Below are 72,089 nucleotides of genomic sequence, written 5' to 3' on the forward strand. Positions count from 1 at the left end.
CAAAATCAAAGCAAGCAACAACCACCCAGATCCTCCTTTGAACAGTTCCAGATCTAGGTTTTACTGCTGTTAACCAAATTCCAGTAGCCAGTCTGACTCTATTATCTACCTTAAATGCCTAACCCTAGAATCTCCATTTTAATGATGGACCTTTAGCTGAAATCTTCCTCTAAAATTCTACAGAAATGATCTGCCTCTAACAATCTCCAGTGTATAAAAAACAAAAATGCGTAAGTATAGCTTTGTTTGCAGTAGTAGACAACTAGCCTTCAGTTAGAAAGCTAAGCAAGGTTGTGAGATCCCCAGTTTAGGCCCAGTATCAACACAAAAGAAATGTACTGTAAAAAGGTATAGTAAAGTCATACACATTATCATCTGTATTATAACTATACTCTTAGTACTTTTCTGTACAATAGTACAGACTTTCTCTTTCCTCTCTAACCAAAACTTTGTACTTGTATCAGTAAGCTAGAAGAGAGTAGCTTGAGTATTTTTACTATGAGAAAACACTTGATGCTTAACCTGACCCACACAATATAAAATGGATACATCGACAGAAACATTGCAAATAAGTATAATTTTGTTTTATTGATCTATTAAAATTTTAAAGTTAAAACTGCATATTTATTTTCATGAATTTGTAACTAAAATTCAATGTTAAATATAGGTTTAAAATAAGAATTAAAACACGGTAAAATGTCATCATTTAAAATATGAAATATGTATCCATGTCATTTTAAGAATACGAAATATGTCTCAATCACATTGTAGTAGGGAAGGTATTTCAAAATAATATATATTCTAAATATCAGTGTGAAATTATAGTAGATGATGAATGTCTTGTTAGTTGAAATTCTCAGAAGTGAAAGTACTTTATTTTTTCCTGATTTCTTTTTCAGTTTTTGAGTTCCATTAATGCTTTATTTTTTTTCCTTCTGTGCTATCAATTGAATAGTTATATTGTTTCAACGAAAATGCATCAGAATTTCAACTTCCGAGTGTATGCATATATGTACAGTGATAGACTATTTCAATAAGATAATGAAAAGATCATGAAATAATTTTTCCTTTCCAATAGGCATTTACTATAATATAAAACATTAATTCCTTGAAAAAAATCAAATCACCAAGCATCCAAATGATTGTGTCTAATCTGAATATAAACTCATGAATGCTTCCATAAAAGGCTTAGCCCTCTAATTCAAATTTCTATGGATTTTGAAAGTCATACCAGGTATCTATTAACTACTTTTAAAATTACTTCTGATGATTAATAATCTGCAAGCACATGAAGTTGCTGTATTAGATTCATTCAAATGTGTGTGTTTCTGATTTAAAGTTATATTTCAAGTTGTAGCACAGCATATAATTATATTGTGATATCTCATGCTTATCAAAGAAATACCTTTTGTACAATAAAAGAAATGCATATTATTTTGGGGTTCTCATTTCCAGGGGTTTCCTGTCCAGAATAAGAAAGTTGTTAAATGAGCCAGCTTTTCCTAAGGACTATAGCTCAAATGTATGTGGATATCTTCATCTTTTCTACTGCTGTGTTCTCTATCACACAATGATTTTTACAGTATTATCCCACCTAAGCACATGAGTTGTTTACAAGGTGGTTTATGATATATCTAGAAGGCATATGGCAGGCTGTGTGACTTGGATGTTTAAGTTTTTCTTTTGTTCCTTATGAAGCTCTTTGTCTATGCATTTTGTAATGATAACAAATCATTGAAATTTTAGCACTTTTAAATTCAGTTACCTAGAGATATTTAATTATATAAATATTTGTAGATTAAGGAGGCTGTTGTAGACTAAAACTTGGACTGGAAATGCCTTAAAAATAACATGTGCCAACTACTATTCACATTATAAGAGCAGGGTTAAAAAGTTTATAATTATAGATCTCTAAAATCAAAGGTTGATGTATCTAAGTGTCTACATACTACCTTAATGTGTTAAAATTTTAAATTAATAACCATTCTATAACTCCTATGTCCATCATCTTTACAATTAAATTTCTAAAGACATTATTTTAGTACATATACTATTAGATATAATTGGTAATTTTATATCATAACAGGGCAATGGGTAGTTTTAAGTATGGCCAAGATCTAGTTTATAAGGCTTAAAAAGAATTAGTAGATTGTATCAAGAAAAGGAGGATTAGTTAATGAAATCCAATATCTGGAAAAGATTGGAAGTTTTATCATAGAATTAAAAGCTTAGCCCAGCTTGGTAGAATAAGCCTGTGGTTCCTATATTTGGGAGTTTAAGGTGGAGGATCATATGAGATCAGTTATTCAGACTAAGCTGGGCCCCTTGTAACAAGACAGAGACTATTTAGAAAGAAAATCACATCTGAAGAACAAGGTCCCATTTACTCTTTCCCTCTGGGCTCATAGAGACAAAATATCAAAAGACAGTAGTAAATTTTCTGAGACTCTTTTTTTTTTTTCGCCAGTGCTGGGTTTGGGCTCAGGGCCTGAGCACTGTCCTTGGACTTTCTCAAGGCTTAGCACTCTACCACTTGAGCCTCAGCACTACTTCCAGCTGTTTTTCTATGTATGTGGTACCAAGGAATCGAACCTGGGTCTTTGTGCATGCTAGGCAAGCACTTTAACCACTAGGCCAAACTCCCGGCCAACGCAGTAGTAAATTTTTTGACCTCTTAGGACTTTCCACTTTATTGTAGAGAGTATAAAATGTGGATTTCTTTTGTAAACATTATCCTTAAATACTTGTACAAAGGGATATTAATTTAACATATCAGTTTATGATTACAATGCATCTTGATCAATGACACCTATTTCATCTTCCTCCTCCATCTCTCCCAACCTCATTCATCCTCTCAATTTACCTAGTTTCATTTTCACATATATACATTTGTCTTATTAACTCTGCCATTCCTCATTCATCAGTCAGCTGTTACTAGTGAGAAGACACCATGTCATTCAGGTGTTATTACAATGTGACCCTTATTCTCATTGACTCAATGATGTAGATTATATCATCTACATGTTTTACATTCATATCTTAGAATTCTTATCTCTTTCTTTTTCTCCAGAGCCAGTGTGTGAACAAAAGCATGCTCTCTCCCATGTGCTGTCAGAGTCACAAAAGGGAGATCCACAAGCATGATACAATTTTTTTGAGACCTGACTATACTATGTAGACTAGATTGTCTCAAATTTGAAATCTCCCTGCCTCCTTCCCCTACATTCCAACTGTGATAAAACAATTAACTATGCATTTGTCCCCACTCTGAGGTATATCATTCTGCACATAGCAGAATTCTAACAAAGCAGAAAGAAATATAAGCTATGGTTTGTGGGTCATACTGCAAACTAACCCAACAATGAAGACATAAAGATTATGGAAAAGCAAATGAAAATCACATTGAGATTCCATCTCAATGCCATCATAATGTTTATCAATCAGACAACTGCTGTTGATTATGTAGGACAACAGAAGCCCTGTATAGTACATATGGAAATGTAAATTGTTACAGCCTTTGTAGAAAATAGTATCAAGATTTCTCCAAATCAAAAAGCAGAGATATCATAGAATCCAGCTATATCACTTCAAAGTCAATATCCAAACAAATCAAGGCATTAAACAATAAATACCTACATACCCATGTTTAGCATGATAGTATTCACATTAAACAAGTCAAGGAATCACCTTATATGCCCACCAACAGATAAATAAAGAATAAAAATAGGATTTATATACAAAATAGTATAGTATTCATCAACTAAAAGAATTAAATCAGCCAGATGGCTCATACCTTTAATCCTAGATTCTCAGGAGGCTGAGATTTGAGGACTGGGGTTTGAAGCCCAACCTGAACAGAATGTCCCTGAGATTCTTACCAACAACTAAATACCAATAAGCAAGAAGTAGACCTGTGGCCTTTGGCTCAAGTGGTAGAGTACTAGCCTTGAGGCAAAAAAAAAAATTCAGAGGCAATGCCCAAGGCCCTAGGTTCAAGCCCTATGACTAAAACACACACACACACACACACACACACACACACACACACACACACACACACACACACTCATGAAATGAAAGGAAAACTAAATGAAATAATGTAGTTTGCAGGAAGATGAATGAAATTGGAGATCATAATGTTAAGCAAATTAAGTTAGTCAGAAAGGTAAGTCCATACATTTTCTCTCATATAATGAATCTAAAAATGACAGAGACTATTAGGGAATAGGGAGAAATAGTAGATAATGGATAACTGTAAACAAATCAAGCTACCTTACATATTGTGCAAAAAGGTCATGATAAAATGCATTTTTGTATATTTAATATACACATTTTGACAGTAGTTTAATAGTTCCATCTTAGAAATGATAACACACTTAAAGCAGACTTACAAATCTAGTGTAAAATTATTTTTGGATATTGTCAGACTACAATGACCCAAGATTAAAAGGAACCCCTAGATCATCTTGAAAAGCAGAAGAGAGATTTAGGTAAGACTTGTGTTTAGATGCTGTTTGGTTAAGTAAAATGTTCACAGAGTTCTGAATAATCTTATTTTTACTAATATGTCACAATTCAGAGATCCATGAATGTTTTAAATATGAAGTGCCCAAGTGTCAATTTCTTTATCAATCAATACAACACACAATAATACTACCAAAACATATATGAATACGTTCATCTGAAGTATGTCATTAATATATTTTAGCTACAAGTATTTCCCTCTCTGTTTCTCTAGTGGAAGAAAAACTATCAATAAAAAGTAAATATCCTGGAGGAGAGAAGATGGCACTGAGACAATAGGGATCCAGCCTAGCTCCTTCCACAAAAAGAGAGAATCAGGGAATCCCACAAGATAGCTGTCTTAAGAAACCCACAACTACAAATTCAAGAAGCGATATAGAAGTACACAAACTGGTTAAGATATTCAGATAAAGCTTATATCCAATGTTCTCAAAGAATCTGAAATGTGAGGACTCGCTGCTGGCTCCAAGCCAGGAAAGCCAAGGCGGAGGTTGCCGGGGCCTGGGAAGCCCCGACCTCCAGCAAGCAGTGGAATACAGATGCAGTAGTCCCACACAAACAGTGTGTGGGCAGCACATACAGCAGAAAAGACCAGAGGGGAGGTGAACCACCCTCCAACATGGCGGAGGAGCTCACATCAAACCCCGATGAGTAAGTAGCCCGGCGGGTTCCTCCAAACCCATCAGGAAAGCAGAGCTAGTGGCGAGCTACAGAACTTAACCCTGACCCCTCCCACCACACCCAAAAAAGGCTGGCAAGTGCAGGGCTGCGAGGAATTCAGAATCCTGTTCCTTCACCCAACAGCCACCTCCCCCAGGCCATTGACTGGAGACTGACAGGCAGGTGGGTACAAAGACCCAGTACCCCACCAAAAGGGGTGGAGATTTCCCTTCTTCCACCTGCCCAAAGTCTCTTCTCCCAGGCAACTAAAACTGGAGTCTGAGGGGTGCTAAGACCCTGCCTTCAAACAGTGGGTGGGGGTGTACCTGAGTCTGCAAGCCAGCATCTGACTGATCCAAACCTAAATGGGGCACCCTCCTGCTAGGAGCCTCCAGCAAGACAACCCCAAGGGCCACCCCATGGAGTCACAGAAAGACACTCAGTCAAAGCGGCTGAAATACAGCAGGGAACTGAAGGGCAGATCAGCAGGGGCTGAGCTAGCAAGGCTAGCTGGGAGAGCCAGAAAGGTGCAGCTCCAACCTCTGGGCTCACATCCTAGGCTGGGCCCCACGCCTTGGAACAGGGCAGAAACCCAGCTGGTCTAGCTGAGACCTCCTGAAACTCCCAAACCCCAGGCCCATGGTCCCTGGGAACAGGGTAGGCAAACCAGCCACACACTGGGCTAGCTGAGACCAAAGTAGGCAACTCCATCCTACGGCTCATGGCGGGGCCACTAGTTGGGCTGAGAGCTAGCTGTGCGGTGGTACACAGCCTCTTGAAATGGGCAGACACACCTGTAAAAGCTGCAAACTCTGACATAGTCAGCAGTGGAACTAATTTGGCTGAGAACCACACATATACACAGATTCCCAGAACCACCAGTCCAAAATCAAGTAAAGACTGCTACCTACCAACCACAGTACAAATCTAAAACAACTGTCTTTGATGGCTCAGAAAGCGCAATGACAAATTATGACATTTATAAATAATCAAAGTTCCACACAAAGCCCAAAAGGAAACAAGAGTGAAGGGACAAGGGAGATGTCAACATCCCAAGAAATGACACCTGAAGAGACACAAAACATGAGTTTTTCAAGGAGATGATTATGGACATGACTAAAGATATTAAAGCAGAATTCCAAAAACAATTCCAGGAACAAAATCAGGAAATTATCAAGGAGCTCCTCGAATTAAAAAGAAATGAAAGAAAAGATTAATACCCTCACAAAAGACATGATCAGCTCAGTGTCCACAATGCAAAAAAAAAAAAAATGGAATCATTAAGCAACAGACTGACTGAAATGGAGACTAGGAATGGAAGATAAAATGCAAGTACTGGAACAGAGAATCATCAGTATGGAGAAATCAGTCAGAATTCACCAAAGAGAACTCTTGGACCTGGCGGACGCAGCCAAGAAATCTAATCTTCGTACAATAGGAATAGAAGGAGAGGAGTTTCTTAATAGGGGAATGAAACCCTTATTCACCAAGATCATAGCAAAGAATTTCCCTAACCTCAAAAGGGCAAATACTCACATTATTCAAGGCTTCAGAATACCTAGCAGGCAAGATCCTAGAAGGAACTCCTCTAGACACATCATAGTAAAAACATGAGACCCGAATACTAATTGACCCTAGCCTTTCACCATGCACAAGCATTAACTCAAAATGGATCAAAGACCTCAATGTCAGCCCAGAAAACTTGAAACTGCTATAGGATAGAGTTGGAGAGACACTGAAACACATAGACACAGGCAAAAGATTCCTGAACAGAATCCCAGGGTCACAACAGATTGGAGAGAGTCTCAATGAATGGGACTACCTAAAAATAAAAATTTTCGGCACATTTAAAAGCATAGCCACTAAAGTAGAGAGACAGCCAACCAACTGGGAAAGGATATTTACCAATAATTCATCAGACAAATGCTTAATATCCAGTAACTACAGGGAACTCAAGAAACTAATCCCCCGAAAACCCAAAAAGCCATTCACTAAATGGGCAAGGGAACTAAAGAGAGACTTATCAAAAGAAGAGTTTAAAATGGCAGAAAACCATATGAGAAAATGTTCATCATCCATGGTCATAAAGGAAATGCAAATAAAAACAATCCCAAGATACCACCTTTTCCCAACAAGATTGGCCAAGATTTTGAACTCAGACAATGACAGATGCTGGCAGGATTGTGGACAAAAAAGGAACCCTACTGCACTGCTGGTGGGATTGTAAGCTAGTTCAACCACTCTGAAAAGCAGTGTGGAGGTTCCTTAAAGAACTGAAAATTGACCTTCCCTATGATCCCACAATACCACTCCTGGGCATCTATCCTGAAAATCATAACCCAAGGTATAATAAGGACACCTGCTCAGCTATGTTTATCTCTGCACTATTCACAATAGCCAGGTGATGGAAACAATCCAGATGCCCTACTGCAGATGAATGGATACAGAAAATGTAATATATATATGTACAATGGAATTCTACATAGCCAAAAGACAAGTTTAAAAAAAATTGGCATTTGCAGGGAAGTGGATGAATCTAGAGCGAATCATGTTGAGTGAGACAAGTCAAGACCAAAGGAACAAAAGATGCATGGTATCCTTAACATATGGCTATTAGATCCAAACAGTACAAGAGCGAGGACTCTGTATTTGTGTATGCAATGCTATAAAATGGTACAGGAAATATAAACACAACTACATAGACAGAAAAATTTATGACTCTGTAGGCATATTTTATTACATAGATTAATATGTATCTATGACATACAAACCCTCAGCCTAATTTTAATTATGTTCTAAAATCTAAGTGACAGTGATTTTATATAGAGATTCTCTTCTTGAATATTTGTTAAACATGACATTTGAAATATGATGTAAAAATTAATGTTAATAAATTATTTAATAAGAAAAGCAAATATCCTAAAGTTACCTGATATGCTGTCCAGTGATGCCACTTGACTAGCACATTCCAGCAAGGAGTTACCACTTCTATTTGGCTCCTATTCATTCAAATTTTTGAAAACTTTTTCACAAAATAAATCTCTGTCATTTAGATTTTCTTTCTACTATACAGTCCTACTTTTACAGTGGCAGAATGCCAGTGAATTGTCTTAACAGCCCATTTTCCAAGGCAAATTAAAGTCCCCATCCCTCTTTTGTTGGGAGGAAGGGAGTATACAATGTACCAGTTGCTTTTAATGTCACGAAATCGTATCTTCATTTCTTTTTTTTTAAAAAAGAAAACTTAGAGTTTCTGACACATATAAAAACTTTCAAAAAGGAGCCTATATCTCAGTAAGATTAAATTACTTCAAACAAACAGATAAAATTGTTCAGGAGTCTGGGATTGATTATTTAATCTCTGCATCAATCCACAGGCACAATTTGATTCTCCAAACTTGCCATCTCATAGTGCTCATGATCTGTGGTGATCATTGCTAATAGCATTTTCCCCAGATGAAGCAGCTTTATGGCATTCCCTGGATAGAAAGTCTTGTCAAATGCACTTGGCTAAAATTAAAAAGAGAATGAAAGTCTGTGCACAGAGCAGGTGGTGCCTACTTAGGGAAGAATTCTATTTTTGTGCCTCTGATATGCATTTCTCCTTCCCTAAATGTGACATTGTAGTTGCAGTAGAAAATGGAGTCAATCCTAAAAAAGAATGAAAAATGTTTCATGTCAAACCTGAGGCCTCACTGAGAAACCTTCAATTTATAACTGTTCTGTGGTTTGCAAGATTATCTTAGCCTCTAGCTTTAAGTCACTTTTTTGATAATGTATGAGTCTATATTTTAAATTTTACTTTTCACAAGTATCTGGAAAATAGTTTAGCATCTTTAAATATTTTAATCAATCAAGAAAGAATATAGTCTTCTCTGGGCAAGAAACAAACGCAAATCTTACCAGCTTGATGAAAACAAAGTTTCTTACTTCCAAGAATGCTTCCTGAAGCCCAAGAAAACTGTTGCCAAGCAGCATGAACATGCCAGTTGCTTTTCTGTTGTGCTCAAATGAAAGGCATTTCTAGGATTCCTGCTGCAGAGAAAGAAAGTGATTGAATTGCTGCATAGGAGTTTATTGCTTCAGGTCAAAAGTGACAAATGCCTGTTTATCTTGATTACTTATTTATGGACTATAGTCATTTGATCTGCATAACTAGCTAAAACTGGTTTTTCCATAAGCTCAAGTATATGTAATGCAGATTTTGTCAGATGGTCACAAATTCAGCTTTACCACAGTTCTCATGTACTTATAGTACCGTCCTGGACTTCCACTTGAGTGATCATAGAAAGAAACAAAAAAAAAGGAACATGGTGCATTTTCTAATAGGAAATTTGAAAAGTTCCTATCTTTTGAAAAATGGATTGACAAATAGGGCATATAATAGCAACAATAAGATTAGTCAAACCAGTAAATAAGATTTCCATGGCACAGAACAAAGACACATGACCACAGAAGCAGAGAAAATGATTTTTCCAATGTTCTTGCTATTGTGAAGACAGAATGAGCAGGTGTGTGTGTGTGTGTGTGTGTGTGTGTGTGTGTGTGTGTGTGTGTGTGTGTGCAGTATGTGTGGGGGGGAAGGTAACTGGATACTGTCCCTGAACTTCTGTGCTCTAATCTAACACTCAACCACTTAAGCCAGAATTCCAGTTGTAGATTTTTTTTTTGATGTTTAATTGGAGAAAAGAGTCTCATCTCAGGAATTTTCCTGCTGAGGCCTCCTTAGAACCTCAGTCCTCAGATCTCAGCCTCCTGAGTATCTAGGATTACACGTATGAACCACCAGTGCCACAAAAGCAGATGAATTTTGACTGAAATTATCCTGTCCCCAAAGTATTTAGTATATTTTATTTCTGAATTTCTTTGGTTTGTTGCATGCCTTGTAGATACACAGTAGAGAGATAGGAAGAAAATAATGTTTAATAAATAAAAATCTTTTGCTTGATTCATTAAGCTTCATTTTTACCAGTTTGATAATCTGATGTTTCTTATGGTTTAACATTGATGTGATGTCCCTATAAACAGAAGGTGTACTTAGCATTACAATGTAGGAATTATGTTAGTAAATTTCTGCCAAATAAGGCTCAAATGAATACCTTCAGTATTTATCAACAAAAAGTAAATCAAGTACAAAAACAGTTTGTCAATTATAGTATCTTAAGCCTGTAATCTTAACTGTCTGGGAGGTAGAGATAAAGGGATCAGATTTCAAGGTCAGACAAGGCTTGAAAATTCATAAGACAGTATCTCACCTAAAGTCAACCATCCCACTAACAAAAAAATTAACCAGTAGGAATATCAGACTCTGTTTTGAAGATAACTAATGCAAAAGTGTCTAGGGATGTGAATGTACCATATTCTGAGTTCAAATTCTAGTTCCCTTAAAAAAAATTACACAACTGTAATAAGATAGCAAGAATGAAAGGTATTATTTGCTAAAATACAGTTCAGACAGCCATACTCTAGAGCAATGCACATGGACAGGGGAAAAAAATCCTATAATCAGATAATAGAGACAAAACCAATAGATACATGTCATCATTGGGGTCCTTTTCGGGCATCTGGGAGGGGGGTGAAGTGGCGATGGAGCCCACAAATAATCCCGGAACACAGACTCCGGAGACCAGACTTCAGGTGCAGATCTAACTTTATTTTAAAAACTTGTTTGCTTATATACAGATCATGCACAGGCTGCCACCTCATACCAGCAGCAAATAGGGACCTTTCTGTTGCAACCATCAGCCAGTTGTGTCCTGAGACACGCCCTACTTGGAGTTTCCTGGAGCTCCTGCTGGAAGCGGAAGCAGCCAAGGCCCTCTGGTTCAGGACTGCCCGCATCACTGGGTGTGTCCAGGAGTATATGTGCCTTTTGGCACAGGGTCACAGAAACACAGATAGCAGCCTGGTCTTCTACACCACCACCTAGGAGGCCCCACAGATATATCCAATGAATAAGCTTTTGAACAAATGAAATTTTGTGTTTACAATCACAGGTTCCAAATGCAGAGACTTCAAATCAATCACTACACTAATCAGATAGCTCATTGCAATATTTAATAACTAATCTTAAGCTATGAGTAAGAAAATGAGACACATAACAAATGTCTGCCAAATACCATCCCAGCAAAGCTATTTTATATGAGCTTACTATGTGTTGCTTTCTTCTGAATTTTTACAATCTTTAACATCACACCACTTTCATATCTCCTTTAGAATTTCTTCTTATAGATAACTTTGAAGAAGTCCCCTGGCTAAATCCTTAAGCATCTTTATTTTTCTATTTTCTCATTATCAAACTCTATGCTTTTCCAATCTATCAGATTAAAAGTAATGTATATGATAACTCATTTCTCATTCCTCATTCCTCATTCCTAATCTGCTAACTCTGTTATAAGGGTATGACTTCAAAAACTAAAAGCATCTCAAATTTGAAATCATGTAATACTGCCATTCTGAAGCTTACTCCTTCTTAGGTTCCTCAGCCTTCTGCTCCTCAGTAAATGTCAACAGCATCCTAGATGGTACTATTAAACAAAAGAAGACTAAGGTTATTCGTTGACGGTCCATATGAACTCAATTTTAGTCTTTGAAAACAACAAGAGAAAATGCTTTTTTTATTTAATTATATTGTCAGGGTGATATACAGAGGGGTTACAATTACATATCTAAGGTAGTGCGTATATTTCTTATTGGACATTGTTACCCTCTTCTCTCACTTTCCCTCCTCCCACCCCCTTCAAGCTGTAGAATTCATTTTAAACATATTGTAATGTTTATATAGCTGTTACTTTGGCTCAAACTTTGTCCTTTGTCTCACCATTTTGTTGCTCACCTTTCCTTCCCTAATTCAGATAAACGTATGTACACCAGGTACCAAAATCAGATACAGTAACAACAGGGAATAAACAATAGGAGAAAAAAGAAAAAGAAAAAGAAATAACTTAACTTCACATAGTACATTAAAAACAACAACCACAAAGAAAAAGCTCTTGTTTCCATATCATGAAGTTCATTTGCCAACATCATCTTTTATTTTTCTTTTGTTTGAGTCTTGGGGTGTGAACTCAGGGCCTAATCACTGTCTTTGGACTTTCTCAAGGATAGCACCCTGTCACAAGCGCCACAATACCAAGAATACTGAGAAATCAAATGGAGAGCTTCATGTTTGCTAGGCAAACATGATTATAGGCAAGCATTAGCTTATACGGTCATATGTACATAGCTATTAAACAATTGTGGTCCTCTGCTAGGAAAATCCTAGACACACTAATTATTACCAATGAGAGAAAACATGGAATCTATATTTTTTTGGGTCTGGCATACCTCACTTAATATGATTTTATTCCAGTCTCTCCATTTCCTTACAAATGTGATGATGCCATTTTTCTGATGTCAACATAGAATTCCATTGTGTATATAAACAATATTTTCTTTATCCACTCATATTCTGAGGGCCATCTAGGTTGGTTCTATATCCAAGCTATAGTAAATAATACTGCAATTAATGTTTTTGTGCTACTAGCTTTAATATGTTGGGTCATGGAGCTCTAGTTTTAGTCTTTTGAGGAACCTCCATACTGCTTCCCAGAGTGACTGGACAAGTTAACACTCCCCAAAACAGTGTAGTAGTATTCACTTTTGGAGCATCCCTGCCAGCATATGTTATTAGATTTCTTGATAATGGCCATTCTGGAGTGAGGTGGAATCTCAAAGTTGTTTTGATTTGCATTTCTTCTATGAGCCATTGTTTTTTCTTCAGAAAAGTCTCTCTAAAGTCTTTAGCCCATCTTTTAATGCGATGGTTGTATCTTTGAGGATTTGTTTTTGAGAAATTCAATTTTTCGAGCTGTAGTTATATTTTAGATATGAGGCCCTTGTCTGTTTTATGGCTAATGAAATTCTTCTGCCATTCTGTGGGCTTTCTATTTAGCTTCCTAGATATGTCCTTTGCCAGACAGAAGCTCTACAGTTTAATCATGACTAATTCCACTGGTCTAGTCATCAACATTATAAAAAACAAAAACATTATTGTGGTTGTCTCCAACTGAAGCACACAGTCCCAATCCTGCTCCACCAGAAAAACACTCTCTTACCCATTAGCAGAGCCTCTTACTCTATTTTGTTTTTTTCTTTTTTTATTTAAATATATAGAGGAGTTACAGTTATATTTGCCGAATAGAAGGTACATTACTTGTCACACATTGATACCCCTTCTCATGATTTTGTCCCCATTTCCCTCCCCCACACCCTCCACTCATTTTACTCCTCCTATTTCAAATAAGCAAGTAAACATCTATATAATATACCAGGTAACAAATTCAGATACTGTAACAATATGGAATTAACCAAAGGGCAAGATCAGCAGGGAGCCTGGGGTGGAGCTGCCTCTGGCTTTGTTTATCGGGAGAGCTTCCCTGCCCAGGAGGAGCTGCTTCTTCTGGGGCAGGAAACTAAATATCCAGTAGGCTGACTATGGGAAAAACCTTTACACTTTTGAGAAATGGCTCTCCTGGTGCCATTTCTCAGGCTCCAGTTGTTCTGGCAGGGTCTTTGCCAGTGATAAAGATAGCGCATCTGTTGGCTGGTGGGGGAGGGGCTACTTTTCCAATTCTGTTCTGTTAGCAGGAGTGAAAATGTCTTAGTGGGATACTCACAATTCCCTCCATTGTCTGAGTCTGTGGAGCTGGCAGGTCTGAGCCTGGGGTAGGTGAAGGGTTCCCGGTGGGGTTTGGCAGGTCTGAGCTTGAGCAAGGCACACTGTCGGCTCAGGTTCGGGAAGGAGCATGTATCTCTGCTGTCACTCCTCTAGGGAGTGGCTGGCATCGCTGCCTCCAAAGGTGTGGCCTCCAAACTTCTTGAGCAGGTTGTCTGACATTATCCTCTCTGACTGAGATCTCTGTGGTGCTAAAGCTTTCTAGAGTTGATCTTTTGGAATAAACTTTCCACTACAGTGATAAACCTGGTAGCTTGGTGTGAGCTCAGAAAGACTCACCCTAAGCCACTGGAATCTTCGCCAATCCCTCTGTTTTGTTTCCATACATTGATTTAATCTTTGGCTCTCCATTCTTTGCAACTCTTGTATTTGTTTTCATAGACAATATTCAAGGCTGTATTGTTTGGGGGGGAGTTCTTTTTTTTGTCGTGGGACTTGGACTCTGGGCCTGGGCACTGTCTCTGAGCTCTTCAGCTCAAGGCTTCTGCCCTACCCTTGGGCCTGGGCATGCACTGTCCCTGTTCTCTTCAGATCAAAGTTACCAGCCTACCCTTTGAGCCACAGCAACACTTCTGGTTTTCTACTGGTTTTGGAGATAAGAGTCTCACAGACCTTAGTGCCTGGGCTGGCTTTGAGCCACGATCTTCAGATCTCAGCCTCCTGAATAGCTAGGATTACAGGTGTGTGCTACTGTGCCTAGCTGAATGTTGGTTTTGTACATTTCCAGTTCTGCAGTAATATGAAAATACTGAAAAAATCATATTGACAATGGAAAAATTGTTTTGGGCATCTGACTCACTATAAAGTATATTGTATTTGTTTCTCACAAAAGGTGATGATAGTACACATCCAACTGTGTTTCTTATAGATTATAAACAAGCCTACTGCTAAATCATAAACAAACAAATTGTGCTCATCAAAGATTAATGGCATCATCTGTAGAGTGAACGTTATTTCCAAATCTACCTGGAAATCAAAACAATCAACAGTAAAAATTATTACTTGTCATTTTCAGTTCCCGGAAAGCTTGGCAAATGGGCATGTCTATCAGTTCCAATACATGCTGTGCAGTACTGCTTGTGAGTAAAAAAATTTTCTCCTTGAAATAATGAAGACTTTTGAAGTATATACATGAAAAAAATTTTAATATATCTCATCTTCTGTATGAAGCAAGAATTTCAGATTGATGAATGTGACAGTAGAAATCACTGATATTGGTATGAAAAATAAAGAGAATCCTCAGGTTGATGATCCCATAGTGGCAAAGATTAGAAAAATAAATTTTTGTAAATGAAACACTGAAATCCACATCTGTGAACACTGAGGCACAAACCTAGAGCAATTGAGAAAGAATAAATCAGTATTGTCTTCAAGTGCATGTCAAGTTTCAACAATCCTGACATCTATACCTCACAAGTGAAACTGAATACACATTAGCATAATTCCAAAATGAGTATTTATAACAACTCTGTGATATTTCCCCTAAAATTAATTTGAACATATTTCATTCGAAGCATTTCCATATACTTTGTTATATAAATCTGCTAGTAAGACTACAATTTACTAACCCACTTCAATGATAAGCAAACAGACATAGATGGAGTAAATATTCTAATTTCACAATACAGGTGGTAGAGATGCTGCATTCCCAATGCCATGCTTCATTTTATTTTACCAACATTTCAAAAAGAATAGTTCTGTAAGATAATCATTCAATAATACTGGAGAAAAGGTCTAAGATATATCCATCAAAGATGCATACTGGGGGGTGGGGCGGCCCCAACTCCCTAACGGGGATCCACTCAGGCTCCAGGAATGCGGAGGAAGTGGAGGAAGAGAGTGCTGAGTGGGTTACCACATCGAACCTCAGGAATGGTTGTTCCAGCAGCTGTCAGGACTACAGATCGAGTCTTTGAAGGACCCTGAGGGAACCCGAGTGTCTTCTATGACCTTTGATCTGGAGATCCTTATTGCACCAGGTCCCAGGAGAGACAACTAATGCTAATCCACTTATTATGAATGTGACGAGATTGTTTTCCTTCACAAGTCTCTTATGGAAGCAGGGTGATGAAGAAGAAAATTGGGCTAAGAAAGCCCATGGAACCTTTGGTGAACAAACTGAAGAAACAGAAAGAGGGCGTGGAGGAACTGGAAAAGGCCCTCAGGGGCCCCGGGCAGCCCAGCAACTGCGCCCAGCAACTGCATCACCATCCCTGGCTCCCTGGATGGCAGGCTGCCGGTTTCCCACGGGAAGGGCTTGTCCCAGTTGTTTTGGCAGGGTCTTTGCCAGTGGTCAAGATAGCGCATCTGTTGTCTGAGGCCATCCCTGGGCAAAGAATATAACTAAATACAACTGAAGGAAAAAAAAACAACAAAGAGGTGGCTCAAATGATAAATCACTTTTTGGACAGGTATCAGGCTTTGGATGCATACTTCATTAACACACAAACAAAGTAGCTATTGGAAGACATCAGTAATCACATAATCAGGAAAATAGAAAACATTCAAAGTGTTTCAAATGTACAGATTTTAATCTAGACATTAAATAAACTTAAATAGAAAAATGGGGGCCAATATTAATAGCAAAATAGCAGGCCCAGGAAGCATTAGAAAATGTATGGGATGCAGAAAAGCTGTTATTTATTGCAGTAAAATTATGTAGCATCTCCTAACTGTTAAAATGATCTTTTTTCAAGTAAAAATTCCAATTCTAGTGAGTATACTGAGAGAAACTCTTTCTTATAGCTTGCTGTTAAGATGTAAATTAATAAATAATTATGAAGAAGAGCATGATATTCCTTATAAAACTACACCTCCTATCTTACTTCATTATCCCACTTCTAGGTATTATATCCAAAAGAATGATGAACACAGGGAGCCCTGTGCACCCATGCCCATGATAAATTAAGCTAGTTTGAAAAAAAAAACAGTTAATTGGGTATGCATTGTAATTTGGACCATCAAAAGAGTGCAGTAAAATCTCCTATTTTCATAGCAAAGGCCTTTAGATCCCTTTCAAAAGTGGAGATGGTTCAAGTGGTAGAGCCCTAAACATAAGAAACAAAGTGAAGCAATAGATTGAGGCTCTGAAATAAAGCTCCAATAACCAGCACACACACACACACACACACACACACACACACACACACACACGTCTCTTTTTAAAATCTAAAATTAAGATAAATTAGGGATCTTGTCCCTTTTCACCATCTTTTTTTATCTTAGTTGAGACACAATTATCTCTAGTTCCAAAATCTTCATAAGCAAAATAAATGGTGAAACTATCCACTTCTCAAGCTAAAGACTAAATAATACAATTAGGAATAGCAAATTAGATCCAAATTCAATTTGTTAAATTGTGATGCTTTGAATTTACATTTTTAAATACTTAGTTTCAGTGGAACGGTTTTTGTTTTGCCTTCATGACAATATGTTAAGAAAAATTCAAATAAGTCTTGGTAGAAATTAAGGGGCAGAGATCAAGGGGGTATACCACCTGCTCAAACTCACTGATGGATGGTTTCTTTTCTGTAAAATTAATGCCCTTAGATGAAAAGCCTATCTGTTGATCAAGCGTATCTGAAGTCTGCCTTTGTGGATGGGCAATAATTAACAGGAAGCAGCACATGTTAAATGTTTTAAATTCTTTCTTAGAAAATAGCTTCACACAGCTATTCTATGACCCAGCAATCTCACTCCTTGACATTTACCCAATCATCCAGAAACAAGACATACTAAAGCTACTAGCACAGTGATGTTCATTCCAGCATAATTTGCCTTAGCTAAGTTATGGAACCAACCTAGATGCCCCTCAGTAGATGAATGGATCAAGAAGATGTGGTACTTATACACAATGGAATTCTATGCTGTCATCAGAAGAAATGACATCACCCCATTTGTAAGGAAATGGAAAGACTTGGAAAAAAATCAAATTAAGTGAAGTAAGCCAGACCCAAAAGAGCATAGGCTCCATGGCTAACCTTATTTGTAATAATTAATACACACCTAGGACAATACTAACGGAGATTACAATGGCACAAAACATAGAAATACAAGGTCCTATATGATGAGGCTAAATGAAAGGATTTCTAGGATATGGAAACAAGTTTTATATCATGTGATTGTTCTTCTTAATTTATTATGTTATTTTTTTCTCTATTGTTGCCCTTTGGTTAATCTCATATTGTTACAGTAACTGACTTTGTTACCTGGCATATTGTACATACATTAATTTGTTTATTTGAGATAGGAAACTGAAGGGGGGAAAGATGAGGGGAGGAGGTGGGAGGAGCGAAATGGAGACAAAAACATGAGAAGGGGTATCAATGTGTGAGAAGTAATGCACCTTCTATCTGGCAAATATAACTGTGACCTCTCTATTAATTACAATAAAAATAATTAATACACATTTAGATTCTCTTAACAGGGCATCACAAAAGCTTAAAAGCTGTGTACATAAGGTCATACAGGATGAGTCTAAACAAAATGAATGCAAGGTTAATGAAACAAGAGGTTTATCTTTGCGATTGATCTTCTTAGTATACTATTTGAAGTTATTTCTTTACTTTTCTCTTTTTTTTTCTTTCCACTTATGGTTAATCTCATGAGGTTACTGTATCCAAATTTGTATATTGGTATACTGTATATACACGTATTTGTTTATTTGAAATAGGGAAGGGAAAGTGGAAAACAAGATGACTGGGAGGGAGACGGGGAGGGAAGGGGGACAAAAATATGTGAAGGGATATCAAGGTTCGAGAAGTAATGTATCCACTACCTGATGAGAGTAACTGTAACCCCACTACAGATCATCCTTACAACAAAATACAATTAAAAAGAAGATAATAGCTTCAAAAGACACATCTTTGTCAATGCATTTTTTTCCAGATGGAACTTGTACTTTATTTTTTTAAATTTTTTATTGTAATTAATAAAAGGGTTACATGATATTTGCCAGATAGAAGGTGCATTAATTCAATGTCAATGCATTTTTAAGGGAGGAATAACTAGTTTCTGGGTTTGGAAGTTTGAAGACTTAGAAACTCACTGAGTGATCCTTATTATCCCTAAATTGATCCTTTCTGCTCAAAGCATACATTTATCCAAAGAGGTTCCCTTCAAGACCTGTTTATTTATTTTCTACCTTTTATATACAAAGACATGACTATAATCACTTACCTAAGTTCTATTAACTCTATGTGCTCTCAGATATAGCCATGCATCTGTAAAGAGTTTCAGTGACTTATCATAGGTGTCAGTGGTCTACACCTGATTCCAGGATTTAATAGTCACGAGAAAGTACAGCAAAGGGAAAGTAATTTCTCAAAGGATTCTAATCATCACAAAAGCCTTCACTTCTTCATCTTCCTGACTGAATGAAACTTGAATTGGCATAGCATATATCTTATGGGAAGGATGAAGTTCCCAGAGACCTGCATTGATTTCTCCTTGTTTTATTTAATGACTGGTAAATGATTATTTTTTGCCTAAAGGTGGATGTGCACCCAGACATGAAAGACTTTCACTATCAGCCCTAACTATTTCCTGTCAGTATAGGTGTTGGGTTGGTGGCAGGCTAGCCCAGCCCTATGTGTGAGTAGTTCTTGATATGTATAAATGACAAAAGAAATTTTTTCCCAAGGGCTTGATGCTAACACTAAAATCTGATTTTAACCCTTTTATGCACGTATTGCGGTACACATTTACAGAATGTTATCTAAAGACCTGTCGTGATTTTTTATTCAGATCATGATCTGAAGCAAATTTCTTAGCACATATATAGTTTTTAAATTGATCATAGTTAGTTCTGAGGCACAACTTTTTCTTCCTTTTCTGTATATACCTGTGACCACTTTGGGAGTGTGCACTCTTTAATCATGCTTTTAGAACTGTCATGGTATAAGTTCTCTCATGCAGATAAAATTTATTAATAAGATCTATGAAAAAAGAAGAGTTGCAAACTCAAAATTCAAAAAATAAGATTTACTGAAGACAGATTCACAGAATAGTCATAAGACTTTATGCAAGTTATTTTCTAAATTTTTCTCACTAGAAAATTATAATTTATTATCATCTAATTACCATATCATCATTATAAAAGTTCTTTGTTTAATTTTAATGGATTTCCTGTAGTGCTCATCTTTGTGTGTGTGTGTGTGTGTGTGTGTGTGTGTGTGTGTGTGTGTGTGTGTATGTGTGTGTGTGTGTGTGTGTGTGTAAGCTAGAGAAACTGGTCCTGACAATAACAATGACTTCAAGTTTGAATTAAAAGACAAATGTGTTGCATATTATATATGAATTTAGTTGATTCCTGTTCCACATGAAGTGTTCACAGAATTTTTAACCTCCTTGTTTAAATATCTTCTTACATTTAACAGGTTATAGATGGACAAACTGATTTCTGAATCACTATGGTAAAGGAAATAAATAAAAATATACAATTTATTTCGTTGTATTAAAATTACCATCAATGCTGTTTTTTGTAAATGGTGTACAAATGTATCTTTCAATAGTATTGTATAGAGTCTTGCCAATAAAAATTTCAAGGCTTATTTTATACCTTAAAAATAATTTGCTTGAAAATCCAAACAACTCTAAGATTCCACCTCACTCCAGTTAGAATGGCCAGAATTAAGAAATCTAATAACAACAGATGCTGGAGGGGATGTGGCCAGGAGGGATCACTACTACACTGTTGGTGGGAGTGCAAACTCCTTCAACCACTATGGAAAGCAGTATGGCAGTTCCTCAAAAGACTAAACATAGAACTCCCCTATGACCCAACAATTCCACTACTTGGCATTGACCCAATCGACCAGAAACAAGGACATACTAAATCCACTAGCACAACAATATTCATTGAAGCTTTATTTACCATAGCAAAGATATGGAACCAACCCAGATGCCCTTCAGTTGATGAGTGGATCAACAGGATATGGTATTTATACACAATGGAATTCTATGTGGCAGTCAGAAAAAACAGCATTGTCCCATTTGTAAGGAAATGGAAAGACTTAGAAAAAATCATACTACATGAAGTAAGCCAGACTCAAAGGAACATAGTCTCAATGGTTTCCCTCATTTGTCATAATCAGTAGAAACCTTGGGCTCTCCTAGCAGAGATTTACAATAGAACAAAATCTAGAGACATTAGGCCAAATAGTATGACACTCCAGGATAAGGAAACAAAAGCTATATAATGAGTGACTATTGTCCTTAATGTACTATGTTAACTCTCATCTCTTTTGCCATCCCTTGGTTATCTCATATTGTTACAATTTTTCACCTTGTTATCTGATATATTTTATATGTGCTTAATTGGTTATTTGAAATTGGATAGGGAAAGGTGGAAATCAAGATAAGTGGGGGAAAGGTGGGAGGGAAATGGGGACCATGTCATAAGAAAGGGTATCAATGTTTGTGAAGTTATGGACCTTCTATCTGGTGAATATAATGTAACCCTTCTATTAATTACAATAAAAATTATAAAAAAAGAATATCATATGTGATACACCAGCTTCTGTTGCACTTTTATTTACTTAACCAGATTTCAAATTCTGCATTGAATTACATTACTATTTAATTCAATATTCAACTCTTTCTTGACTTCAGCAATTGCTTTGTTGCATCAACAAATCTTTTTCTTATGGTAAATAAATGAAGGGAATGTGGCTATTAGACATACAAAGTATGTCTTTCTTCTAAGGTTTTAATTTAGAATATATTTGAATAAGATAAAGAAAAATATAGTAAAGAATTTGAGAGGAAAATATTCATTTATTTCAAGTAAAGCTAGTCTACTTCATCATTCTGCATTATCATGTCTGGATGATTTCCTCTGCAATGTCGCTTTTCTCTCTCATAACAGTGTGGAAATTCTATGGAAGGTGTGTGAACCTCAGGTGTTATATATCCCTAGGCCAGATGTCATGTTACCTTTCTAGATTGCTATGAGCCATGGTCCTTCCATTAAGTAAATTTTAGTTTGCTTAGGTAACTATGACTTAAAGCTGTACTTTAGATGAATATACTTTTAGAATATTTATCTGTTTCATTCTTCAGTTCTCTTGACTTCTATTTTCTTCTCCTTTTATTTGATAGCATAATTTTATGCTGTTCTTCATCCTTAGATGTTTTTATATAATCCTTGCAAACAATTTATGCTTGAAAACATTGTTAGGTAATTCTAAACCACAGACAATAGTACTTACTTGTGAACAAAAACTCCTTTTTATTCTATTCTGCAGGAATTTTATTGTATTTTGCTTAAGTCTTCATTTCTCTTTCAGTGTACCACCATTTCTCATCCATTTTTTTCATAATTGCTTAATGGTTCTTGGTTACAGATTCTTTCCTTCTTACTACTCAAAGCATTGTGAACAAGGTAGCATTATTCCCAGGAGCAGTTTGTATTTTAATATAGACAGACATGACATGTGTTCAAAGCTTAGAATAAGATAAGGCACATAGTCAAATAAGACACTCTTTCTTTAGATAGATTGTCATGTTAAAGGTACATGCAATTGAATTTAGAATTGAGGAAATATTGAGTACTTTCTCCCACATAGCATTGCTTGTGTTCAGCTAGACTATAAAGAATATTGTCTTAGAAACTCCATTTTCACATACTTCCTAAAGGTTGTTGCATAGCAACTAATTGTTCATGGAGAACTACCTAAGAATATCAGGTTCATGTAGATTTATATCTGTGTTTTAAGATTTAAGTTCTGGTTTTCAAGAATGCAGTGATCTGAACATTTCAAAGATGAAACATTAATCATTATTGAAATAAACCACAATTTACTTCTAATATATATCAGCAAAACCAATTCAGAGTCAGGATTTGGTCAAAAATAAAGTATTAGTTTTCAGTAAAAGAATGCCTATAAAACATTGGAGTTTCTGGTCTGAATCAGATGCCCAATTCCCATCTGACTTCATGTTCTTGATACTTATCTGTAACCATAGTAACTGTCTTTGTACCAGGCTACTGTGTTAGCATGAATGGAATTAACTGGGTTAATCTTCTCTTTCTCTTTATCCACAGGTAAGGAAAACAAACAAACATCATAAATCACTGTGCTTTATTTCTGTAAAACTTCACAGTTTTGAAATTAATTTAAAAATATGTCTATTTATACACTATTGAATATATATGTCTTTTCTGACCTGACCATTTATAAACATCTCCCCTAAATTCACTCAACATGTGGGGGATTTTAGAGGTAAATTAAGTCATGAAAGCTGCACTCTCCTAAATGAGATTAGTATGTTTGTTAAGAGAGGATGAAGAAACTCATTCACCCTCTTCACCACAAGATGACAATAAAACAAAGTGTCACTTAGGAAGCAGATAAATCCTCTCTATCCAATTCAGCTACTGTACCTTGGTTTTAGATCTTTCTTAGCTAACAGATCTCTGAATAAGACACTTCTGTCTTCTATACATTAGATAATTAAAGGCATTTTTATTATAGCAGTCCAAACAAACTGATACAACGCTGTCTGTATGGATAAACTAAATGAAAGAAAAGTATGCATAAACATACCAGAAATCAAATTAATTCCCCAAAAGTTTTCTTAAATTGATGGTTTTGTGATAATAAATAGAACTACATTCATAAATAAGTTACATATTATGATTTAAAGTCCTACATTGAAAACCAGAGCACTTAGCTAGTATTTCAGCTTTGTCCCTATGAGATGTTGTAACAATATGAGATAACCAAGGGATGGCAAAAGAGATGAGCGATAACATAGGACCTTAAGGACAACAGTCACTCATTATATGGCTTTTGTTTCCTTATCCTGGAGGTACTTACATTTAGTGTTGTACTATTTGCAAAAATCACAGATTTACAGCCATGGTGGGGGGGGGGGTTGGGTGAGATAAGGTAGGGATTAGGGAACTCCCTGGCTTATAAAACAAATGCCATCCCTTGAATTTACCTGAGTTTTTGTTAATTTTAACACAGACAGGTCAGTTCCTGGGACTTAATGGCACCACAATTCTGTTTCTTTTATTTACGTGTGCTTTTGGGTCACTCGTAGTTTATATAAACAGCAAGATGGTTACAATCTAGGAATGGGGGCACTTTTTTGGCTCCTCAAGCTCTACATGCCATGTAAGATAGCAATGTTTCTGCATTTTGTACAGAAATAAATCATTACAGTACAATAAATCATTATAGCTACCACCTTATTTTCCCCCCTGCTTATTGGCATTAACTATGCTGTGGTAGTTCCTTTCATAGCTTTGTGTGGAATGACTATAATAGATATCTCTAATGTGTTCTTTTACCAAAATCCTTACCAATGTTCTTTGATTTAAAATAAAACTTTATGAAGCATTGTATTTTGATTTTCATTTTCCTGATGATTAGTAGCACTGAATATCTTCTAATAAATCTCTTGGACACCACTCACTGTGTCATATTTAGATGAAGATCTATTCAAGTTCTTTGTTCGAATGAACATCAGGTAATTTGAGATTTTTGTTGTTATTGTGGTTTATTTTATATATTGTTGTTGATATATATATATATGTATATGGAATTGGTGAAGGAAAGATGATATGCTTGGGACTATGATTTTTTTTTGCAATAGGTTTGTTTTCTACTATAAGTTAGCGAGACAGCCTATATGATGTTCTTGATAACTTTTTACATTTATGTTATTTTATCCAAATGTCTCTATATTATTTCATCGAAGGTCAGAGGTTAGTATCTTTTATTTATTCAATAAAATATATATCTTATATATCATAATTGGTGGAAGCTTTAATCAATTAAAAAATAATCCATTACGGAATGCAAATGTTGGATGGATCTTTTGTTCTAATCCAATCAGCTTTTCATTTTTTGATTGTAGAACTGAGTCCATTATTGCTTAGGGTTATGGAGAAAAATGTTATGTTTCCTACCATTCTCTTAATTTCCTATATTTTGTTTTTTTCCTCTTCCTATGTTTATAAATTGTACTTCTAGTGATTTTTTCTGATATGTTTCTTTGATTCTTATTATTTTCTTCAGATTATATTCCTCCCTTTAGAATATTGTATAATTTTGGTTTACTGATCATGAATTCCTCTAATTTTTGTTTGTCATGGAAAATTTTGGTTTTGCCATCTAATGTAAATGTTAATTTCCCTGGGCAGATCAGTTTGGATTGGCAGTTCTTGATCTTCAGTGCTTGAATTATACAATTCCAGGCTCTGCTTGCATTGAGATTTTATGTGGAGATGATTTCAGTGACTCTGATTTTCCTCCTATTATTATATACCTCCATATATTTTACCACATATAAAATATGTTCCTTGCTATTCTTGTTTAATGTTTTTATTATGATATATCTAGAAGTGTTTCTTCTTGGATCCAGTCTACTGGGTGTTTTTTTTTATGCTTCTGTTAAGCAGGTTAAGATTTTCTCTCTTATTTCTTTCTTACTTTTGATACTAGTCATTTACTAGACAAAATATTTGCAATTCTATTCCCACATTCCATAGGAACCTTCGCATTTTACTTCTTTGCTGAGAACAGGACTATGTCTATTTTTGCTTTTGTTGCTCATGATTTTGGTGTCCTAGACATTGTGCATGCATATACATGTACATATGATTATAAATAAATGAATATTATAGTATGTTGTATATGTGTATTACATGTATATAATATGCAGGCATATATGCATATAGGTGTTGATATATACACACATATGCATACACATTATGAAGACATATTTAGAATCATTTTCCCTTATTTTTTGTAAAAGTTTTATAATTTCAGACTTTTCATGTGAAAATATACCCAAAAGCAATAAAAATCAAGACTCTGAGGAAATAATTGCACTTTTGAATTCACAGTGTCCAAGACATGAGAACTGCCCAAAAGATCATAAACCAATGAACATATTTGTTTTTACTATGGTAAATGCATACATTGCCTTACCAAACCATTCTGAAAAATAAATGATTCATGGTTTTGTGATAATGTGAATGAACCTTGAGGATGCTGTATTGAGTGAAATAAAAAAGACAGAAAACATATTGAATAACTCCATTACATGATGTATTTAAAATCTCAAAACCATAGAATTAACCATAAAATTAACCATAGAATCATGATTGCCAGAGACTGAAGGAAATAATGAAGCAGGAAGTAGTAGGTGAAGGATCTAAGATGAATACATATTAAAGATCTGTTCTAAAGCATAGCATATAGAAGGAGAAAGTTGGCTGTTTTGTTTACACTTGTGTCTTGCCTGGAATCAGTGGCTTTTCTCTTAGTGGCTAGCTCCTGAGGCTGTCTTTGGCCTAGCCTGGAGTCACTCTTGACTTTACAGCCTATCTAGTTTTTCTTTTGTGCCTTTTAGTTTTGATTTTAATGCCTTCCGTCAGCTATGCTGCAGTGTATCATATTACCTGGTGAGGAAAGCTTCCTCACCCTGGGAGGAGATTTGCCTTCCTGGGCAAGGAAACATCCACCTGAGTCAGATTCCTTTTCCCTGTTGAAAAATGGCATCACAGCCATGGCTTCTGAGGTCAGAGTTATCTGCTAGCTGCTCTGGCAGGTTCTCTTGCCAAGATCCAAGATGGCATTCTTCTTGGCTGGTTGGGTGAGTATCTTCCTTCTGTGAAAAGGAGTGAGAGTGTCTACTATACTTTCCCTTAGTTTGGGGGATCACTCCTCATCTGCATTTGACTGAATCAAGCAGGATGAAGATTTTCATTCCTAGTCATCCAATCGATGCTAGACATGAGCAAAGAGCTGTGCTGTACCTCTGGCACCTTTGTACTAATGGTACTACTATGTCGGCAGCAGCTGCTATGGCTGCTGTCAGTGTGTGTTCAAATCTGTCATCTTAAGCAGGCTGCCTAAATTTTTCCTCTCTCCCCAAATCTCTGTACTTTTATGGCTCACTAGGTGTGACTCTCTAGCCATGGACTTTTCCCTAGAAAGCTAAAATTAATTCCTTAGCAAGAGCTGCATTTCTACCATTTTCTGCCATCTCCTATCATTACTAATACTACAATCCACAATTAAAATATACCAAAAGTGTAGACTTATGCTGTCTTCATGGAATAATGATCATGATCCTATTATTCAGAAATGAGAGAGTAAGAGGCCATTTCTGAAGGTAAAGAACACAAATGTAGCCACACAGTTTCAGATTTGTGCTTATCAAGCATTCATCAAATGGTGAAAATTTGTTATGAAAATTTTTCCATGTTAAAGATAATTTTTTAAAATGAAATAAATGCTGTGGCCGTTCAAAACAGAAAGAAAATCTATCCAGTTAAGAGAACCAATATTGGGAAAGTTTCAGTAGAAGCAGTTGAGCTCTTTGTAGAAATTTGAAAAGGAGGGGAATACTACAGTTGTGGCAATATGGATGAACCTGGATGGATTTTTCAATTAGAATACATATATTCTCTAGAGTACTGGCATTCTGTGTATTAATTTATATTTTCCTGTAGTATTAACAAAGTCCTTTATCATCTAAGGGGATTTTGTAACAATGTCATTTCAACACACTATCATTCCAATGCAATATTCTGACAAATGTAAAGGTTTTCTAAGTAGGAATACAAGTCTACTTCTAAAAAAATCTCAGAAAATGAAATGACATATGGAATTTCACAGTTACATATACTAATGCAATAATGTAAAATAAAAAGTAAAGTACACAAGTATTTGTGAGTATATGAAATACATATTTAATATCTCTACATGCACAGACACATAACATACATAATTCTAAACATAGAGAAACTGGACAATTTGTATATTACTGATGTGAGGGAAATGTAAGATGTTACAACTAATCTGGGTAAACAACTCATGGGTTTCTTTGAAAATTATATAATTATCATACAATCACAAATTATATTTCTGAATATACATTCCAGACAAATAAACCTTATACCCAGACACAAAATACTGTCTTATGACAAATGGAATTGACAATGGCAACAATCAGAATGTGTCCCAAGAAAATCAGTGTACAAAGCCAATAATAAAGGTTAAACCTAAATACTTCTAAATGCAAGGTTCTTGAAATGACAATTACAGGAGTGGAGAGGAAATTAATAATTGTCTGTAGTTAAAGATGTGAGGGGTAAAGTATAATTAGCACTGGTATACAAGAGCATCCTAAAGGACTGATGGAATAGAAACACTCCTCACTGTCTTGTATCAGTGTCAATATCTCATCTATAACTTTGCATCAAGTTCTCATAGAAAGAAATGGAGTAAAGAGAGCATAGTAATTCATTTTATTTTCTCTTCAAATTGTATTTTTTCTCAAAATAAGAAAATAAAAATATTTATTATCAGGCCATGAATGTGTCCCACTAGTAGAGTGTTTGCCTAGCATTCATGAAGTCCTGGGTTCAATTCCTCAATACCATATACACAGAAAAAGCTGAAAGTGGGGGCCGGGAGTTTTGCCTAGTGGTTAAAGTGCTTGCCTAGCATGCATGAAGACCCGGGTTCGATTCCTCGGTACCATATATAGAAAAAAGCCGGAAGTGGTGCTGAGGCTCAAGTGGTAGAGCTCTAGCCTTGAGAAAGTCCAAGGACAGTGCTCAGGCCCTGAGCTCAAGCCCAGGACTGGCAAAAAAAAAAAGCTGAAAGTGGTGTTCTGGCTCAGCAGTAGAGTGTTAGCCTTGAGAAAGCCCCAAAGCCGTGACCAGGCCCTGAATTCAAGCCGCAGAACTGACGAAAAATAAAAAATAAATTCATTATCAAGGAATTCTGGAGTGTTGTAAGTTAACATTTGTAGAAAAATAATTTTGATATATAAAGAGGAGGAAATTAATGATATCATCCACCAGTGAATTAAGGAATATCAACTGTTACAACTTGCAGGACCAAACAGCATCTGATTATTTATTTTCTTGTCACACTCAACCACTAACTACCATAAGGTGAAGCAAATAATCTCTTGATTCTATTTTATCATACATCCTAATTATACATGAGAGAAAGAATGCAGGATGGCAGAAAAATTCAGGAAAGTACAAAGAAACAAATCTTTGTCAAGGTTCTTGTTATTCAGCATGAGTGGCCATTTTTCTTTTTTTTTCTCCTCATTATCATTTAATGTAAATGCTGACAGAAAGCAGATAAAAATTTTGCAGACACTTTCATATATTTACAATCCATACGGTGAATCACCTCTTTCTACTTAGGATATATCCTTTTTATCTGCAAATTACAAGAGCCTTAAACCCTAATTATGGAGCAGTAAGAGGCTAAGTCAGTTAAGGGAAAAAAAAGAAATAGCATTTTAATAAAATGTGGTATCTTTGATATAAACAACATGCACACAAATAAAAAATTGAAAAAGATGGCTCCAATCCTCTCAAATTTCTGCAAGGAGTAAAACATATTTAGACCCAGAGTTCTGCTGCTCTAAACACATTGTTACTATTTTTCCCCACCTTATTTGAAGGATGCTTAAAAACTAGAATATTAGATTAAAAAGAAAGGACATAGACTATTTCCAAAGGAGTTCCTTTGTTTTATTTCAAAAAAGCTTTAAGAAGATAGTCTCCAAATAAATTTTAGTTTGCCAGATGTTAAGGACTTATTCCGTTTGTGAAATTCCAAACCATTATCTATTTGTCTCCACTTTTCAAAATTTGGAAATATTAAATTTGGAAATTTAATGAATTTCAGAAATTTGGAAAATCAGCAAATGGGTAGACAGAGACAAGAAAAGGACAAGAAGTTGAAAAAAAGGTTAGAATTCAGTAACACCTTTTAAGTGTTATTTTGTCTAGCACTAATTTATGAAAGCACAAGAGACTAAAAACAGCAAGTGATTTCAATCAACTGTAATCTCAAATCTCATAGCTCCTTTATTAACCTACATTATTTCTGTTAAGTATACCTCTGCAGGGCACAATCACATACAATCAATAAGATTGGTAAATTATACAAGCTCTATCCCAAGCAAATATGCATCAATATTAAACAAAACTAAGCAAAATAAAATCCACCCAAAAAGGTGATAATGACTGCATAATGTCTCGGGGAGACTGATAAGGGCAAATTAATCATAGTCAGGGATGAAGGGCAGCAGGGACTCACAATGGGGAGACACCCCACAACTGGAAATCTCACAACTGGAAAATGTTTTAGTGGGTGAAACATTGTTCATTACCTTAAATCATGGTTTCCACTATTCATGGAAAGTCACAGGTTCATCATAGAGTTCAAAACATACAGATGCATCACAGAATAAGATGATGAAGGAGTGGCCATTTTTCTTACTTATAGCCTTGTACATGCAGACTAAAATCTAGCACTTCAGTGCAAGAGAACAATTGTATTTTATAAAACTAAATTCACAAGTACAAATCTAGAAGTTTCCTGTTATCTCTGAATAGCAGAGAAGCATTAAGGAGTAGCAGGGCTAGAGTGCTACAGGTTAATGAATTGCAAGTAATAGATAGTTTCATCAAAGTAGGCCAATATTGATATACCTGTAGAAAGAAAAATATACCATTGCATGAGCCGTTCAGTATACTGAAAAAACCTCCAGTGGTTGTGTAATCATTTATGAACAAATAAGGAATAACTTAGTGTAAGAAGATGGATTTCAGTTCAGCTAAGAAAGTAGCAAAGGCATTCTGAATATATGAAAACAAGGTTTGGGGGCTTTTTGCTTTTCAACATCAGTTCTTTTTACAGAAACTAGGCATTTTCCAAAATGACTTACATATTGAGATGATCTTATTCATTACCATGTCCAAAAAGGATTTTGAATTCCTGTTTTAAAAAATGTCAGCCTTCAAGGCAGGGAGTTTGGCCCAGTGGTGGAGTGTTTGCCTAGCATGCATGAAGACCCGGGTTCAATTACTCGGCACCACATATATAGTAAAAAGCTGGAAGTGGTGCTGAGGCTCAAGTGGCAGAGCTCTAGCCTTGAGAAAATCCAAGGTCAGTGCTCAGGCGCTGAGCTCAAGCCCAGGACTGGCAAAAAAAAAAATGTCAGCCTAGGGAAAGAATTTCAGATACAGGCAGACCAAGTACTATAGGAAAGACCTAGAATTTAGGACAAGATCTAGAACATCAATATTAGATGTCAATGTCACATCATACAAGTATAAATACACAATGTGTTTTTGAATTAAAAAATGAATGATTTTCATGTTTATAGCTACAATTACATTTCATCTTGACACCATACTGGAAGGCAAGTATTATCCCACACATCTTTAAAGGAGAAAATTAAGATCCTGAAAGATACTTTAACTCCGCACACTCTAACACAATTTGCAAGTGGCAGAACTGGACAAGGACATACTCTCCGTTTTTCAGATTCCACTTTCCTCTCTTTAATTTAATTTCAATGAAGCTCATTGAATAATGACAGGAGATATAGAAAATGCTTTGAGCAGATATTCCCTAGATTCTCAATTAGGTCAGATTTCTTTGTGACACATTGGATTAAATGAAATAAGAAATAGATAGATTGAATATGTAATAGGAAATTTCACAATTTTTCTTAAAAGTAAACTTAAGGAATAATATTACTTGTCATTTTTATTGCAAATATTCCCATAGACACCTTCTCTAACCACTCCAAGAAAATTATGTATATCAACTTGGTTCCCACATTTTAGCAGCTATAAAATAGCTTCACTGCAAAGTAGCCCATGAGGAGATGTGCTCTGGAGAGAAAAAGAAAAAACAAAGAGAGCCATTGACAAAGGACAAGATGACAAGCATTTCTGACAGAAAGCTTGGGATTAAAGAATTGATCCAAGTCAGAAGCATTCTCAGAGGTGATCTCAGCAGGAGATTTCACTAGTCTTAAACACTGACCCTGACTGTCTCCAAACTATCTTTGGAGTTTCCCATCCTACACCAAGTATTGTCAACAGAGCTTTTCTCTAAGAAAAACACTTAGGAACCTTTCGATCTTTTAATTTTCCTTGCAAGGAGTAGAATTGATATTTGTCTTTTTGATGAACCACATTAATCTTTTTCATTAAATATGTTGCTAATCATGGCATTTTATTCATTTCACAGGAATTATTCAGTAACTCATACCTGGTACTGTTCTGAGCATTGACTATATTGAATAAATCAAATGGAACAAAAGCTCTACCTTCAGGAACAGAAACAAACAAAAAAAGTACATAAAAAAGGGTGAAAATGGGGACCAGAATAGAAGACATTTGGAAGAGGTTCATCTGGGAAGTGTTGGAAATGAACTCACTATTTTTTGGTTGGTCCAGGGACTTCAACTGAGGATACAGGTACTGTTCCTGAGCTTTATTGCTCTAGGTTAGTGCTCTACCACTTTGAGCCACAACATCACTTCCAGTTCTCTGTAGATTGCTTTTAATTAGAGATGAGTTTCATGGACTTTTCTGCCCAGGCTTCCTTCAAACCTGATTCTCAGATATCAGTCTTATGAGTAGCTAGGATTGCAGGCATGAACCACCACTACCTGGCTAACGAACTGACTTTTAAACACACTTTCTAGAAAGGAGGGATCAAGTTTTATAGATCTAATGAGAAGACTCTTTGGGTGAAAGCAATAAAAAGTGCTATCCTAAAATGGAGTTGTAGTGTCATATTAGAGAAGGAACAGAATCTATAATGTGCAGGTTGACTAAAACTATAGGAAGACAAGCTCAGTTCATAGGGGGCAAATGTTTAGGCCATGCATGAATTTATTGCCTCTTATTCAGATAATGTTTGCTCTAAGTGACATAGGAATCAATAGGTACTTATGAAGATAGGATTTAGATCAGCTTACTTTAACTTGGAGGCTCATCTTGCTGGTTGTACACTAGTCAGTCTTTTCTAGGGCAGAGGGGATTTGATTCAGAGTTTTTCTTTTGCTATAAATCTAGAAAGGTAGACCATGTCCTGCTGTCATGTGCTAAATACTTCTAAAAACCCTCAGCCTGTGGTAACATTATCTTTAGAAAAATAAACTAAGAACAAATAAAGTGATCTATCTACAGAAAACCAATAAACCAAATAAAACCCAAACAAAGTAAAACCATGAGGTTCTAATTATAATTTGGGAAGTGCACAAGTCAAGGGCAGGTAAACCATGAAAATGAGCAAGAACATGAAATTGACCCAGTGTGTTTTAAGATTAGGCAATTCTTATCTAATCAATTACACTTGTGAAAAATAAGAAAGTAAGAATAAATAACCTGAACCATATTTTGTTCCCTCATTAGGGATAAATAGTGTTCCTCCCTTGACACAAGACAATTCAAAGGAAATAGGATTTGAGGAAATGAAAATCAAAGTTGCTCCTTCTGAACAAATACTTCTACTCTGTCCTCTGAAGATAATATTTTTCAAAGACTTGCTACTATGGTAACAAGACATAACTAAAAATAATAACCAAGGAGTCTCAGAACATTTAGGTTTCAAAAACAGTGGTTTACAAACCTTTGAAGATGCATAGCTGCTTTTTGTTGTTTTCTCACACAATCCTTAACCACTTTTATAGCTGTTCCAAGAATGTAAAGGTAAAAAATTAAGTTAAAGAACTAAATAAAAAATCTATTTGTTCCTTTCCAAAAGAACAGTGGAGAAAAAGTCACACATAAAGCTATAATGAACATAGTCCCACTGTTACAGCTACTTTGTGTAAGGAATGGCAGGGTCCTCCCCTGGCTTAGCTAAGAGGTAGCTATAACCAAGAAACCTATCATAAAGTAACTTCACACCTGAGGGAGATCAATGTAGGAGTGTCATTAAACTAAGACAAGAACTATTGATCCACAGGAGGGAAAGTAGCTGCAGGGTATTTTCAATGATGTGGTAGAAGGAAAGTGGTGGAGATGAGTGAACTAAGCTGCTTTTTTTATTCTATTTCCTTTATCCAAAGTTGGGGTTTGCATTGCAACTACTGGAACCCATAAAAATGAAAATAGTTTGTCAAGAAAACAACAGACACAAACAGTCCATAAAGGCGACAGTTACTTACCTTTTAAAGGTAAGTAAGGTAAGTACCTCTTCAGGTACTTGCAAGGGAAGAAGTGTTTGCACTTATCCAGCCTTTCTCTGATTTGCAATAGAGCAAAACCTAGATACATAAGGCCATATAGTATGACGTGAAATGAAAGGACCTCTAGGATATAGAAACAAAAGCCATATAATGAGTGATTGTTGTCTTTAATGTACTATGTTATCCCTAATCTCTTTTGCTGTCCCTTAGTTATCTCATATTGTTACAGTATCTCACTTTGTTATCTGATATATTGGATATATTTGTATTTGGTTATTTGAAATTGGATCGGGAAGGGGGGAAAACAAGATGAGGGGTGGGGGGGAAATGGGGACCAAGACATGACAAAGGGTATCAATGTATATGAATTAATGCACCTTCTTTCTGGTGATTATAATGTAACCCTTCTATTAATTACAATAAAAATAGATGAAAAAAAAGTGTTGGGAAACATCAGCCTATTGCCACCAATTTATTAAAAGTTTTCAACTGGATAATGTGAGAGTAATGGAATGTACAAATTGTTTCAAATATACACCAAGGCATTTAAAAATTAAGCCAATAGTACTTTGACTTTGAAAAGGAGGAAATAATTCATTACAACCAGTACATGATAACCTAAGTTAGAAGAAATTAGAAAAGCCCATGGTTTAATAAGTAGTTATTACTGATATTAACTTAACTGACAAAGCAATTTAATTTACTAGTAGTGCTCACTAACAAAATAAGTTGGCTTCCTCAAAAATCAATTGCCTTTCTCTATGCCAACAATGAGAGGATGAGGCAACAATCAGGAAAGTAAGTCCTTTTGTAATAGCCTCAAAGAACATAAAGTACCTAGGAATTAACTGAGAATGTAAAGGACCTTTTTGATGAAAACTTTAAAACCCTGAAAAAGGAAATTAAAGCAGAACTGAGGAAATGGAAAAACATCTCATACTACTGGATTGGAAGAATCAACATTGTGAAAATGGCAAACGTGCCAAGGGCTATCTACAAATTCAACGCAATACCCAACAATATCCCAATGTCATTCTTTAAAAAAAAAAGAGGCAATCCAAAATTTCATATGGAATAATGAAAGACCCCATATAGCAAAAATACTTCTTAGCAGAAAGAACAGCCCAGGAGTAATTTCAATACAAAACTTTAGACACTATTACAGAACTATAGTGACCCAAACAGCTTGGTACTGACACAACAACAGGCCTGAAGACCAATGGAATATCTGAGGACCCAGATATTAAACCACAGACCTATGCCCACCTATTCTTTGATAAGGGAGCAAAAGAAATAGAATGGAAGGAAGACAGCCTCTTCATCAAGTGGTGCTGGCAGAAGTGGTTAAACACCTGCAGAAAACTAAAGTTAATCCTAGGATTAACTCCAAATGGATCAAAGACCTAGAGATAAAAGCAGATACACTGAAAACTTTTCAAGAAGAAATAGGAGATACACTAGGTTTCCTTCACACAGGTCAATACTTTCTTAATAAGGACCCAGAAACTCAACAAATCAGAGAAAGGCTGGGTAAGTGAGACTGTATTAAACTGCAGAGCCCCTGTATGCCAAAGGACATAACTACCAAATTAACTAGAAAGCCTACAGAGTGGGAGAAGGTCTTCATTATCCATACAACAAAGGTCTCATATGTAAAATATATCAGCAGCTCAAAAAATTGAATCACTCCAAAGCTAATCTCCAAAGAAACAACCATCCCATTAAAAGATGGGCCAAATACTCAAAGAGAATCTTCCCTGAAGAAGAAATAAGAATGGTCTATAGACACATGAAGAAATGCTTGATGTCTCTGGCCATGAAAGAAATGCCAATCAAAACAACTCTAAGATTCCACCTCACTCCAGTTAGAATGGCCATAAACAAAAAATCTAATAACAAAGCATGCAAGAGGGGATGTGGCCAGGGAGGATCACTACTACGCTGTTGGTGGGAGTGCAAACTCCTTCAACCACTATGAAAAGCAGTATGGCAGTTCTTCAAAGGACTAAACATAGAACTCCCCTATGACCCAGCAATTCCACTACTTGGCATTTACCCAGTCTTCTAGAAACAAGGACATGCTAAATCCAGTAGCATAACGATGTTCGTTGCAGCACTATTTACCATAACAAAGATATGGAACCAACTCAGATGCCTGTTAGTTGATGAGTGGATCAACAAGATGTGGTATTTGTACACAATGGAATTCTATGTGGCAGTCAGAAAGAATGACATTGCCCCTTTTACAAGGAAATGGAAAGACTTAAAAAATCATACTAAGTGAAGTAAGCCAGACTCAAAGGAACATAGGCTCAATGGTTTCCCTCATTTGTCATAATCAATGGAAACCTAGATGCTTAAGGCCATATAGAATGACGCTAAATGAAAGGACCTCCAGGATATAGAAACAAAAGCCATATAATGGGTGATTGTTGTTTTTAATGTACTATGTTATCTCTCATTTCTTTTGCTGTCCCTTGTTTATCTCATATTGTTACAATATTTCACCTGGTTATCTGATACATTGTATATATGCATATTTGGTTATTTGAAGTTGTATAGGGACGAGAGGAAAACAAGATGAGGAGTGGGGATGGGCGGAGGGAAATGGGGACCAAGACATGAGAAAGGGTATCAATGTATGTGAAGTGTCTGGTGAATATAATTTAATACTTCTATTAATTACAATAAAATATATGAGAAAAAATTATGTTGGCTTCCACTCACCAACTCTTTAGTTCAATAATTCTAGTTACAAACACTATTGAGCTACCTTGACAATCAGAAAACTAAATACATTAATGGAAAAGAAAATATACATTTGCTGGGTACTCGTGGCTCATTCTTATAATCCTAGCTACTCAGGAGGCTGAGATATGAGGACTTCTGTCCAAAGCCATCATCATCAGGAAAGATGGTAAGATTCTTATCTCCAATAAATTACTCAAAAATGCCAAAAGTGGGCCTGTTGCTTAAGTTGTCAAGGCCATGCCCAGGCCCAGAATGCAAGCCCCATGCCCAATGTGTGTATATACATATACATTGGAAATACCCAGTCATTTATTCTCTCTGTCTCTCTTTTCCCCCCTCCCTCTCTCTGTCTCTGTCTCTCTCTTTCTATACATATATGCATATATAATACTGTACTATATAGACATATATATCCTGTCTATATTATAGATGATATAATAGTCTGAATGGCTTCCAGGTAAGATGCTCAAATATCTGCCTCCTCAGTAGCTAGGATCATAGGTGATTGTTGGGGGCCAAGTAACGCCATGTCTAATAACTTTCTGCTGAGGCTTGAAGTAGGGATAAAACACGTGGATCTCTTTGTCCTGTCCATCTTGTATACTGATAGGCTTCCTCATCCAATATAAGGAGGAGGGATTTAGGGAATATTTTAGAGAGATCTTCCTGCCTTGATGAAGCTGCGTGGCGTGCTGCGTGGCATCTCTGTTCGTGCTCCGGGGTAAGAAGACTGGGTGCGGGAGGACATTGGGTCCCTTCTTCTCGGGGCTTGGCCTGCTCAGGGTGTGTTTTTCCCCATCACCCCTAGAGAGGGACCAAGGACAAAGGAACCCGACAGGTGATAGGCACCAGTGCCCAATTTTGTAACAACTATCTGAGGATATAAAAGTGAATAAAGAAGGGAAGAAGGAAGTAAAGAGGTGGGAAGAGAAAGGAAAGAAAAGTATGAACATAATGACATTTTGGCAGAGAAATTATGGCATTTTTACATTAAATTCCAGATCAAATGACTTAAGTATTTTTGATATTTATACATATGCAGTTTCTCTAAAATACCTTAGTTTCACCAATAACAAAATTGAATCCTTAAGATAGTCAAACATACAGTATTCTATCAAGGTTGATATACTGCATTATTTTCTCAGGATAGTATTATATAAATAATAGATGGAGGAGCCAGAAATGTGGCCTAGTGGTAGAGTTCCTGCATGAAGCCCTGGGTTCAGTCCTTTGGTAGCTTATACATAGAAAAAAGCTGGAAATTAGGTGCTGTGGCTAAAGTGATATAGCACTAGCCTTGAAAAAGCCCAAGAACAGTGCCCAGGCCCCGAGTTCAATGCCAGGACTGGATAAAAAACTCAAATAAATCATAGATGGAATAAGATACTGGGACTGTGAATGATAATTTTGATGTCAACCTGAGTGGATTAAGCTATAGCTAGGAGAGCATTATTTCTGGGTTTGTATATGAGGGCATATCGGGGAGAGTAAATGGTGAATCTCTAGGCTCAATGGATATGGTCATCTATGGCTGGGGAAGGCACTACATAACAAAAACAGGTTGCATTATTTAAAAAAAAAAGACATTAAAATATTTCCATTCTCACAAACATCAGGCACATTATACTTTTAGAGATTACATGAATCCCCACTAACTGAAGTAACAAAATAAAGAAATGTGTATTAAGGAATACACTGCTTGGTACCAGTGGTTCATGATTGTATTAATTGCTATGGTTTAAAGTTAGCCTAGGCAGAGAGCTCTGACAAACTCCATGTCAAACAATAACTCACAAAAATCTGAGGTAGAGGTTTAGAGCACTAGCCAAGAAAATATGTCAGTTGATCTTTAAAAAAGCAAAGGAAAAGTGGGAAGGGAAGAGAAGGGGAAAAGAGGGAGAAGAAAGAAAAAGAAAAAGGAGGAAGGAAGAAAGGAAGCAATACAATGAAGAAACTGCTTTAACCTAACCAGAGTGGAACCTTAGCTCCTTATACAGACCTAGAATTAAGCATTCTATTTCCATGCTTAGAAAAAGTTTAATTTGAACAAATCTATCAGTTTCAGAAGAAGGCCTACAAAGTGTGTAATTTTTAGACCTGAAAGCTTTGATATCATACAATGTATGAACCATATACCAGCTAAAGGGTTAGTACTTGAAACAGTAAAAAAAATTAAACAACTCAGCCAGGCGTGGTGGCTCACATATGTAATCCTAGCTATTGAGGAGGCTAAGATCTGAGGAACGAAGTTCAAAATCATCCTGATCACTAAAGATTGTGAGACTCTTATCTCCAATTAACCACAAGAAAACTGGAAGTGGTGCTGTGTGTGACTCACAGGACAGGGTGGTAGCCTTGAACTGAAGAGACAGCACCCAGGCCCACAGTTTAAGCCCCATGACCTACAAACAAAACAACACAACACAAAACAAAACTTAAAAACTCAATAGGAAGGAAGCAAAAGATCCAATTTAAAAATGGACAAAGAGCCAAAATAAACATTTCTCAAAAGAACACATACCAAATGGCCTCCAGAACATGAAAAATGCTCAATGGGACTAATTCATATGAAAGTTTCTCCAACCTTTCTATACTAATAATAGTACTTTAGTAGAAAAAGATAAAAGCCCTGGTTCACAACAAAAATAATTAAAAGAGAGGTGAACTGAGGAGAGCATCTTAACTTTAATCAATTACACTTGGTTTTGTCATTGTGTATTCCTAAGCTTTCAGTTCTTCCACTGTCATCTATGTCTATTTGAGTGAGAAAAACAGCAACCTTTTACTAGAAATTTGAGTGTAATACTAGTCAGTATTACTCATTACCAATCCATCTCCTCACCATACATATAGAGATAAGTAACATTTTATGAATTACATTTCATATACACTATAGGTGGGGTAAAAAGGATAGAGATTTTTTTTGTCTTTAGAAATTTTTATTTTTTTAAGGGTTTAGTAGCTCTTTATTATTATGAATTTTTTTACCATTTTTATTGTAATTAGTAAAAGGGTTACATGATATTTGCCAGATAGAAGGTGCATTAATTCACATACATTGATACCCTTTCACATGTCTTGCTAAACGTTTCCCTCCCCCCCCACACCCCCCACCCATCTTCGTTTTCCCCCCTTCCCTATCAAATTTCAAATATCCAAATACAAATAAGTTCAATATATCAGATAACAAAGTGAGATACTACACCAATATGAGATAACCAAGGGACAGCAAAGGAGATGAGAGACAACATACAACATTAAGGACAACAGTCATTCATTATATGGCTTTTGTTTCACTATCCTGGAGGTCCTTTCAATTAGCTTCACATTATATGGCCTTATGTATCAAGATTTTGCTCTATTGCAAATCTCTGCTAGTACAGCCCAAGGTTTCTACTGATTATGACAAATGAGGGAAACCATTGAGCCTAAGTTCCTTTGAGTCTGGCTTACTTCACTTAATATGATTTTTTCTAAGTCTTTCCATTTCCTAACAAATGGGGCAATGTCATTCTTTCTGACAGCAGCATAGAATTCCATTGTGTACAAATACCACAAGTTGTTGATCCACTCATCAACTGGGGGACATCTAGGTTGCTTCCATATCTTTGCTATGGTGAATAGTGCTGCAATGAACATTGTTGTGCTAGTGGGTTTAGTATGTCCTTGTTTCTGGGTGGTTGGGTAAATGCCGAGTAGTGGAATTGCTGGGTCATAGGGGAGTTCTTTGTTTAGCCTTTTGAGGCACTGCCACACTGCTTTCCATAGTGGTTGAACAACAGTGTAGTAGTGATCCCTCCTGGCCACATCCCCTCCAGCATCTGTTGTCATTCATTTTCCTGATCCTGGCCATTCTAGCTGGAGTGAGGTGGAATCTTAGACTTGTTTTGATTTGCATTTCTTTTATGACCAGAGATGTTGAGCATTTCTTCATGTGTCTATAGGCCATTTTTGTTTCTTCTTCAGAGAAGACTCTCTTTAAGTCTTTGGCCCATTTTTTAATGGGATGGTTGTTTCTTTGGAGGTTAGTTTTGGAGTGATTCAATTTTTTGAGTTGTTGATATATTTTAGATATGAGGTCTTTGTCTGTTGTTTGGTTGGTGAAGATCTTCTCCCACTCTGTAGGCTTCCTGATTAGTTTACTAGCTATGTCCTTTGCCATACAAAAGCTCTGCAGTTTAATGCAGTCCCACTTATTTAGCCTTTCTCTGATTTGTTGTGATTCTTGGTCCTTATTAAGAAAGTTTCGACCTGTGCCAAGGAGGCCTAGTGTATCTCCTATTCCTTCCTGCAGAGTTTTCAGTGTGTCAGCTTTTACCTCCAGGTCTTTGATCCATTTGGAGTTAATTCTAGTGCAAGGTGACAAAGAAGGATCCAGCTTTAGTTTTCTGCAGGTGCTTAACCAGCACAACATGTTGAAGAGGCTGTCTTTCTTCCACTCTATTTTTTTGGCTCCCTTGTCAAAGATTAGGTGGCCATAGGTGTGTGGTTTAATATCTGGGTCCTCAGTTCTATTCCATTGGTCTTTAGGCCTGTTCCTGTGCCAGTACCAAGCTGTTTTGAGAATTATAGATCTGTAATAGAGTCTAAAGTTTGGAATTGAAATTCCTCCAGCGCTGTTCTTTCTGCTAAGAAGTGTTTTTGCTATACAGGGTCTTTTATTATTCCATATGAAATTTTGGATTGCCTCTTCTATTTCTTTAAAGAATGACATTGGGATGTTGATGGGTATTGCATTGAATTTGTAGATAGCTCTTGGCAAGATTGTCATTTTCACAATGTTGATTCTTCCAATCCAGGAGCATGGGAGGTTTTTCCATTTCCTTAGTTCTGCTTTAATTTCCTTTTTTAGGGTTTTAAAGTTTTCGTCAAAAAGGTCCTTTACATTCTTAGTTAAGCTAATTCCTAGGTACTTTATTTTCTTTGAGGCTATTGTGAAAGGAGTTTCTTTCCTGATTATTGCCTCGTTCCTCTCACTGTTGGCGTAAAGGAAGGCAGTTGATTTTTGAGGGTTGATTTTATAGCCTGCTACTCTTCCAAAGTTTTGAATCAGTTCAAGGAGCTTGGGAGTAGAGTCTATAGGATTCTTTAAATACAGAATCATGTCATCTGCAAAGAGGGATAGTTTTATTTCCTCTTTCCCTACTTGGATCCCCTTTATGCTGGCTTCTTGCCTTATTGCACTGGCTAGGAATTCTAGTACTATGTTAAAGAGTAGTGGAGAGAGTGGGCATCCTTGTCTCGTTCCTGATTTTAGAGGGAATGGTTTTAGATTTTCACCATTAAGTGTAATGCTAGCAGTAGGTTTCTCATACACAGCCTTTATTACATTGAGGAATGTTCCATGGGTTCCTAGTTTCTCCAGAGCTTTTAACATAAAGGGGTGTTGGATCTTGTCAAATGCCTTTTCCGCGTCTATTGAGAAAATCATGTGATTTTGTCCTTGCTCCTGTTGATGTGTTGAATTATATTAATTGATTTGCGTATGTTGAATCAGCTTTGCCTCCCTGTGATGAATCCAGTTTGATCATAGTGTATAATTTTTTTGATGAGTTGTTGTAGACGGTTGGCCAGTATTTTGTTGAGAAGTTTTGCATCGATGTTCATCAAAGATATAGGTCTATAGTTCTCTTTCTTTGATGAATCTCTGTCTGGTTTGGGGATGAGGGTTATACTGGCTTCATAGAATGAGTTTGGTAAGGAACCTTCATTTTCAATTTCGTTGAAGAGCTTGAGGAATATTGGTGTGAGCTCTGCTTTGAAGACCTTATAGAATTCAGCTGTGAATCCATCTGGCCCTGGGCTCTATTTAAGTGGAAGTTGTCTAATTGCCATTTCTATTTCAGAGCTTGAAGTAGGCCTGTTGAGTTGGCTTAGTTCTTCTTGGTTCAGTATGGGTATGTTAATATTGGTTAGGAATTCATCCATTTCATCTAGATTCTCAAATTTGTTGGCATAAAGGTTTGAGAAGTATTCCCTCATGATATTCTGGATCTTGGTAATTTCTGTCGTGATATTACCATTTTCATCTGTGATTTTGTTTATTTCGATATGCTCTCTTCTTTTTTTTGGTAAGATTTGCTAAGGGCTTGTCAATTTTGTTAATTCTTTCAAAGAACCAACTCCTTGTTTTGTTGATTCTTTCTATAGTTTTTTTGGATTCCAAATCATTTAATTCTGCTTTGATTTTAATTATTTGCTTTCTTCTACTGGGGTTAGGGTTGGTTTGTTGCTCTTTTTCCAGGAGCTTAAGGTGAGACATTAACTTGTTGGTTTGCAATTTTTCCAACTTGTTGTTGTAGGCACTCAGCGCTATAAATTTTCCTCTGAGTACTGCCTTTGCTGTGTCCCAAAGGAGTTGGTATTTTGTGTGCTCCTTACTGTTAAATTTCATAAACTGTTGGATTTCTGTTCTGATCTCTTCGATGACCCATTGGTGATTCAACAATGTGTTGTTCAGTCTCCATGAGTTACAGGGTTTTCGTTGGTGGAGATGTGTGTTCAGTTCCAGTTTGATGCCTTTGTGGTCTGAGAGTGTGCATGGAATAATTTCTGTGTTTCTGAATCTGTCCAGGTTTGTTTTATGGCCTAAGATGTGATCTATTTTGGAAAATGTTCCATGTGCTGCTGAGAAAAACGTATATTGTGTTGTTGCTGGGTGGAATATTCTGCAGATGTCTGTTAGATCTAGTTGGTCTATATAGCTGTTCAGTTCTAAGGTTTCTCTGTTGAGTTTTTGCCTTGTTGATCTGTCCATAGGTGAAAGTGGTGTGTTAAAGTCACCTACAATCACTGTATTTCGATCTATGTATGTTTTCAGTGTAAGTAAAGTTTGCTTGATGAAGTTTGGAGCTCCGGGATTGGGTGTGTAAATATTTAGGATCGTTATGTCTTCCTGGAGGAAAGATCCCTTTAGTAGTATGTAGTAACCTTCTTTGTCTTTTCTTACTAATTTTGGTTTGAAGTCTATTTTATCTGATATGAGGATGGCAACTCCAGCCTGTTTATGGGGGCCGTTAGCTTGATAGAGTTTATTCCAACCTCTCACTTTCAAAAGATGCTTGTTTTTTGGGGTAAGATGTGTCTCTTGAAGACAGCAGAACGATGGCTCTTGCTTTTTGATCCAACTAGACAGCGTAGGCCGTTTAATTGGAGAGTTGAGTCCATTGATATTGAGAGTTAAGATTGAGAGATATTTATTAGGCCCTACCATTTTTAAAAGCTTTTATTTGGGCCTGTGTCTTGACAGTTCTTGTGGTCCTTAGGTGGTATGCTGTTTAGGTGCCATTTCTTTCCCTATATTGCCTTTATTTTGGTTTTCTATGTATAGAACATCTTTCAGAATTCTCTGTAGTGTTGGTTTTGTTGCGACATATTGTTGCAGCTTTTCCCTGGAATGGAATGTTTTTATTGTTCCCTCAGTTATGAATGAGAGCTTAGCTGGGTACAGTATTCTTGGTTGGTAGTTATTTGACTTAAGGGCATGACATATATGCTTCCAGTCACTTCTTGCTTGCATGGTCTCTGCTGAGTAATCTGGGGTTATTCTGATTGGTTTTCCTTTATAGGTTACTGAACCCTTTTCCCTGGCTGCCTTTAGGATCCTTTGTTTGGTTTCTACTGATCCAGTTCTTATTACGATGTGGCGGTGAGATGTTCTTTTCTGGTCAGGTCTGTTTGGGGTTCTAAAAGCTTCTTGTATCTGGATGGGTCTGCCCTTCTGGATATTTGGGAAATTCTCTGAAATGATTCCCTGAATTATATTTCCAATACCATTGACCTTTTTCTCCAGACCCTCCTCAATACCAATTAGCCTTAAATTAGGCTTCCTAATTGTATCTTGGACCTCGTGAAGCGCTCTCTCATTTTTCCTAGATTTGGATTGACTCATTTTCTGTTCTTTCTCTATAATAACTAAATTATCTTCAGCCCCGGAAATTCTCTCCTCTGCATTGTCTAACCTGCTATCAAAGCTATCTACTTTATTTTTCAGCTCCCTTGCTACTAATTGCTCATTTTTGATGCCTTGCATCTCTTCTTTTAGATCATGTATGGATTTCTTTAGCTCCTTGATTTCCATTTGAGTGGTTAGCTCAGTAGCTTTATTTTCTTTGAACATTTGCTGGATTTTGGTCACCTTTTTATTTGTGGATTCTATGAATTCATCCATCTTTCTTTGAACAGCCTTTATTGTGGCCTCCTTTATGGCTTCTTCTTTTTTACTTATCACCTTGTTTATGGTTTCCTCTTGTTCAGCTATGGCTTCCTCCCTTATCTCTTTCTTTATATTTTCACATTTTTCATTAATGATGTTTATCAATTGCATTTGTACAGCACTTGGAAGACTCTCCTCTAGGTTTTCCAGTGACTGTTCCATTGGCTGTTTACATTGGGTGGGGGAGGTGGGAGATGTTGTTTCTTGATTTGACATTTTTCTTGAGTTTCTTGTTCTGCCCATTTGAAAATGGGAGCAAGATTAATACTAAACACTATTATAGTTTTTCAGATATAACCAACCTAGACCTCTGTAGCTGGCAGACTCTAGATGTTCACAAGTTTTGATTGGTGTTATCACTCTTTCCTTTTGTGCAGTTACTGACTAGTCTAATTATTCACTGATAAGTGATTTATATCCAAAACAATAAGCCTCTCAATGCAATCTTTATTGTCTTTAAGTCCCTCTGAGCCTAGAGAATAATTAAACACCTAGATATACAATGTTGCTCAACAGCCATCAAGTGTAGATCCATGCAGTATAAGGGTTGAAAGTGGAGCTGAGGACCAGAGATAGAAAAATAGAATGAGAGAGGTCAGGGGATAAGTAGGTAGAGTATTTGAGTACAAAGTTTGGAAAGTATTAGAATAAAACTTATGAGTTGCTTCGCGACTAGCTCTTAGCCCAACCAGTGGCCTCACAGTGGACCATGGGATGGATCTGCGAGCTTCCGTCTGAGCGTGGTTGGCGGACATTTTCCTGTGCTGTTTCCAGGGGCGGCCCCAAGCCAAGGGTGTGGGGATTGAGAGTTTCAGGAGCTCTCAGCAGGACCAGCAGGAGGCCCCTCTGTTCCCAGGGGCGGGGCCCAGCTGGGGAAGTGGGCTCCAAGGGCGGAGCCGAGCCTTTTTGGTTCTCAGAAGGGGAGCTTGCCTGCTGGTCGGCCCTTCAGATCCCTGCTGTGTTTCCACTGCTTTGTCAGAGTCTGTGACTGTGGGGGGGGGGCCCTGGGTGGTTTCTTGCTCAGGATTCCCAGCTGGAGGATGCCCTGCTCGAGAATTGAGGGGGGGGGGCAGATGCTGGCTCCTATTTACCAGCACCTCTTACCCCCTGTTGTAAGGCAGGGTGCCACAGCCCTCCACTCTCCAGATCCAGTGGCCTGGGTGAGGAGCCTAGTTGGCCGGTGGGAGCTGGGACAGCTCCGCCTCCCCTGGTGGGGTGCTGAGTCTTAGGGTCTGCCCACTTGTCAGTCTCCAGTCAGAGGGCTGGGGGTTGAGCCTGTTGGGCAGGTGGGGGTTGGGACAGCCCCGCCTCCCTTGATGGGGTGCTGGGTCTTATGGGTAGCCCGCCTGTCAATCTCCAGTCAATGGCCTGAGGGAGGGGGCTGTTGAGGGGAGGGACAGGATTCTAAATTCCTTGCCCCCCTGCTCCTGCCAGTCTTTCTAGGGCGGGGTGTTGGGATCTGAGTTAAGTTCTATTGCTTGGCACCAGCTCTGCTTTCCCGATGTGTTTGGGGACGCACTGTATTACTCATGCCTCTGCGTCCGTCTGCAGGTGCTCTATGGTGGTGGGGAGTCTTTCACTCCCCTAGGGTCCCCGCCGCCGCCGCCTGTGTTCTGCTTCTGGGTTCTGCTGCTTGCTGTTCTGGTTCCACGTCTGGGTTCTGTGCTGGTTTCTGCAGCCGTTGGGCTCCCAGCCTGGTGCCCTCCACTGCTGCCGCTTTTCGTGGATTAGAGCCGGTGCCCGCCCCCGCTTTCCCCGCGTGGAACCGGCGCCAGCTCAAGCCGCAAGGATAGAGATTTAAATTGCTTTTTCAATATGCAACTCATTTGGTTATAATATATTTTCTTATATATGGCCATTTTATTCTCAGATAAACTCACAGTCTTGCTAAAAGTACACGTAGTACAGGTTTGTTGGGCTCAAAAATAGCAGTAAGATTACTCTGTATTTGAGTTAACAGATAAAAGTTATTACATAGCCATGAAGCAGGCACACTGATCCCCAGGTTAATATAAATTATCTCCCTAGAAGTCCTTTTGTGTTTGTAAGTTTATCTGTATAAGGGAGGGTAAGGGAGTAGCATAGAAATGTTGGGACAAAGGGTGAACAAATGCAGCAATGATACTCACTAGATACTATCTTGAGAATGAACTATACACCTTGTGTGTTGAGAGTGGGGAGGGACAGGAAGAAAAATTTAGGAGAAAATGAAGGAGAAGGAGATGGTGACACTGTTCTAAAAGAAATGCACTCATTACTGGATTTATGAAACTGTAATCCATCTGTACATCACCTTTAGAATAACACTGAATTTCAAAAGTTTCAAAATTATTTATGTTCTATGAATATTGGTGAATGTAAAAACGAATAACATTGATTTTACTAGATTTATCCTTCAATAAATTCAGGAAATGTATTTAACCATTTCCCTTAATTCTAATATTTTTAAAAAATGCAAATAGAGATTTAAAATTTTTCAAAATATATTTGATTCCTTAGGTCAGAAAAAACTAGTAGTTTTGAAAAAGATTTATAATGAAATATCTAACTTTAGCAAAATACTTGGGAGAAATACTTTGCTATCTTCGAAACTCTATTCATATGGATTAAAGTCATTTTTTCATCCAGCAGGTAGTGTTCATGTATTTTAAGGAAGCCAATTACAATAGTAGACATAGAGAAGAAAAATTAAATCCTGTCCTCATTGGACAGAATTGGGAACCAGTGTGCTGATAAGGAGATGAGAAACAAATAACTCAGAAATGTCTCCCATGAAGCATTGCTAGAGCTAAGTACACTGGGTGCTCCTTCATTCCAGAAAGATCACACGATATTCATGGATAGGTTTGCATCTGGATGGTTTCTGATGAACAGGCTTTGGGAAAGAAATATGCAAAAGGAGGATAAGAAGATCAGCCGTGATTATGTTGTTTAAAAATTTATCAAAATGACAATAACATGTATTACATGTGATGAACTGGTGGCTCATGCCTGGAATCCTAGCTACTTAGGAGGCAGATATCTGAGGATTGAGCTTCAAAGCCAGCCTGGGGAACAAAAGTCCAAGAGACTCATGTCCAATTAACTACCAAAAACTAGAAATGGTACTGGGGCTCAAAGTGGTAGAGTGCTATCCTTGAGCTGAAAAGCTTAGAGATTAGCGCATCAGCCCTGACTTCAATCCCCTCCACTATCCCCCACCCCTGGCAAAAAAAAAAATGTATTGCATGTTGTTAAATTGGAACCAAATACTAATTAGTTCTAGTTGAAAATGAAAAGCAGAGAGAACTGTCAGAAAAATCATACAACAGTCAAGGTAATAATGAGGGCATAGGAACACCTTAGACATTAGGGACACAGAGTAAAAGTCACCTAAGCATACAATAATAAACGTACAACCTGAAGGAGATGCTACTGGCTAAAACAAATTCAGCAAGATTGCTGTCAAAAGAGTCACACAGAAAGTATGTGGTGTGTGTGTGTGTGTGTGTGTGTGTGTGTGTGTGTGTGCAAGAGCGAGAGAACGAAAGAGACAAAGGGAAAGGGAAGCAAAAGAAACAAAAGTAGGAAATAGAAATTAACTTTTGTTGACTTACCTGTCATGGAATAGAATTGTTTAAAGTGCTAATTTTAATTTATTGTCTGGAAGATCTCTTTCATCTCTAAAGTTAATCTGAGATAAAAATCCAAGAAGGGGTCATTTAGGATCTAATGCTGATAGGAAAGAAAATTGAAGGAAAAGTACTTTGATATCAAAAGTGATTGCTATAAAACTTTAGCTTATCTGTGTCTAGTCATTTGGGAATAGTAGTCCCTGTCATATTTGTGTTTTTCTGTTCTTCTGATTATTGTTGTAAGTAATCCATACATTTTTGTCCTACTCAATTCCTTTAATAACCCTCCACCTTCAGACCAAGTGTCTCTCCTTTCATTTACTGTCTGATAATTTGTTCTTTATTTCATATATACTAGCAACTAGTACCTATTTAGAAATATTCTGGCTTTCCTTCTACCTACTTCCTTTAGACAAACACTTTGATTATTTTTTGCCAGTCCTGGGCCTTGGACTCAGGGCCTGAGCACTGTTCTTGGGTACACCACTTCTGACTTTTTTCTATGTATGTGGTACCGAGGAATTGAACCCGGGTCTTCAAGTATGCTGGGCAAACACTCTACCACTAGGCCAAACTCGCAGCCCCTAAACAAATACTTTTAAACATTTCTCAGTGGTACACCCTTGCTTAGCATGATGGATGCCCTGCACTTCATCCCCAATAGCAAAAGTAATATAAAAACAGAAACAAAAATCTTTCAGAGCTGTCACTACTCATTGTTACAAAGTCTACTTTCATTCTCTTGTGATTCAATTGAGTCTACCTTTCTTCTCCACCCTTCTGTCACAATTTCAGTTATCACAGATATTGATAAATCTGCATTATTAAACCCAAAGGTCACTCTTTAATCTGCATCAGGCTGGACCTGTTAGCATTAACTGGCATGAGCATTATTTGTTGGTTTCCATGCTTTACTTTTATATCTCAATTAATGTTCAATAATCATGAGTATGTTTATTAAAGCCAAAATCCTTGGAAAAAGCCTTTCTTCCAAATAAAAATTTAAATCTGAAAGTAAATTTTCTTCAAACTAATGCAAAACCTGTCCTGAATCTTAACATTCCTCTGCTCTTACTGCTACCACCACTATCATCTTTTGTTTTCCCATAAGTGTTGGTATATAATATTTACATTTTTCCTCGTTTCAAGATAATTGTTTTCATTTTTTCATTGACTCACTGGTAATTCAGGATTGACTTTTCACAGAATTGTGAATATTTCTACTTTCTTTCTCTTCTTTATTATCAGTTTTATATCCTTGTGATCTGAAAACACACTTGATATAACTTTAAACTTTCTTACATTTGTTAAAATTTCTTTCATTGGTTTGCAGGCAAACTCTTCTGGAGAATATTATTTGTACATTTTGTTAGGAAATCATCATATAGGAACACACAGAAGCAGGCCAGAGGGAGAATTATAAGGAAGTTTATTAACGGGGAAGTTTATTATTGCCCACAGGATAGGGAGAGAGATGTGCCCATCCAGCTAGATCAGACTAGTGACAGGAGGATAGGTGGGTGAAGAGTGAGAGTGCCCACCTATTCTGATGGGAGGGGGGCATTTTGCTGATGCAGCTGCCCTGGGAAATATAGTGGGAGGGGCTGAGAATCCGAGATGGGGAGAATACTAATAGTCCCCCATTTCTTGTTCAATAATTATTACAGGTTCCAGGCTGAGAGCATGGATGGAGGTCCTTGCTTCTGGAGCCACTTCCTGCTTTAAAGAGAAAAAGTGATCAGGATCACAGGAGCCTGAGGAGGAGGTAGCAGAAATATTTAAAGATACCCAAGTCAATGGACATTGTGGCCATTTCCTGCTGACCTGGGGGCATCAAAGAGTCACAGGCATGGGGGATCTTAGGGTCTAGGTCTGCCTGGGCAAGGGAGGGCAGAGAAGTGTAAGCAATATCTCCAGTAACTTGTAGTAACAGGATGGCCTTGACTTGTTCCCGGGTGGTGTCTTGGGTGAGGGCTATTCTGTTAAAAGGAAACTTGAAAAGTTTAAGCAAAAGGCTGACAAGGTGACAATACCAGTTAATCATGAATGACACAGGAGAACACACACTGGCCACAAGCTAGAAAAGTTCCATTTGGAGCATAAGCCCAGTTGTTGTCCATTATATCAAAAGAGGAATACTGGGGACTGGAAGAGACTGTCTAGGGTTTTTGGCAATAGGGTAGTGAACTGGTCGGAAGTAACCAGTCAGAATACAAATACCCTGAAAACAAATAGCAGGTAGCAAGGGCAAGAATGTAAGTTCCTGTCCAGTTAGAAGATAGTTATGGACATTAGGTGGGCAAGCAATTAACTTCTCTTGATCTTGCAGCTCTGATTAATTTTGAGAGTGAGTAAAGTGGCTGACATCATCTCCTTTTACTCCTTTCAATGGTTCCTCCTTGTGAGGACTGATCTCATACTGGTGGTCTAGGTACTCATTGGGTAAACTCAACAATAACACTTAGGCTAATTTTTCCAGGAACCCATTTTTGATAAAATATTGAGGCACTAGGTACACTTCTTGCCTCTGGGCTACCAATTTTAATCCATAAATTACAAGCACCAGCACTGTGCCCACCGTGTGCCATAGTCCATGATATAGTAGCTGTTAATATCAAAGCAAGGATATAGATAATTATCTATGTTCTTCCTAGGGATCTACCTGATTACTGGTAACTCTGAATGGCAAAGGAGACTGGGAAAAGTTTTTGGCTTGTGGCACCATGGTCTAACTTGTGGGATTAATATTACTGATAGGTGGAAGACAAGCCACATGAATAACATAAAGAGACAAAAGAATCAGGGTGATGTAAAAGTCTCACCTTCAGAGGATCTGAAGTGGCTTGTGCCTTCTACCCTGAATCAACAGAATTTATTTATGTGTTATGGAGTGAGCCCAGGATCCAGTAGCATCACTCAATATCCTTTGGATGGATTCTTTCACCTCCTGCTGGGTTGCCTGCAAATTTCTACACAGACTGGTTAAAGACATTTGAAATCTACCAATATTTAATGTGGGTGACAAGTTTGTCAACTAGATATTTTAGCCAATAAGACTAGGATTTTGTTTTTTCTTTAAGGCAAGGATTTTCTAGGCAGATATAGATGGCTTAAGTCAGTACCATCTATTGCAAGTACAGTTTACAACTGACCATTTGCCCCTCAAGTTCAAACCTAATCCATACAGGCCAAGAGCCAACCTGCCAAGTCCACTCTCTGCAGCAGCCAAGGGGTTGCTCTCCAGCAACACCAGTAAGAGAGGGACACCCAGGGCCAGCCTGTAGTCCCAAGGAGGAGAGCAAGATGGCAAGTATCGATAACCCTGCCCTCCCCAAGAACCAGGGAAAAAATAACACTGAGCCAGGAGCTGTGTCAGCCATGAAAGCGCAGCAAATCTCAAGTTTATTGTGTTGAGCACATAGTTATATACTGTGGGGGAAAGAGGAAGTAGGAAAGCGAAAAGGAACCAACAGAAAAGTCCACAGTGCTATCACCAAGGGTTAGGGCAAACTTTGCGGTTTTGAAATAATGGGCGGGACCTGTGCAGGAAAGCGTGCTCGCAGGCTGAGGACATGTGCTAGAGGAGTTCCCTGCATATCATTTGCAGGGAAATACCTCAAGAGAGATATGCAAGGTTTGCAAGGTATGTGAGGTATGGCTTGCCAAAGCCCTTTAATGGCTGCTGATCCGGAAAGGCAATCAGGCCCCAACACAAAGGCTAATTTTTGAGATGTGTTTCCCAATGCAAACCTGTGGCCAAGGAATATAACTGATGTTTTGACCTTGGAGCAAAAGTCAATGAGATATGCCCTTACCTAGTGCAAACTTGAAATATTAGCTGCAATTTAGTCCAGGGCAGGAAAGGGTCACAGCAATTCCATCATTGGCACATCCACAGACATGAGGCTGTGCTCAGCAGTGATTACAGAATTTAGAGGGTGGGAATAGAGAGAGCTTGAGTTTACATACCCCCACCCCTGCCTCTAGGAATTCAGGCACGCCCATTACCAGAGGGGTGGGTGGGACTCCACCTCCAAGAACTTTTGGAAATTTGCCATGACGCCAAGATGGCACCTATTGGACTCAATTCTCTATTATCCACCACATGGTCAATGCTAGAAAAAATTGAAGATTTAGGCAACAACATGCAGAATTTCCATTCATAACAATTATCGATCACAAGAACAGAAAACCTTTCCTTTGTCCTTTCCTAGTGGATATTAAGGAAACAGTGATAACTTTGGAAGCTAGTACTTGCCCCAGCCTAAGTTACAGTCAGGTAGGAAGGAAGGCAGAGTTTAGAGAGGCAGAAAGAGAAAGAAAAAGAGAGAGAGTTCCATCTTCCCAAGCACTCAAAGAAGTTATATCATAGAGCCCAGTGTCCCATAAAAAGCCATGTAGAGTTCCAATTTTGGAGCCAAATTTGAAACCATGAGGCTTAAAATCGAGTTCAAAATTGAGTTGTTTTCCTGAAGAATCTTACTGTTTTCTCCCCTTGATGAGTGATCAGTGGCACTGAAGCTAGAGAATCTCTGCTTAGGAAACATGTAGGAAACAGCTAAACAATGGTATCATCATGCTCAATTCCTGGATTCCTTGACCTTTCAGCCCAGTGGCTTAAGTTCCCCTGATAAGAGTTCAGAACTTGGCTCCAAGATTTTTCTGTGTGTCCCAGTGGGCATCTTGATTCAGTACTAGAGCAATCTGCTAACTACAATGGTGATTCACTCTAGTTGAACGTGCAAAACAGAGGGGCAAACTCGCTGCTTTGTGGTGGATGGAAGTATAGTGCTCAGTCAGAAAAAAATTACCTTGGTGGTTCTGTGGATTCCTGGCTCCAAAAAGTCCATTGCACAGGATGATATAGAGGCAGGCCAGAAGGAGACTTATAGGGAAGTTTATTAGGGAGGCCATCTTGCTCATGGGAGAGGAGTAGAGAGAAGGAGAGAAGGAGAGAGATGGTGTCTGTGTTCCATCCAGCTAGATAGGACTTGTAGCAGGAGGTTAGAGGGGAGGGGAAGATAGGTGGGCAGAAGGTGGGAATGCCCACCTACCCTGGCTTGGAGTTTTTGAGGGGTGAGGGCATTCTGTTGAGTCATCTGCCCTGGAAAGTGTAGTGGGAGGGGCTGAGGATCTAAGGTGGGGGAAAAAACTAACACATTTGAATATGCTTTCTGTAGATATGATGAGGCACTATATGTGCTTCTTGATATAGTTGCTTCATATATATATGTATATATATGCATATATATACATATATACACATATATAGGTACTGTCCCCGAGCTCTTTAGCTCAAGGCTGGCACTCTGCTATTGAGCCACAGTGCTACTTCCTCTGTTTCTTTCCCTTTGTTTGCTTTAAGCCTATTTCTATATTTGAAGTTAAAATGCATATCATGCAGACTGCCTTTGATTGGATCTTTCTTTTTAAATCCCATTAAACTACTGTTGCTACTGTGGAGCAATGTGGGCATGGGGAGGAACACCCAGGGCCAGCCTGAAGTCCCCCGGAGCCAAGCGAGATGGTAAGTATTGATGACCCAGCCCTCCCCCAATTACCGGGGAAGAAACCACACTGAGCCAGGAGCCATGTCAGCCATGAAAGCACAGCAGATCTCACGTTTATTGCATCAGGCAATTAGTTATATACTGTTGGGGAAAGAGAAGGTGGGAACTGAGAAGCTAGCCAATAGGAAGACAGCCACCATGCTATCACTAAGGGTCTGGGGCAAACTTTTAGATACTGGGCAGTACAAGTGCAGGAAAGTGCTGGAGACCTGTGCTGCTGCGGGGGGGGGGGGAGGGTTTCAGACGGATCACTTACACAGAGATGCCTTAAGAGAGGTATGCAAGGAGTGCGAGAAATGCCTGGCCAAAGCCCCTTAATGGCCGCTGAGCCAACTAATATGGAACCAACCCAGATGCCCCTCAGTAGATCAAGATGTGGTATTTATACACAACAATGTAATTCTATGCTGCCATCAGAAAGAACGACATCACCCCATTTGTAAGGAAATGAAAAGACTTGGAAAAAATCATATTAAGTGAAGTAAACCATACCCAAAGGAACATAGGCTTAATGATTTCCCTCATGTTTAATAATTAGTACAAATCTTGGACTGTTCTAGCAGAGAATTACAATAGGTCTAATCCTAGATACATAAGGCAATATAGGATGAGGCTAAATGAAAAACCTCCAGGATATGGAAACAAGAACTATATAATGTGTGATTTTTGTTCTTAATATACCATGTTATTTATCATCTCTTTTGTTGTCCCTTTGTTATTCTCATACTGTTACAGTATCTTACCATGTTATCTGGTGTATTATATATGCATTTATTTGTTTATTTGAAAAAGGAAAGGGGGGGAAGATGAGGGGAGGAGGTGGTGGGACAAAAACATGAGAAGAGGTATCAATGTGTGTGAAGTAACACACCTTCTATCTGGCACATATAACTGTAACCCTTCTATTAATTACAATAAAAAAAGATTTGTGCAAGTAATCTTGAAATAGCCATAAAAATAGCCATTGTTTTATCTGATTTTCAAAGGCACTAAGAGTCTATATTAATTAATACAGCATGGTACTAGCATAAAGTAGAGACAATTGATACTGAGTAAATAGCCAAGAAATAAATGCATATATTTAGATTAATTAGTGCTTGACAATGGGTACAAGAAGCTACACTTAGAATGAATGCTTGCTTTGAATCATAGTATTGAAAATGCTGGATACCTACATGCATAATTATATTGGACTCTGAACAAAAATCATCTGAATACTGAACTCAACTCAAAGACATGAAATGGTAAAACTATTAAAAGATACCACAGAGAAAATGCTTCTTGACATTTATCTGGGTTGTGACATTGTATCTGACACTCTAAATTAAAGTCTATAAAGTCAATACACCATACTAGAAGCATTCTTCACAGGAGAGGAGATAATAGACGAAATAGTAAACTATTTTCAAACCTGATGTGAAGGTAATATTTAAAATATGTAATAACTTAATTGCAAGAAAACAGTTCAATTATAACTAGTAAAGGTCTTGAAAAATATTTCTCAAAAGAAGATATGTAAATCACCAACAGATACCTGAAAATGCACAACACTGTATATTTTGACCTCATTAAACATCAGGAAAGTAAATGTAAATCAAACTACTATGAGATAGTCTCTAAAGCCTGCTAAAATGGGTATATTAAAGAGACAAACTACAAGGAATATTAGTAGAAGAAAATGCTTAAGTGTCTGACTTTCTTTTCTCACCTTCTACCCATATAAAGTGAAGCAATGAGGCAACATTTTGCAAGAAGCAATCAGGCCTCAGCATAAAGTGAGTGTCAGTGCCTTCATCTTACATCTGCTGTTCATAGATTTCCTCATCAGTGGTTTTATAATATAGCAGTCTATACCGATTAAGAAAGTGTAGTTAACTGTTGTTAGTACTATATTTTCTAAATGGCTTCTAAGCCATTATCTAGGCCCTATTGGCTTACATCTATAATCCTAGTTACTCAGGAGGCATATATTTGAGGACCATGGTTCAAAGCCAGCCCAGGCAGAAAGTCCATGAGAATCTTATCTCCAACTAATCCCTAGCAAACAAGAAGTGGTGCTGTGGCTCAAAGTTTTAGAGCACTAGCCTTGAGCAAATGGGCTTGGAGATATGCCCAGGCCCTGAGTTCAAGCCCCATGACCAATCACAGAAACAAATTGAAAGTTTTTAAATATTTTCACCACTCAAAATTAGAAAACCACACACAGTAAACATATAAAAACCATTGCATTATGGGGCTAGAGGTGAGGCAGAGAGTTTTTCTATCAAGTGAGCTTCCTTGATTTCAAATCCAAGTACAAAAAAGCACTATATGCATACATAATACATTAATACATTACAAAATGTAAACGTATATAATTTTTATTTGGCAATTATGCTTTTCTAAAGTTAGGGTGGTGAATCCTTAATCATCTTTTTCACAGGTTGTTATATTATTTCCAAAATAGTCTTCTGACTTTTATTCATTCCCCTAATCTATTTTCAGAACCAGGCTGTGATCAACATTACAGGTATTTTAAATTATATTATTCAATTTTGAAATTTCTCATGGCCCCATCTAACTCATAGTACATGCCAAAGCCACTCTGTAACTACATTCATTCTGCAAAATCTGGCTGGTCTTGTTGCTTTTCTGCAAACATAACACATGACTCAAAGGATTGCCCTTGCTCCAACTTCTGCCTAGAATTCCCTTGTCTCAGATTGCTTAGACTTCTTTTTTTACCTTCTTTGAGCATCTTCATACAGACATTGCTGTTCAAATACTGTCCTTGTTGTTGTTACACAAAATGGCAAAGTGGCCCATCACTATTCTTTATATATTTCAGTGCCTAATCTGTCTACAACATTATTCTCTTAAAATATTAAATATAATTGATTTGTCTCATTTATTTTCTTTGACACCCTTCCAAAATACCATCTAGGAATTATCATGTGTCCTTACTTTTGAATCTATAGCACAAAAATCCATTTCTAGTATTTAGAGATATTTAGTAAATGGAAATTAACTGATGAGTGTCTGTCAAATCAAATGAAATAAATAGAGATAAGTGCAGGTATCCTGTAATGCTAGCTACAAAGGAGGCTAAGTTCTAAGGATCTTCACTTGAAGCTAACCTGGGCAAGAAAATCTGTGGAAGAGTATTATCTCCAATTAACCAGCAAAGAATCCCAAGTGTAGCTGTGGATAAAGGTGGTATAGAACTAATTTTCAGCAAAGAAGCTAAGAGACAGCATCTAGGTACTGAGTTCAAGCCCTAGTACACACACACACACACACACACACACACACACACACACACACACACACACACACACACAATAATGGATTAGTAGTAGAAGAAAAGAGAAATAGAGCATGAGCGGTGGGAGGGGGGAGGGATATGGGGACCATGACATGAGAAAGGGTATCAATGTATGTGAAGTAATGCACCTTCTATCTAGTGAATATAATGTAACCCTTCTATTAATTTCAATAAAAATATATGACAAAAGAGAAATAGAAAAGTGAAGATTCTCATGACAAAAGAAAGAAAACAGCCTACATCCATCTGGCATTTGTAAGAATTGGTAGAGATACCATGTGTACCTCAATATTTATATGTATAACTGGTTAATAAGAATATTTAAGAATATTTTAGTAGAGCTTTTATTTTAATGAAATCCATTTCGATAAACTGAGTATATTTTATATTAACTTCATATTAGCTTCATAAACTGACATAAAGAAAGGGTAAATTAAATTCAGAGTCTCATAGCAAATCTGTAGTTGGATTAGAATGATGCACTATAATTTTTACACCCTTAGTCTCTATTTGAAATTACTAAATGATAAGACAAATATGCTAAAATATAGTCATAGCTGTAGTTATAGTATTTACCTAAAGAATAATGATATATATATATATTTAGAATTATTACTTCCATAGTAACTCACATCTAGACAGAAACTGTTAACTAAGCCAAGATGAAATATATTTTTATGACAATAATAACCATTTACAAAGAAAGATTCACAGAGTATCTGACTCAAGTCCTATTGATTTTTGCCTATGGCTATGGTTTCCAAACCTTAGATACTAAACCATCTTCTGATTTCCACTTCCGTTCACCAAGTAATTCTCATTTACACTAATAGTTCTAAAATTCATTGAGAGAATGTATAGTATTTCACAAATTTTATGACCAATTATAATATTTGTACTCATTTTTACTATGATGGTATACTAGCATATTTCACTAAGAAAACTTTCAAGTGGTAATCAAAGATCTATTGCATAATTTAAATAGAATTACTATTTGAATGTGATTAACTTTTCATTCTTGAGGGTTAAAAGCATCAACAGTCATTTTTTTGCATTTAGACCTGAATATCTTTCCTGTCCATCACCTGAAGGAAAGCAAACCATTTAAATACTCTTTTGTTTTATAGTCCACTGTCTTCAAAATGGACAATATAAAAGAGATTTTTTATTTGCTGTCTTTAAATTAACTTACTCAAGTATTTCAGTGGTTGCCAAATAAACTAGATAATAATTTTTACTCTTAGAAGTTTGTTGTTGAAGCACTTTCTTTTTTCTGTCTGTCATGGGACTTGAACTCTGAGCCTGAGTGCTGTCCCTGAGCTCTTCAGCTCAAGACTACTGCTCTACCCCTGGGCCTAGGCATTGTCCCTGAGTTCTTCAGCTCAAACCTATCACCCTACCCACTGAGCCACAGCCCCACTTCTCATTTTCTAGTGATTAATTGGGGATAAGAGTTTCACTGACTTTAGTGCCCGGGCTATTATGAACCATGATCCTCAGAGCTCAGCCTCCTGAGTATCTAGGATTACAGGCTTGAACCACCACACCTGGATGAAGCACTATATATATATATATATAATGAATCTGCAGATTTGAAATAATCTTTCTGGAGCAATTCTGTATATATATAGTGCTGTGTAGTAATGCAGTTGAGAAAGGATGGCAAATGTAACATAAACAGAAGGAAGCATAATCAGTTGCTTCTATTGCCGATTTTCATTCCTGCAGAATGAAACATAGCCTCTGAAGTATGTGTAGGCTGTGTAAATCATTTTCTCTCATTATGTGAAAATTATTTGCTATCCATCCTGTCTTCTCCAGGGTCAAGAAGAAAGGAAATAAAGCCTTCCCTTTCCCTCTAATTATTTTGACTGTGACTCCTACTCTCCACTTGCTATTGTAATCATATTTCACAAGGCCAGTAAACATGTTACTTTTTGACTTTTATATCTTCTTTTTGACTCATTTCTTAACTTTTATTTGGTTTCCATTGAAATTAAAAAGGAAAGATCAATAAAACCTGCAAGAAGCAAGTCATGAAGAGCAGACGACACTATTTATTGGATAGGATATATTCTGTCACAGTAAATCAACTTAATGCTAAAAACTTCAAATTGTTAACGGAACAAAGTGAGCTACTAAATTCAAGGGAGAACTCAAATAGTGTAACTTCATACAAAGGGAAAGTTCAGCAAAATAATGCACCAGGAAGCAGGGGAAATTAGACAAATGAAAAGGTTAAGGCAGTTATGGGGGTGGGGGTTGGGAGGAGGCAGGGAATGCAGCTAAGACTCCAGTATCCAGTCTTTTGAGAAATCATACTGTTTTCCAGACTGGTTGAATAAGTTTACACTCCACAAACACTGTAGTAGTGTATTCCCTTTTGGCCCCATCCATGCAAGCAACACTTACTATTAGATTTCTTGATGATGGTCATTCCAGCTTCGGTGAGGTGGATTATCAATATTGCTTTGATTTGCAATTCTTTTATGGCCAGAGATATTGAACATATCTTCATGTGTCTATTGGCTATTCTTATTTCCTCATCAGAGAAGTCTCTCTTTTAAGTCTTCAGCCCACTTGATAATGGGGTGGTTGCTTCTTGGAGGATTGTTTCAGGAAAATTTTTTTAGTTTATTTGAACTATAAGTATTATTTTAGGGGCTGGGAGTTTGGCCTAGTGGTAGAGTGCTTGCCTAGCATGCAGGACGACCCAGGTTCAATTCCTCGGTACCACATACACAGAAAAAGCTGGAAGTGGTGAAGTGGCTCAAGTTGCAGAATGCTAGCCTTGAGAAAAGCCCAAGGACAGCGTTCAGGGCCTGAGATCAAGCACCATGACTAGCAAAAAAAAAAATTATTATTTTAGATATAAGGTCTGTTATATGGCTAGTGAAGATCTTTGGCCTTTCTATTTATCTTTCTATGTAGAATCTCTACTGTTTAATGCAATCCCGCTTATCTAACTTTTCTTTGATTTGTTTTCCAATCACTAGGTGCATGTGATCATATATAATGAAGCATATCAAAATGAACTCTAATGTTTGGAAACAAGAGATTTTTATAATGTCCTATTTGCAGTTATTTCTTCTTTCTCCTTTTGTTGGTTTATTTGTATTGTTCATTGTTTGGTTTTGTTTGTTGTACTCTTTGTCTGATCCATAGTAGAAGGGAATCACAAAAATAGAGGGACAAAGGATGAACTAATACAATTCTAATACTCACGAAACTAAATTGAAAATTAACTTTCAAACTTGTGGGAAGGAGAATAGGAAGGGGAAAGCAAGAGAAAATGAGGCAAGGGTAACAATGTTTAAAAAGAAATATACTCATTACATTACTTATGTAACTGTAATCCCCTTTTTCATCACATTTATAATCATAAATAAATAAATAAACTACTTGCAAAAAATAAAGGAATACAATATATATCCTACAAAATCAAAGGGGTGAGGGTGTAAAGGAAGAAGAGAGGATGGGAGAGATGGTTGAGAATGTTGAATGCTTTGTTAAATGCAACGCCTTTGTGCAACTATTTAAATTAATAAAAAATACAGCAGAATTATGGAAATGATCAAAGAAGTCAATTTGATCAAGATACATCGCACTTATAACTTGACATGTTGAATTGAAGCATCTGTAGTATAATTATAAAAATTAATTCTAAAATAACAATAAAAACTAAAGATTGTTCATATGTAAGCACATACACAAATAAGTAAGAAGGAAACTAAGGGGCCCGGAGTTTGGCCTAGTGGTTGAGTGCTTGCCTAGCATGCAAGAAGACCCGGGTTCGATTCCTCGGTACCACATACATAGAAAAAAGCCAGAAGTGGTGCTGAGGCTCAAAGTGGTAGAGCTCTAGCCTTGAGAAAGTCCAAGGTAAGTGCTCAGGCCCTGAGCTCAACCCCAGGACTGGAAAAAAAGAAGGAAACTAAAATTGGTCTACATAGGTTATGCTCATTATGAAACATAGGAAACATTTTTAAATTTAAAAAATACATACAGAAAGCCTTAATATATCATCATAATTGTCAGGTGAAAAGTTGGAGAGCTTAAGAAGTTAAGCAGCAATTATAAGTTACTGTGTGAAAATTGTTACTAAAATTATTTTTCATTCAATCTTTTTCTGTGATTGAAATTACATGCCTATAATCCCAATACTCAAAGGCAAATGCAGAAAGATGGCAAGTTTAAGAAAAGTTTTAAAAATTTAAGTCAGGGTCTTGCTTCATAGGGCTACAAAGCAAGATCTTGTCTCAATTTTTTGGTATTTTTTTATTTGTTCATATATTTTATTGTGATTAATAGAAGGGTTGCATTATATTCACCAGATAGAAGGTGCAGTATTTCAAAAACATTGATACCCCTTCTCATGTTTTGGTCCCCATTCCCCCCCACACCCCTCATTTTGTTTTCCCCCTTCTCTATCCAACTTCAAATAACCAGATAAACATATATACAATATATCAGATAACAAGGTATGAGGCTGTAACAATATGAGATAACCAAGGGACAGCAAAAGAGATTAGGGATAACATAGTACATTAAGGACAACAATCACTCATTATATGGCTTTTGTTTCTATATCCTGGAGGTCCTTTCATTTAGTCTCATCCTACATGGCCTTATGTATCTAGGGTTGGCTCTATTGTAAATGGCTGCTAGGAGAGCCCAAGGTTTCTACTGATTATGACAAATGAGGGAAACCATTGAGCCTTTGAGTCTGGCTTCTTTCATATGACTTTTTATAAGTCTTTCCATTCCTTTTCAAATACTGCGATGTCGTTCTTTCTGATAGCAGCATAGAATTCCATTGTGTATAAATACCATATCCTCTCGATCCATTCATCAACTGAGAGGCATCTGGATTGGTTCCATATGTGTGCTATGGTACATAGTGCTGCAATGAACATCGTTGCTCTAGTGGGTTTAGTATGCCATATGCCCTTGTTTCTGGACAAGTGGGTAAATGCCAAGTAGTGGAATTGCTGGGTCATTGGGGAGTCCTATATTTAGTCTTTTGAGGAACCATCATACTGCTTTCCAGAGTGGTTGAACGAGTTTACACTCCCACCCACAGTGTAGTAGTGATCTCTCCTGGCCACATCCCCACTATGTATGCTATATTTTACAGCATAGTTATGGTCATACTCTGAAACTAAGACACAGTTACCTGCTGAAAATTAATTAATGAATGTTGCTTTTCATGCATTATATGAATGTCACTGATGTAGAGTTTGATGTAACTTCAGGGCTCAGTATTGGTTTCTGACCCTTTAATCCACCACATGAACCAGAACTGCTTGGAGAAACAACTGCCTTGTGGACTGACAGGAAAGCATTTCAAGCATTTTCTAGTGGCATAGGGAAAACATCACTCAAAAATCAAAGGACAGCTGGGTGCCAGTGGGTCACATCTGTAATCTTAGCTACTCAGGATGCTGATATCTGAGGATCATGGTTCACAAATAGCCTAAGCACGAAAGTCCATAAGACTCCTTTCTCCATCTAACCACCAGAAAATCACAAATGGTGCTTTAGCTCAAGTGGTAGAGTGCTAGGCCTGAGCTGAAGAGTTAAGGGACAGCACCCAGGTCCAGAGTTCAAGACCCATGATTGATAAATAATTATCAAAACCAAAGGACACATGGATGAAGGTGGGAGGGATGAGAATGTTGAAAGGAGTAACACTGACCAAGATTAAACTTCATTAACTGCTTTTCTAAATGGTATTCCTTTGTACAACTACTTTAAGATAATGAAGCTTAAATGAAAGGACCTCCGGAATATGGAAACAAGAGTTATATAAGGGGAGCCCCAAATTCTCTTCCTAGACCTTCTGTGGCATGGGGATATCCAGGATCAAACTCCATCCTTGGCCAAAAAACTACAAATCCCAAATATCCTGCGTTCAGCCTCAGTGCACAGTGCTGTCCAACAAAGGTAACAGTTGCCCAGCACAGCAAGCGTGATTCACTTCCCTATGCAAGGGAGATTTTTACCAGCGTGCTCTGCACCAGCAGGCTACCTGATGGTCACAAGGAAATCAAAGGCTCCATCAAGAGACTGGAAGGTGGACAAAGGGAAGACTCAACACCCAAAAATAAACTGAAGAATTATTTTTTCTAATTATAATTTTTAAATTTTTACTATTTTTCCTCCTTTTTTCTATTGTTTTCTTCACTTTCTCTTCCTCTTTACTACTTTATTACAGTACTGCTCAATCCTAGAAACATAGTTGAAAGCAACTAGTAGTGTTTCTACATTATTATGTACAGAATATTATTTTTAATTCCCAAGTTCTATATATTTTGGTCTTAGTGTTACCAAGTTTACAGAACTTCTTTATGTTCACATAATTTTTAAGATTTTTATTAATAATTTCTTTTTATATTTTTCTTTTATTTTTGTGTTTTGTATTGTTTGGTGGTTTTTGTTTGCTTCTGTTTTTCTTCATAATAATTTTTTTCCTTTTACTGATTTTAGGTCTCATTCATCTTCCCACTACTCATTCCTTTCCATGCATTCTACCCTTATTTTTCCCTCTCTCCTTTCACTATATATCAATATATTTTTGTCACCTCCTCCCTATTGAAATTCCTTAGTTCATTGATTTTCTTGTTGTTTGTTGTTAATCCAGAGTATATCTATATTCACTGAAGTATCCTTTCTGTTTGGATTGATTTAACTGTATTAGGATAGTTGATTTTTGCCTTAATACTGTGTGTGGTGGTGGTATAGAATCTGATTTCTAAAATGACCAAAGGAGAGAGATTGAAAATACCTAAGATTGCGAACCTGAAAAGCTCTGGGTTAGTTCTAATCTCTAAATTATTTTCTGGTGTTGCATTAGCCTTGCTCTCACTACCAAATGGGAAAGACAAGCCATAGAAGATCAAGAATAATGGCAATCCAAGTAACCCTATCTCCTACACAAAATAAACTAGCAACAGGGCAGTGAATGATAAACCTAGATGAGAGTCCTCAAAATGTTCTACAAATAGGACTGGTAACCATTATCAATGAAAAGATGGAAAGTATGAATAAGGCCATATATGAGAGCAATCAAATATTAATAGAGGCAACTGGCTAAGAGTGGCAACAGGCAACTGCTCAGAGTGAGCATTCAAAATCAAATCAAGGAGGTAAAGAAGGCTGTGAAGAAAACAATTCTTAGCAGAAAGAACAGTGCAGGAGGAATTACAATACCAAACTTTAGATTCCATTACAGAGCTATAGTAACCAAAACAGCTTGATACTGACACAAGAACAGGCCTGAGGACCACTGGAATAGAACTGAAGACCAAGAAATCAACCCATAAACCTATGGCCAACTAATCTTTGATAAGGGAGCAAAAAAATAGAATGGAAGAACAACAAGAATTATTGGCAGAATTGGTTAAGCACCTGCAGAAAATTAAAGTTGGATCCTTCTATGTCACCCCGCACCAGGATTAACTCTGAATGGATCAAAGACCTGAAAGTAAAAACAGATACACTGAAAACTTTACAAGAAGTAATAGGAGATACATTAGATCTCGTTGGCACAGGGCAAAACTTTATAAATAAAGACCCAGAAACACAACAGATCAAAGACAGTTTGGATAAATTGGATGGAAACTGCAGAGCTTCTGTATGGCAAAGAACATAACAAGTAGACTAAATAGAGACCCCACAGAGTGGGAGAAGATCTTCATTAACCATACAACAGACAATGCCTCATATCTAAAATATATCAACAGCTCAAAAAATTGAATCACTCCAAAACTAATCTCCAAAGAAACAACCATCCCATTAAAAGATGGGCCAAAGACTTACAGACAGTCTTCTATGAAGAAGAAATAAGAATGGCCTTTAGACACATGAAGAAATGCTTGACATCTCTGGACAAAAAAGAAATGCAAAAAACCCCCCAAAAAACAAAAAAACAACTCTGAGATTCCACCTCACTCCAGTTAGAATGGGCATGATCAAGAACTCTAATAACAACAGATGCTGGAGGAGGGATCATTACTACTACACTGTTGGTGGGAGTGTAAACTCGTTCAACCACTCTGGAAAGCAGTATGGTGGTTCCTCAAAACATAGAACTCCCCTATGACCCAGTAATTCCACTCCTTCGCATTTAACCAGTCGTCCAGAAACAAGGACATATTAAACCCCACTGGCACAACAATGTTCATTGCAGCACTATTTACCATAGCAAAGATAAGGAACCAACCCAGATGACCCTCAGTTGATGATTGGATCAACAAGATGTGGTATTTATACACAACGAAATTCTGTGCTGCCATCAGAAAGAATGACATAGCCCCATTTGTAAGGAAATGGAAAGACTTGAAAAAAAATCATATTAAGTGAAGTAATCCAGACTCAAAGGAATATAGGCTCAATAGTTTCCCTCATTTGTCACAATTAGTACAAACCTTGGACTCTCCCAGCAGAGATTTACAATAGAAGAAAACCTAGATACATAAGGCCCTATAGGATGAGGCTAAATGAAAGGACATCCAGGATATGGAAACAAGAGCCATATAATATGTGATTGTTGTTCTTAATGTACTATGTTATCTCTCATCTCTTTTGCTGTCCCTTGGTTATCTCATGTTGTTACAGTACCTTACATTGTTATCTGGTATATTGTATATACGTTTGTTTATTTGTCATGGGATAGGGAAGAGGGGAAAATAAAATGAGGGGAGGGGTTGGGGGAGGGAAATGGGGACAAAAATATGAAAAGGGGTATCAATGTGTGTGAAGTAACGCACCTTCTGTCTGGCAAATATAATGTAACCCTTCTATTAATTACAACAAAGCAGAATATTAAAATAAAAATAAAAAAGAAGGCTATGCACGATATAAAACAAGAGTTGCAATCCAATTAGAAGGAGAGGAGATAAAAGAAAGTACAAAGTATTGAGAGCAGGGTAGATGATGCAGATAATTGAATCTCCAGAACTGAAGATAGTCAAGATTATTTAGAGAAAGACCAGAGAGAGAGAGAGAGAGAGAGAGAGAGAAAGAGAGAGAGAGAGAGAGAGAGAGAGAGAGAGAGAGAGAGAGAGAGAGAGAGAGAGAGTAAACAGAGAAAGCCAAGAAACAGATCTTTTTCAGGAGCTCAGCGATGCAATCTGAAAGCCTAATTTAAGACTAAGACAAGGTATAGATGAGGGCTTGGAGGAGGAAGTTAATGGAATAGGAAATATATTAGACAGAATTAATGAAGAGAAATTCCCAAATATCCCAAAGAACAGGCCCATCCAGATACAGGAAGCTTTTAAAATACCAAATAAACCAGAGCAGAACAAGGAATCATACTGCCACATTATGAGACAATATATGGGTATAAACAATGAAGCTCAGTGAACTGAACTCCAGGATGGGAAAACAAGAGATTTATTCTTATCATTGTTTTTTTAATGTAATATGTGAATTTATTTCTTCATTCTTTTTTTTCTTTTTCTCTTTTTTTCTTTTTTCCTCTCCCTTATGGTTTATTCTTTGTTGCTGCTGTATCTCACTGTGGTACCTTTTATATTATATACACATTTATTTATTTGAATCAGGCAAGGGAAGGGGAAAAAAACAAGATAATGAGACAAAGAACAAAACATGAACCAGTGTAACAGCGATATTTACAAGACAATGTTGTAAATTAACTTAACAGCTTTATAGAGGATAGGGGAGGAAAGTGGGGGAAAAGATGGGAAGGGGTAACAATGTTCAAGAATTACTCACTACCTTATGAATGTAACTGTAACTCCTCTATACATCACCTTGATAATAAAAATTTAAATTTAAAAAAAACTTGTGAAATGAACATATTAATATAAGTGTAAATACATGAAAATAAATGAACTAATAAATGTGGTTGGAAGAAATGTATCTAGTGTAGAAAAACTCCATTTTATGTATATATTCCCTTTCCAGATAGTATTTAACTTTCTTACATTCTTTACATGGCGGCCAGTAATGGCCTGTTGACAAAGAAAATAGTATAAATTTGTATACCTTGACAAACCTTGCCTCAGCCAGTTATCAAATTTAGCATGAGCAGTGGAATTCATTGATAATAAATACGATGTGCTGGATGCCAAGTGTGAAAGGTAGGTAGGTAATCCTAGCTACCTGGCAAATGGGGTACATAGAGGTCACTTCTAGCCCAAAAGCATGAAACACTGTAAAACATTACTAATGCAAAAGACATACATAAGTAAATAAGTTATTTTTAAAAATGCAAAGGTTGTCTTGTGAGTATGTTGGAAATGAACTTTATAATTTGAAGGGGAGAGGAATAAGAGAGAGGGAAAGCAGGGGAAAACAAGGCATGGGGTAATATTCTTGCAAAAGAAATGTACTCAAAATCTTACTCATAAATGCTACCTCTCTGTACATCACCTTTAATTGAAACAAAAGGTACATTCAAGGGCATGGTTTAAGTTGTACAGTACTTGTCTGGCAATGGTTATGAGTTTAAAACTCCAGTGCTACCAAAAAAATAAGACATAATGCAAATGATACATTTATTCCAGTAATATTCTGTCACCAACTTAACAATTTTAATTTAATAAAGAGGCAAGCATGAGTATTAACTATCTTGAGACACACTTTACACAATCTGTAGAATTTTAGGAATAAAAACTTGTCAGTCATCCAGAAAGCAAGGAATGTGAGAGAGATGGTATTACTAAGAATATGGTGGGGACATATGATGTGGTTTCATGAAAGTAGACACCTCAACAGGAAAGCCTGAGGAATCCCATGAAGATTGATTTCATTTGTCACTGTGTTGGTTTATTGCTTTTGGCTGCCATCCCAGGCAATGTTAGTTGTTAACAGTGACAGAACCAGGTTTGAGATATATGAAAAGATTTTGTACATGTAAAACAATCATAAAATAAGTACATTCTCTTTAAAATCCAATGGAGTGTTTTTGTAATTGCACAATGATTCAAAATTTTTGTCTTTAAGTTGGATGTCAGGGTCTCACACCTATAAACCTTGCTGTTCAACAGATTAAGATATTAATATCTATACTCAAAGCCAAACCAGGAGGCAAAAGAGTTCACCAGATTATATCTTCATGGAATAATTCAAAACTTAGATTGAAGGCCTTGTTCAAGTGGTAAAGCACCATCTTTTAGCAAAAACAGTTGGACTGGCCTGAGACCAAGATAGGAAACTAGCAAATGTGCATACAAACAACAGTTTTTATGTAAAAGAAATTACTGTATAAAGATAAGGACAGTATTCCTAGATCAGCCATGCTTTCTGTTACTTAAAAATGATAACAGAGGGCCGGGAGGTTGGCCTAGTGGTTAAAGTGCTTGGCTAGCATGCTTGAAGACCCGGGTTCGATTCCTTTGTACCACATACATAGAAAAAAGCCAGAAGTGCTGCTGAGGCTCAAGTGGTGGAGCTCTGGCCTTGAGAACGAAAGTCCAAGGACATTGCTCAGGCCCTGAGCTTAAGCCCAGGACTGGCAAAAAAAAAAAAAAAAAAAAAGATGATAACAGAATATGATGTAAGTGCACATTGTGACTCTTTAAAAAATTTTTTTACTAGTCCTGGGGCTTGAACTCAGGGCCTGAACACTGTCCTTGGGCTTTCTGAAGGCTAGTACTCTACCACTTTAGCCACGGTGCCACTTTCAGCTATTTCTGTGCATGTGGTACTGAAGAATTAAACATAAGTCTTCATGCACACTAGGCAAGCACAGTACCACTAGGACAAACTCCCTGCCTATTGTGTCTCTTTGATTCACCAAGCATCTGTTAAGCATTTAATGTCTAGCTTATCTATTTCCACTATGAGGAAACTGAGTAATTTCTTATATACAGTTAATATTGTGTATATCTCTACTTTGTATGTGTTATCTGATCATAAAACAAAAATGTATACTTGAAGCAGGAGGAAGCTTAAATGTCTGAAGTTCTCAATTTTATGAGCAATAATAACTAATTAGAAGGGCTGTACAATCTGCTAGTGAGGATAAATAAAGCTGGAACCATAATTCCCAGCACTGGATTTAAGGCTGAATCTATTTGTTTGCATTTTTAGTTTTTATTTTTTGTTTGCATTGTTAAACCACTGATATTTTATTTCAACTTCAAGAAAGACAGAAATTTGCTCATGATATATATATATTATATTATATATATATAATATACCTAAGTACAGTAGTGACATTAAATATATAGATAAATACAAAAGTAACTGATCTTTCCAAATATATTCTGTTCATTTATTCTGAAGCAAAGAATAGTTTCCTAAATTCAAAAATAGAAATAATAGAAAATGATTTTATCCTCAATCTAGAGAATCATAAAATATGATCTTTATTTTCAAAAGACTTTCAAAGCTCATATAAGTTTAAAATTTCACATGAAGTATATTAATTCTTTCTATGGTTTTTACAGTAATGCTAGCTTCCTTTTTATAGAAATGCTCCTGAATCACCATAATCAAATGCTTTTATTGCCACATATTTGAATAGGGTTGCCCCATAGTATCCAGGGAGATTTATTCCAGTGTCTAACCATTTCTGACATCTGCACAAGGCCTTTATGTAAACAGTACTGTTTACATACAACCTGCTGCTTTCTGTGTCCTTTAATCATCTTTACACTGTTATAGTACCAAATTAAATGGAAATAGAGCTATGCTAGGTTGTTTGCAAATAATATGTAAAAATATCTGCACATATTTACAGGTTCAGGAAATGCTTTTTTTTATGTTTTGATCTGAGGTTAGTTGAACCCATTGATCCTCAGTGATACAGAGCTTTAATGCAGTCTGCTGTAGCTGAGTGAGGAGAACATTACATGATATGTCTAAAACCTTCCACAAAGTGTGAAAATGCTCTCAATGTAAGTTAGTATTAAATGTTGCTAGACTTATGCATGAAAAAGCATGCAGTTTTCATTTCCATTATTGAAAAAGGAGCTTTTATTCCCTAAGTATTATGATAGATGAATTCTGCCATTTTCAGTAGAAAAATAGCTTGATTATAAATATAGAAATCTTATTTTCTATTTGATTAGTAGCACCTTTCAATTTTTTATTCAATGAAAAAATATACACAAAACTGGCTAGATGCTAGCAACTCATAGTTGTATTCATAGTTATCTAGTGGTTATCGAGGAGGCTGAATTCTAAAGCTAGGGAGTCAATATCAGTCCATAGAGAAAAGTCTGTAAAGTCAGGCATGGTAGCTAACCCATTATCCTAGCTACTCAGGAGGCTGAGATTTGAGGATCAAGGTGCAAGCCAGCCCAGGCACAAAAGGGCCTGAGACTTGATCTCCAATTAACCCCTAGAAAATGGGAAGTGGAGCTTGGCTCAGTGATAAGGTGCTAGCACTGAGCAGAAGAGCTCAGGGACAGTGCCCAGGCCTAGTTCAAGCCCCATGACCCACAAAAAAGGTCTATAAAACTACATTTCCAAAATGTAGTTGTAGTCAGCCATGAACCAGAAACCCAAGCAAACATGAGATCCTGAATTCAATTCTTTGAACCAGCAAAAGAACTAGATTACTTCATAGAGTGTGATGATGCCAATGAAAATAGATGATATGTGATGATAGAGAGGTGAGAGAGAAATAATCATGTGCAATAAGTGCAAGAGTGCATTGGTTTTCCTGAAGCAGAGACCACTCATTAATTGAGTACCCATCCAAGTGTTCCTACATGACCAGCCATCAGAAGTCACTCAAATGTCTTCTCCCACTAGTATTTCCTGCTTAGACTTTATTCAGTCAGGTGCACTGAATATGTATGTCTGTGTATCTGGTACATCCTTCTGAATACTTGTTTATGTGATTCAACCACAATATTAGGTACAGTACAGTTTGTTCATGTTAACTGGTGCATACATAGTATTCTATTGTATGAGTGTATTATAACATAATTACCTATTCTTGTTATAAATATTGGTGCAATTTCCAGTTTGTAACTGTGTTACTTGGCTATTATGACAGATATCACTTTCACTTTTAGTGAGAACACTTGCACACACACCTACACAAACACAAACACATACATATACCAATTTTAGTTAAATTTCAAGTTTTTAGGTATCACTTCCATAATTTGGCAAACATATATTTATTTACAAGTTACTGAATTATCTTCTTTAGAAATAAATTAGAAAGAAGAAAGGAGAAATGAAGGAAAGGAGGAAGAAAGTAATCTGTGCAGGTATCAAGAAAGGAGAGATAAAAGGAGAGAAAGGAAGGAAAAGTGTAGAAGAAAAATACTAGCTTCTGATAATGTCACAGATCTGGAATATATCTGTGAAAAAAAAGTGTTGAAATAAATAGAAAGAAATACTATCTAGATAGTACTTTTATATCAGAAAAGTTTCATTTGATGCTCCTGTTCAGATGACTGAATTTCAAGAAAGACATTTAACAATGTATGATGTGTATTCTAAATTTTGAATCTGAAAGATAGGATACTTATTGGGGCATGCAACAGTTTTCAGAGTGTCCTTTCTCTACAGAATGTGTCAGAATAACAGATGGCAGACTATGTAAACAAAATTAATTTAAATAAGTCATGTGAAAACACAACTGAGAAAAAATTTTATATAAGAAATTTATCTTATTTATTGCCTACCTATACAAGTAATGTATTCACAATTTTCCAATGTACTCCTTTGTGATATGACAGATTTCAAACCATCCTTATAACTGCCATCACTTTGCAAAACCTGCACTTAGTGTCTTGTGCCATTTCAT

The sequence above is a fragment of the Megascapheus bottae genome, chromosome 13 (genome assembly GCF_031878675.1).
Source record: "Megascapheus bottae isolate mThoBot1 chromosome 13, mThoBot2.hap1, whole genome shotgun sequence".
In the NCBI taxonomy this organism is placed as follows: Eukaryota; Metazoa; Chordata; class Mammalia; order Rodentia; family Geomyidae; genus Megascapheus; species Megascapheus bottae.